We start from the raw sequence: 63,708 nt of genomic DNA on the forward strand, positions 1-63,708 counted from the left end.
TGTAGAAAAGTAAAGGCTGCCATACACGGCTTGATTCTCTCAGTCAGTCTGCAGGATGTAAGAGTAAATCAATTGATTTCACTAGCCATGCTAACAAGGATGGAGGAATCAGATATTGCATTCAGGCTTTTGTGACACCCATGGCTGTCTGAATGCAATTTTTTAATTGACTTTTACAAGCTGGGTGGTGTTTATAGTACCACTCACAGTCAACTGTCTATGGGGACTCAGAGTTTCCCTTTCACACCACTGCATTATGGCAATGCATATTAGCAAGTGTTACAAGCTGTTGTGGTGATATGGTGCCATTCCTTCTGAAATCACAGCACTGCAGCATCTTCCCACCACACTTCGTGAGAGGATGAAAATGCTGCATTTAAATTTTTGGTATGTTCAATTGCTTGAAATGAGTTGCTTTAATGCAATGCACATTAGCGAATGGCATAACATGCACTAACGTGCATGTTATAACACAGCACAACAATGTGAACGGGGCGTTAATATTTAGTAGATACGCTTTTGGCAGCAATTACAGTCTTCCGTGTGTATAGGTCTTCATCAGCTTTGCATATCTGAACACTGAAATGTCCCCCATTCCTCTTTCGAAAAAGATCAGTCAGACTGCATGAGGATTGGGAGTGAACAGACCTTTTATGCCCAGCCACAGTTCTCTATTGCAGTGGTCTACAAATTGTGACCTGGGGGCCAGATGTGACCATTTGCTTGCTTTTATCTGATCCTTGGGGCACAAATACCCCCACTGGCACCAATGGCAGAATACTATTCTTCCCACTGACACCAACAATAGTGCACCATTTCTTCCCCTGATAAAAATGGGGCAAAATTCCTTCCACAAATATCAATGATGGGGGACTATTCCTCCCAGTGACACCAATGGCAGGACACTATTCTTCCCACTGGCACCAACGATTGGGCACAATTACTTCCCCGGATACCAAAAAACGGTGCAATATTTCTCCCACAAATGGAGCATTGTGTATTCCCATTGACGCCAGGGCATTTTCTACTGCCACAGTTTGGACCCCCTCAAAGTCCAAAGGATAGTAAACTGGACCTTTGTTTACAAAATTTGGAGACTATTGGGTTCAGATCTGGACTCCCACCTGGCCATTCCAGGAGATTAACATGTCCAAGGAGGTGAATCATTTTATAGGCACTGTATGTACACATGCACACCCGTGTGTTGGTCGGCCCAATGATCCCTTCATGATATACAAACACAGGGTTTCGGCACCAAAGCGGGAGATCTGGATTGTGGATTGAGTCCTTCATCAACCTAAGTTCATAACTTATATATGCACTCCAAAGGCCTCCCATAGGTTATTATGACTCAAAAAATCTGGTAAATGTATCTACTGTAAAACAATGCTATGTGAAAAATATAGATATATATTTAATGGCTGATCGCCTAATGATGCCAATTGCCTGGCTGGTATTCCCATTACCTAACCCCAATACTTTCTTAGTCACTGACCCAGCAGAAAATATTAAAAAGTCCTGATATACATGTTTGTTCTGGGTGAGCAGTGCAGGAAAGCATTAAAGCCTGAATATGAGCATGACAGCCAAACAACTAGCAGTTTCAGGAGATCAGCAATTGTCAACTCTGTATATCTTTCACCAAAAGGTTTTCTCTGAAACTCTTTACATTTATACTTGTAAATATAAATTAGAGCCAGTAAGCTGGACCAGTTATTTCCCATAATAAAAACAAGAAATTAAGAACCTGTGAAACTTCAGCAGACAATAAGATACCTTAAAAGAGAATTTGATCCGAGTAGTAGGTTCACTTTAGTGTGCCTCCCCCAGCTATTTATTAAAGGCATTTTTATAGCTCCAATAGTTTCATGCAGCGCTTTACATACGGTACATTTACATCAGTCCCTGCCCCCATGGAGCTTACAATTTAAGTTCATATGCATACACACACACACACACACACACACACATATAATAAATATATATATATATATATATATATATATATATATATATATATATATATATATATATATATATATATATATATATATATACATACATATATATACATATATATATACATATACATACATACATACACACACACACACACACACACTTAGGCCCATTAACCTACCAGCATGTCTATGAAGTGTGGGAGGAAACCAAACCACCCATGCAAGCACAGGGAGAACATGCAAACTCCACAGAGACATCTGCCTGGGAAACGTACCAAGGATCCCAAGGCAGAGGTGCAAACCACTAGGCCACCGTGCTGACCTTTGCCTTTCCTTCACTCCCTACCGCTCTGTTCAGCTGACAGGGACGGACTAGTTTGTTTAAAATCTAAGGGCTAAGGACTCTCCTCCATGTGACAGCTCTGGTCAATCACCAATGCAGTCACATGGGCTGAGTCACATGCTCCTCCAGAACAACCTGGTAATTTCTTGGCTCCTGATGACCGAACAAAGTGGTAGGAAGCAAAGAAAAAAAAAATTTAAAAAAAAATTTAAAAAAATAAAAAAAAATAAAGGAGTATGTGCCAGTGAAGGGACAATAAAGTGAACCTGTTTCTTTGCACTACATAGGCAAAGCACGTTTGCTTTAAAAGGGGATTCCTAACTACAGATGACTTAAGCTATAGATTTATAAAAGCACTTCTGCAAATATTTAGGTAGAGGCATTATTGTTGTCCTGGTATTCAGGCTGTTAGCTTTGCTCCTTTAATTAGAGTCTACTGTATACAAAAAGCAACTTTATATGCCATCTCTGGACAACAGAAATACACTTACCTGATGGTAGATAAAATGACATGGCTTAACAGAAGGAAGCTACTGTAAGGCATGTAAGGGAAGTTACAGGTGAACTTACATAAACTGACTTTGCCACATGGCTGTGTTGTCGTCCATTGGTTTCAAAACATTTTTAGCCACTGACATGGAACAAGTATACAGATTTGACGTGCTGATTAGATTCACTGCATGCTGTTCCAAGTCAGCGACTCAAAGATAGGCAGGCAACTAGCATTTTCAACAGCAATTCAAGTAAGCCAGTCCCTTAACCCCTCTTGACAGCTTACCTTTAAAGCTTAAAGCTAACATCCAGGGATGATATATTTTGCATACTTACTATTGGTGCTATATAAATCCTGTATAATAATAATAATGCAGTGATGACCAAAGTATTCAAGGTGTCTGTTGAGCTGTGATCACCTATCCTTCTGCATAGTAACTACAGTCGGTTGCAGCAATGCATAAGGGTAGCTCCATTGCACAGCACTGGGAAGATCCTGGCCATCACAATAATAGCTTGGGTTACTACAGTGAATTAAAGCTTCCAGGAAGGCTGATCAGAAATCACTTAAGCTTAATTAAATTGGGCCAAGGTGGCCCAATGCAAAATATATAAACCCTAATTTAAGTGCAAACAAAGCTTATCTTAGCTTTGGATAGAGTGGGGAAGCATTATAAACCTTATACGTTACCAGGTGCTCCATTGTTGAGTTTTTCCCTTACTTCCTACCATGGGGACCACAGCTTCACCAGAGAGGAAGTGAGGGAACATCTCCAACAGCAATATAGATTATTATATTATAGATTATATTCTATATTAATATTGTTTTTTTTTTCACAGGGTAGGTAGGCCAAATCTTTTTTTTTTTTACTGTGGCCCTGCTGCAGGTTTTCAGCAGGACAAAAAAAGGAAAAACTTCAACGGAGCCCTGGATAGCACTGAAAGCTGACCGGCATTCTAATCCTTCCCCACTTTATCCAAAAAAGATAAACTGGACTAAAATTATACTTTAAAAAAAGACCCCATTTACAGAGTAACAATTTGAATTGAAATAAAGCCATGCTTACAAAACGAACACACTGCCGCAGTCTGAGGATTAGTGTTGTACGGCATCAGTCGCTTCCCTCCATTCTTGTTGCACATGTTCACTTAGGAACCTTTCTTTGGCAAAAACCAATAAAATATCGGAAAAAAAAAACCAGTACAACAAAACACAATAAAAAACAAAGCATTAAAAACACAAATAAATAAATAAGAGGCACTGTGCCCATGTGCAAAATTAAAGGCTGGAATGAAATGAACGAGGACCGGAAAACTGACACTCCAACCTCCTCTACAGTTTTTGGAAAATACTGGCTTCCTCCAACCATATGACGTATACTGTAAGATGTGTACAGAGAACAGGGGAGATTTACAAAGCAGAGAGAAGTGTGCAATTAACCCAATATAGTGTCAACTTGCAATCTTAGTAGGAAACGTCTGCTCTAGTAGTAACAACCATTGATTGGATCAAGTATACAGCTGAAAATTGACATTGACATGAATTTTAGTTACAGGATTCATTTACTGCACAACTTCTATGAATGGTGAGACGTTCCTGCCATAGGTTCACTTTGGCCTCTTCTGCTGTAAAATCCAGGTGCTGAATAACTGCACTCAGTTCAAATGGAATGCAAAATCTGGTTGCACGTTAGCGGGCGGCGCCTGTAAATATCAACGTGCAAATTTCTCATCAGTGAAAATAGGGTATTTGCACTGCAAAGTTACTCAAACCCCTGTTTTTGTAAATTGCCCCTAAAGTTTCCTGCCTTGCTATTCTCTTATCATTGGAGTTATTCCGGTTCAAGTGCACCAGTCACCTTTGCAGAGAACATAGTCCATCACATTCCACCATGATGTTGCAAGTTACCAGTAAATGACAGTGCAATCTCCGTCATTCTTGCCTTGTAGAACTGGGATCCTGAGTTTAGAACCAGCAAGGACACCATTTGCAAGACCCCTGTGTTATCTCCTGCAGTTTCCCCCCCAAAATAAAAATATAGTATAATTGGATTCTTATCAGCCCTCATTACTTCTTCTAAATCTAAAGAAGATTGAACAAATTGTAATGTAAGTGGCCAGCTTTAGACAGATTGGCAACCTGGCTTGTGGTAAGCCCTGAGCCAAAAAACAGTTCATGCACAGAAGACAGGTGCTCTTCAAGGGTCACTAAATGAAATCTGTGCTCAACCAATGAGGCAAAACAGACAAAAACAAAGATTTGTTCTGCTTAATATGAAGGAAAAAAGGCCACAGCAGGGAATGTACATTGTGGCATCTCACTAAAATATCTCCATCGCTATTTGTTCTATGTGCTTATTATACTTGGGTCTGATACACTGTTACGTATGCTATAAATCACGTATAGGTTGTACTATATTATTATAAAGGCTATACAATACTTAACCATGGTCGGTTATCACTAGCTACCAATTTCCCACTGTCCCATCTATGCTAGAAATATGAAATTGTCAGGCCAATCAGGCACCCTGTATATACATATCATCCCCCAATACATTCTATTATATGGTAATACATCCCTCTTCAAACACCCCCCAAAATGAATGTTACCCAAATTGGACCAAAATAGAGATACCAATAATCTGTTTATAATTTTTTTTCTTCCACGAGGATAATGTTTTTAAACAAGATGGTGAGGAATTCTAAAACCAAAACACTTTAGAGCAGCTAGGCCCAATAACCAGCACCTTCATAAAGTATCCACCCTACCCCTTGCTCTTTATCATGCTGCTTGGCAACACTAATTATGCAGGAACCGAACGGGAAAGCTAGTCTGACCTCAAGGGAGATGGGATTTTCCAGCTATGACATGCTATGGAGAGGAAGCTACACAATAGGAAACAAAAAGAAAAAAGAAAAGGGGAATCTCCGCTTGTCCGCACCCTCCCCCTCCATTGCCAGATTTGGCACTTTTTGGGGGGAGGGGGGAGTAGATACCTGTCAAAACCAGGTACCCGCTCCCACTTTCATATAATATGCCAGCACAACGATTGCAACGATCGACAAAATGTAAGCCCCCCCCCCCACCGCCTTCTGTGAGACACACAGGTCCCAGAAGACAGCAGGACCATTCAAAAAGCGCATGCGCAATAGGAAACACTTTGTGTTTCCCTTAGTGAAGATTCCGGTGCCTGCACCCAAAGCCGAATCGATTGACGAATCAGCTAGGGGTGCTGACGTCACAGGCTCCCCGGACAGGTAAGTGACTTTATATTAAAAGGCAGCAGCTACAGTATTTTTCAGTCAGGATGGGTTAAAATTGCTGTCATTTTTTTTTGCCATCTTTGACTCATTAGGTAGACTTCCCTTCAATTCATGTCCGGTAGACTCAACAGGAAGTGAGAGGATATCTTTCCAATGTGAGGGATGTCCCCTTTAAGACAGCTGTTTCAGAAACAATTGCAAGTCTTCCCCTCTATTCCTGTTTTAAGTACAACTCAATTTTGGATTTATTTTTGTTTCATTCTGTGAACTGGTGATGAGGACATTTAGAGAGGGTACAGATAGCAATAAATACCTGACCATGGTTATAACCCCTAACCACTCTATATAGGTTTGCCTTTGGTTATACTTTAACTTTCCGTTGTTCCCTCCACTGCCGGCAGTAAAAAAAGGAGATGTGAAAGCTCAGAGCCAGAGCTTTAAACAAGGCTGAGCAGTCTATCCCTGAACTCATGTGACTGCTTTGGGCCAATCACCAAATACCAGCACTGCCACTTGAAAGAAAGTGAAGGGAGTCACACGAGCCTCATACTCAGAAGTGCCTGCTATTTCTCTTCATTCTCAGTGGTGAATGGAGAGGGAGAGGAACAATTGGAACATAAACATAGCATGATGTGAAGGTGAACCTGCCGCATTGTCTAGCATGGACAAATCGCAAGTTCACTTTAAGAAAACGAAGCCTTACAACCTAAACCCAAATGCTTATCCATTAGCTCCCTCTAGTGTCCATCTCTTAAACTGCTGCTAAAGTGTTTGACACGTTTGCACCAAATTTTATTGCACGTTTCTAAATAGTACTCAACTTATGGACCAGAATTATGTAATCAAGTTACCTCTGCTTTTTGGCCTAAAAAATATATGATTCCCATGTAATTCAGCACAACTAATGACATTTTTAATACCAAGACCAGAGATACACAAACGCTTTCATACCAGGCTCTTATTTTTGAAAAGCATCCGCCTCGGTCCTCAACTGATAAACCAAGATGGGGACTACTGAGCTTTGAATGTTACTTTTTGCCATACTGAATTAGCTTGTTTGCCATAGTACTTGAATCCTAAAATGATTTTATGCTTTGTGTAAACTCAAAATATAAATAAAGTTTCCTATTCATAAGATGAATCTGAAGCACACCGCAGGCGTCAGCGGTTGCAGACCATATAGGCAAACATTCCTTGATAAATCCCCAAATAAAAATACCTTGCACGCCAAATATGAAACTGATGCTTATATGATTAGCATGAATGTAAATGTCACTTTTTGGTGTGTAGATCCACCGAAACGTGACATCGATCAACATGGAAAAGTAGCAGCACCATATTTGTTGTGTGACATGTTCAGCTGTATTTGTGGCTGCAAAACAAAATGCCTATAAGTTAAATTGTTGTTCAACTGGCTCGGTCTCACAAAATCAGACCTGCTTGTCCCATTAAAGCCAGTGAAAATATTTTTGCATTCCTAAATGTCATTGTTCAGAATATGGTGATACAACATATGCTAGGGACGTCTTTGCAAATATTGGTCTGCAGAGTACATAATAGTCTTTGTTCTATCCCTTTTACCATATTGTTCCCTGCCTGGAAACATTGGTACCCATCCAGCTATGAAATTACAGAAGGTCAGGAAGTGGAAGGGGATTCTGCTGCAGCCTCATCTCCCTCCTCAGAATCCCACACCTTAGACTGCAGGTAGTCCGCAAAAAGAGCTTTGGCGCGGTGCAGTACACGGTTCAGGTTGTGTCTCCTGACCAGGCGGTTAAAGTGCATTGCCAGCTCGTCGTAACCCATGTTTTGTTTCATGATCTGCTCGCGGTGTTCCAGCAAGATGGAAAGGCATAAAAACAGCATAAAAGGATTTCCACGTCCAAACTCCTGTGGCGGGGGAAGGCTGATAGGGGCCAGGGAAGTAGCCACAGTTTGTTCTGCTTCTGGCACAACCTCATTTTCAGGCTTAGCAGCAAAGGTTTCACCAGCTTGGTCTGCAGTTTCAAGAGATGTTGAACTCTGTGAAGTGGGGGAACAAGAGGTCAAAGAAAGAGCAGATATGGATTTAGTGACACTAAGGGAATCGGGGGGTCCTATGAGGGGTTCCTGCTCCCATAACCGTTCTTCATCCTCCTCTGTGGATTGTCTGACCTGCAAGGTAGGACTTGCTAGATCATCAGTCTCAAAACTTGACCGCGCTTCATTCTCTTCATAACATTTGAACTCCCCGAAGCTCGCCTGTTTCAAGAGAGAACAACTTAATGCTGGAGATCCCTGCAGTGCAACAGGTTCTTTGCTTTCCGTCACTGTCGCCTCCTCCACTTCTTTCTCCACCACTTCATTTGCCTCCTCCTCTGGGCTCAGGCCACGGTCCGGCCTCATCATATGTCTTTTCCTCGTGTTTTTCCGACATTCTCCTGGAGCACAGGGGGGTCCCACAAGCTCCACCTCTTTCTCTGGAGGATCTGGGGGCAAAGAGCTCCACATGACCTCTAGCATTCTCAAGGCATCCTCAAAGGCAAACTCCCTTTTAAGTTCTAGCAGCAGCCAACGATAGCAGAAGAAAAGGTCATCAGCACCGCGCGACATTAGGTAGTTGTTGAATTCTGGGTCAGAGTAACGCAAGAGAAGTTTCAGATGGGAGAACTTCACGGACATACACTCTCCATCCATGCGGAAGTTGCCTTCGAGCCTCTTCATAATGCCGCAAAAGCAGATGAAGGCATGAGCTTCATTGTCCATGACCGCTAAGATAGGTGATGCAATATCACTCATACCTTGACAGTAAGACACCTGTGGGTGGGTAACGGCATAGGTGGTAAGCAGGTCATGCAGGGCCTGTAGATGAGGGTTATCCTCGGAACCAGAGTAATATGGGTGAGTGCGGTCTGTTCGGAGGACATCTTTCATTACATTACCCTGAATGAACTCAAGGTCTTCCTGGCTGCACCTCTCTCGCCACTCACTCTTTAGCTGATAATACTCCCGGGTTTTACTCTTCATATAATCCATGCGTTCCTGTCCCGTTAGCCCATCTGGGTACACGTTGAGCAAGTAACGCCAGACGACCTGGAGAAGACAGAAAACAATACAGGGAAAGGGAATTTCAAATCTAAAGAGGGTATGGGAAACATATCAAAAGATAAAGATTAGCAACTCCAAGTAAAAACTGAGAATTTACTGAACTGCTACAATAGCCATCATTTTTTACTTTTACTGGACACTGTTTTAAACAGCCACAAGATGATCTTTCTTAATAAAAAAAAAAAAAGCCAGTCAATGCACCTCCCCGATATATATTCACTTGGATTTTCTGCAGAGCAATCATGGACAGGCTGCTTGTAAACCGAGCAGTACCAGATTCCCTGTGTGCTTAATTTACCTGGCTGTTAACCTTCTATGCAATAAGAATGCACTTACTGCCCATTAAGTGCTCTCGGTGGACAGGTGAACAGCAGTGCTCCCAAGCAGCAAAGTTAAACTAAATTAGAATCGGGGAAAGGTGAGGTTATCCTTTCCTAACTAATAAAAAGAAAAGCAGGTGTCATTGTGCACTAAGTTTAGGAATACAACCAATAAATGGGGGGGTTAGGGCAAGCAATAGCATGAATACTTTATTAAAATAATTGTGAAAATGATGAAGAACTATATAAAGCTATAAGTAAAGCAGTTGTAAGGATACTTTCACACTGAGGCATTTTTCAGGTGCTAAAGACGCCTGTAAAGCACCTGAAAAATGCCTCCCCTGCCACCCCAGTGTGAAAGACCGCTGCACTTGCAGGACAAGGAAAAAAAGTCCTGCAAGCTGCATCTTTGGGGCGTTTTAGGACCAGTGTATTCACTGCTCCCACAATGCCCCGACATTGAAATCAATGGCAGTGGTGCTTTGCGGCTGCTTTTAACCCTTTGTCTGCCGCTAACAGTGGTTAAAAGCGTCCTGCTAGCGGGCAAAAGCACAGCTAAAACTACGGTAAATCGCTGACGCCCGGGGGCCACAAAAGAGGAGATAGATTATATATATATATATATATATATATATATATATATATATATATATATATATATATATATATATCCAAATTACCAGGGGGGCCACGTTAAACTGGAACATGGGGGGCCGACTTTGGACATGCCTGCTCTAAGCTATACCAACCATTTAAGGTCAAGTGGAAAAAAAATGTTTTTTATATAAATAAATAAAATAAAAATTTGTATAGCTTGGAAGATTAAGCCTATGACCTACTGCATTTTCTATACCTGTGCTTTGAAGTGGTAGTAAAGTCTTTACACAAATGTACCTAGAGGTAAACTTATATTAGGGCTTACCTGTAGATACTGTGACAATCTTAAAAACTTGTGCTATTTAGAAGATATTCACAGTGGCTGCAACTGGTGATGTCACTGGAGTATGTGAGCAGCTCTGCATTCAGGGCACACTGAGTGTGCGGTCAATGCACAGACCAATCGTGAGTGATGTCTTCATGGCTCAGCCATTCAAATGGCTGGAGACTACAAATTTAGAAGGAAGACCAGGTGAAGATGAAGTGCTGGCAATGGTGACAGCATGCCGCTGGAGAGCTCCCTTTGAAAGGCAAGTCTGCCACAATGTGCTAGTATGCAGTGCATACTAGTACATTATGCCATTTACCCTCAGGCGATCCAGCTAAATTTTTTTTTTTTTTAACATGGTTTATTGCCACTTTTAGAGCAATCACCAGAAGCCTAGGTTACTGCTCCATTTACATTCAGCCTCTCCTTTTGTGCACTGTAACTGCCAAAAAGTCTGACAACTTGTAAGTCACATTCTCCATGCACCTGTTTGATTTATTATGAACCAAATGAAAAATTTTGTGAGCTGCTCATCCTTTAAGGGGTTCTAGTCTTGTGCCCACCGTTCTGAGTGCTGGCCCGGGGAAGGAGCTTGTCTTGGCCCCAAGCACTCACATGTAGTAAGTGTCCCATTAGGCGCACATCGAAGCAAACTCCCTGTACTGTGATATGTGGCAACCTTAGCCTGGGCTCCAACCTGGCCACACCCCCAATACATTTCGCTCCAACCTTCAGAGCTTAATCTTGGGGCATGGGCCACCGACTGGCAGAGCGAAACATGTTGGGGGCCTGGTTTGGTTGGAGCCCAGGCTGAGGTTGTCACATACCCAGGGCCATCTTTAAGGCAGGGCAAAAGGGGGAGCTGCCCTGGGCCCTGTCATTGTTGTGGCGCCTAAAGCAGCTGCCTCATACTTGCCAACTACCCCAGTTTAAACGTCCTTGTCCTTTGAAGTTGTAGTCCTGTTCTGTGTCTTTATATCGCAGTGTGAAGTGCTGGTACCAATGCTGCCCAGCTCTGCCCTATTGTTGTGTACAGATGACTAGCCTGCAGACCCTGTGTTTACATGTAAATAACCGGCATTCATAAGTAAATAGCTGCGCCATTGATATGTAAATAAAGGCAGCATTCATATGTACATCATGCCCCCCTGCAGTGAGGAGAAGATGTACTGTAACCTCTAGCAACCAATCAGTGAGAAGTATTACTGTACAGTAATTGCTAGCAACCAATTAACAAGCAGAAACCGGATTAGTTGCTGTAACCTCTAGCAACTAATCAGTGAGCCGTAATGTGTGCTGTAACCTCTAGCAACCAGTCAGTAAGCATTAATTATATGCTGTAACTGCTGGCAACCAATCGCAATTGCTGCCTGATCTGATACAGTAAACTGATTTTAAGTCTAGCTGCTATTTATTGTATGCCTCAGAACGGGCGGAGAGTGAAATTGCATGGGAGGGGGCCCCCAAGAATTTTTTTGCCCAGGGTCCAATCAATATTAAAGATGGCCTTGCACATACCACATTACAGCAGATTTGCAGCTCATGGGACACTTTTACTACATGTATGATTCATTACCTTCAATGACAGGTACCATAAATGAGGATTTGTAAGTTGCAATAGATTCAGGTAGTCACTGAAGGTAAAAAAACTGCTAGTAGCCCCTGCAAAGTTTAGCTACATTGTAGAGCGTACATGTATCCAGACCAAGGCTGAGACCAAAGAAGACATCAGGGCTCCCTCTAGATGTATGTTCTACCTTCCAAATCTGGCCATTGAGAAACACATAGGATAAATACATCTATGTGGGAGCTGCTTGCTTCTACTAATTTGACTTTTTCAGTGCAACACAAAAATCACTAATAAAAAAACATTAAAACAAACATGTATGTAAAGCAGAAGATCTCCTAGTTTTTCTGTCTTTTTCTGCAGTTACGGTGAATTCAAACAAAATGCTTACATTGGCTTAGACCTGTAATGATACCATAAAGCACAGGAAAAAAAGGCAAGAAAAGCTATATTTGCAAAGCTACTTGGTTTTCTTCTATATATATTAAAAGTGCTTCCACCACATGCAGTTAGAAAAATGTGGCTGCCATAATATGAATATTAATAAATGCTCTTCTCTTCACCTTTCTCAGGGAGGGCTCTACACCGCCATGGTATATGCGAAGGCGAAGTTCTTCTGGACGGGTCAGCTGTCCTTCATGGTTCAGGTAGGTGTGGAACTCCACATCACTGAGTGGGGGCTTAAAAGGTTTCACATCCTCACCATACGTCCAGCTCAGCGCCTGTTGCACACGAGATATTGTACGACCCACCTGCATCACAAGCAAAATTCTGTTGTCAAAGTGTACCTGTCTACTCTGCACAGTGTCATTTTAAGATAAACTTTCAAAAGTAGCAGATGTCCGACACGTGATATTCATCATTTTCCACTCACATTGATTCTAAACAAAACTGAAAACCCTTTCAATCAAAATCTGAAGCCAAAAGTTTTTTATTTTTAAACTTTTTTATCAAAAGGGGTTCGTTAAAACCAGTTATTTGTTTATTTTGGGTCTGTGGCCCATTGATGAGATCCCCCCCCCCCCCCGTTTCGTTGACAATTGTACAATTTTGCATTCCCCTTCTTTTCCGTATACGCGACTGATCGGTGCATAGACCCTTAAACATTCCCACTCTATACAAAACTAGAAATGTAGTCTGGGCTTTAGGTACACTACATCTTCTAGACTGTAAGCTCTAAGGGGCAGGGCCCTCTGATCCCTCCTGTATTGAAACGGTGCTGTTTGCCCCCACGTTGTAAAGTGCTGTGCAAACTGTTGGCGCTATATAAACCTTGTATTATAATATATAAATCCTCTTACAAAAAAAATACATTTCAATTTTACAGTGACTTGTGCCACCTAAATTAAGAAAATCCTATAGAGACTTGTCAACAGTCTTTGAGCTTGTGTGGAAGGCATCAGTTTTAGACACTTCTGAGATCATTCAGAATTCATTCATGGGTGTATCTGACCTGAAGTTGATCAGATGAATCCATCTTCCGGAACATAGGACAGTGCACATTAGAGCTTCACGTTTCTGGCCAAAATGAGAATTAAGATTTGTTTGCTTATAATAAAGATCACGATTCTCGTGGCGTAACATCTTTCACATTATACAAAAACATTGGGCTAACTTTACGGTTTCGTTTTTTTATTAAAAAAGTGTATTAATTCCATAAAAATTGCGTTTTAAAGACTGCAGAAAAAAAATATATGTTTGGGGGGGTTCTAAGTAATTTTCTAGCAAAAAATACTGATTTTAACTTGTAAGCAACAAGTGTCAGAAAAAGTCTTAGTCTTTAGGTGGTTAACCTGATCTCATTTATAGACCGAAGTTTATTCCTTTGATCTAAAAACATAAGATACAACTTTCGCTTTATCTCAGCCTAAGCGATGTTTTAATAAATTTGGCAGGCTGCCTGGTTTTTGTTTGTTTTTGACAGCTGTGAGCAGAGAACGCTCTGCACTGAACCAGGAAAATCCTGTGTTAAGATCGCTGGGGGGGGGGGGTTAGAATCGCAATCTTGATTCTTTAACGATTAAATCGCAGCAGCTCTAGTGCACGTCATATGGAGAGGGAAGGCACTGGTGATGTAGCCTTCCTGGGACGCATCTGTGAAGCCCTGGTTACATCTATAGTGCCTCACTTAACCAGTTCCGGACCGCCCACTCTATACACACACACACACACACACACACACACACACACGTCATTACTTTGAGGTTATAATGCTTGGTTATGGCAGCAGCTAGCTGTCATAACCTCAGTGTTTTAACGCGCCCCGTCCCTTTGTGCTCACGCGAAGTGAATGCATAGGTAAGTCGTGCCCACATAAACAGTGTTCAAACCACACAGGTGAGGTATTGTCACGATTGTTAGAGCAAAAACAATAATTCTAACATTAGACCACCTTTGTAACACTAAACAGGTAACCTATAAAAAAATTAAAGCATCGCTTATGGAGATTTTTTAAGTATCGTAGTTTGTCACCATTCCACGAGCATGCGCAATTTTGAAGCGTGATATGTTAGGTATCTATTTACTCGGCATAACATCTTTTACATTATATTAAAAAATAAATAAATAAATAAATAAAAATGGGCTAAATTGACATTTTTTTTTTTTTAATTAATGAAAGTGTTTTTTCTCCCCAAAAATTCAGTTTGAAATGCAGTGTGACAAACTATTGCAAAGACCGCCATTTTATTCCCTAGGGTCTCTGAGATAGATATATGATATAGAGAGAGATACACACACACACACACACACTGTATCTCCCAAAAGTGAGTACACCCCTCCCATTTTTGTAAATATTTTATTATATCTTTTGATGAGACAACACTGAAGAAATTACACTTCTTTACAATGTAAAGTACTGAGTGTACAGCTTGTATAACAGTGTAAATTTGCTGTCCCCTCAAAATAACTCAACACAGCCATTAATGTCTAAATCACTGGCAACAAAAGTGAGTACACCTCTAAGTGAAAATGTCCAAATTGGGCCCAATTGGCCATTTTCCCTCCCCGGTGACATGGCAAAGAACTCTCTGAGGATCTAAAAAAAAAATAATCGTTGCGCTACATAAAGATGGCCTAGGCTATGAGAAGATTGCCAAGATGCTGAAACTGAGCAGCACAGTGGCCAAGACCATACAGCGGTTTAACAGGACAGGTTCCACTCAGAACAAGCCTTGCCATGGTTGACCAAAGAAGTTGGGTGCACGTGCTCAGCATCATATCCAGAGGATGTCTTTGGGAAACAGACGTATGAGTGCTGCCAGCATTGCTGAAGAGGTTGAAGGGGCGCGGGGGGTCTGCCTGTCAGTGCTCAGACCATACGCCACACACTGCATCAAATTGGTCTGCATGGCTGTCGTCCCAGAAAGAAGTCTTCTAAAGATGATGCACAAGAAAGCCCGCAGTTTTCTGAAGACAAGCAGACTAAGGACATGGATTACTGGAACCAGGTCCTCTGGTCTGATGAGACCAAGATAAACTTTGGTTCAGATGGTGTCAAGTGTGTGGCGGCAATCAGGTGAGGAGTACAAAGACAAGTGTGTCTTGCCTACAGTGAAGCATGGCGGTGGGAGTATCATGGCCTGGGGCTGCATGAGAGTTGCCAGCACTGGGGAGCTACAGTTCATTGAGGGAACCACGAATGCCAACATGTACTGTGACATACTGAAGCAGAGCATGATCCCCCTCCCTTCAGAGACTGGGCTGTATTCCAACATGATACAGTTTCCCAGCACACCTCCAAGTCGACCACTGCCTTGCTAAAGAAGCTGAGGGTAAAGGTGATGGACTGGCCAAGCATGTCTCCAGCCCTAAACCCTATTGAGCATCTTCCTCAAATGGAAGGTGGAGAAGCGCAAGGTCTCCAACATCCACTAGCTTTGTGATGTCATCATGGAGGAGTGCCAACCTGTGAAGCTCTGGTGAACTCCATGCCCAAGAGGGTTAAGGCAGTGCTGCAAAATAATGGTGGCCACATAAAATATTGACACTTTGGGCCAAATTTGGACATTTTCACTTAGGGTGTACTTACTTTTGTTGCCAGTGTTTTAGACATTAATGGCTGTGTGTTGTTATTTTGAGGGGACACTGTTAGCCCTTGTACACACGGTCGGAGATTCCGTCGGAATCTTTCCTATCGGACCGTTTTGTCGGATATTCCGACTGTGAGTGGTCTGCATCGGACTGTTTCCATCGGAATATCCGATGGACCAACTTTTCCAAATTGCCGGTAAAATTTTCCGACAAAATGCTCCGTTCGGACATACTCCGATCATGTGTAGCCTACTCCGACAGACAAAGTGACACGCATGCTCAGATCAAATTCCTAGACCAAAGCTATTGGCTACTAGCCCAAACGTAGTCCCGTCGTAACGAAATAACGTCATCACGCTATGTACAATCGGATTTTCCGACAACTTGGTCCGACCGTGTGTATGCAACATCCCTTCCGGACCTCTTCCAGAATTAATTAGTCTTCCCCTTAAAGAAGGCGGGACTTTTTAGGCATAGACTGTGACACCAATTAATTTGGTAAAAATATATAAAAAAAATAATTTTATTTCAACATAGAAAGAAAAAAACAAAGAATAATATATTAACATACATTTCCGAACAGGAGAAAGGGACACATTACTTCCTCCATGTGCATATAGTTATAGAACCAGAAAACATTTGCTTCCTACATCTTATTCCAAAGGAACAGACTTCTATGACATTGTATATAGGCGTATTCAAAGCATTCTACAAACAAGGTCAAATTGCGTTAATATTGTGCATCCAATGTAACCTACGCGTTACGGAGTTATCTTACTCCTTCTTCAGGGATGATCCATTTTAGCACACTTAAATTTACAAAATAGTAGAATCTATAAAAACATAAGAAATAATATATATATATATATATATATATATATATGTACAATTTCAAAAAATAAAAATAAAAAAACACAACAACGCAAGATGTAGGAAGCAAATGTTTTCTGGTTCTATAAATATATGCACATGGAGGAAGTAATGTGTCCCTTTCTCCTGTTCGGAAATGTATGTTAATATATTATTCTTTGTTTTTTCTTTCTATGTTGAAATTAAATTATTTTTTTATATATTTTTACCAAATTAATTGGTGTCACAGTCTATGCCTAAAAAGTCCCGCCTTCTTTAAGGGGAAAACTTCTATAGTATTTCATGTTGGGATGTTGGCTATTATTAAGCGGATCTTAATTTATACCTCGCACAATTCGGAATTAATTAGTCGGAATAACTCCAACCGATTTGGTTGCCGGAATCTCCGACCGTGTATACAAGGGCTTATACAAGCTGTACACTCACCACTTTATATTGTAGCAAAGTGTTATTTCTTCAGAGTTGTCACATGAAAAAGATATAATAAAATATTTACAAAAATGTGGAGGGGTGTACTCACTTTTGTGAGATTTCTAGAAATAATAAAATACTATTTTAAACTTGTAAAACAACAAATGTCAGAAAAAGGCCTGGTCTTTAAAGGAATAGTTCACCTTTACCACAAAACTGCCTATGCAGATAAAGGGCATCCATTAGATAAAATCTAACTCTGCAGCTGTGACTGAAGTTGAATAATGCCCTTGCTTTACGTTAGGCCATTTGCATACCTTATAAAGCCTGACTGGAATACTCCCAGGATGTTAAGTGAGGCCTAGTCATCACTGCACACCTCCGCCATCACAAATCTCTGATTCAAACCCCTCCCCCCACATACTCTCTCTCCCCGATACAGTAGCTCTGAGCTCAAGATGTGAGAGCTCACTCCTGTGATGGTGGAGATGAGCAGTGATGACCAGGTCTCACTTAGCAACGTCCTGGGAGTATTCCAGTCAGGCTTTATAAAAGGTATATAAAATGGCCTACACTTAAAGAGACGCTCCCTCCTGATTGGCAAAGACACAGCAGCGGCGTCATTGGCTCCTGCTGCTGTCAAAGACAGTCAGCCAATCAGGAGAGAGAGGCGGTGGGGCTGGGCCATTGCCCTGTGTCTAAATGAGCACAGGGAGCTGCGACTCGGGTCAGGTGCCCCCATAGCAAGTTGCTTGCTGTGGGGGCACTCGACAGGAGGGAGGGGCCAGGATCACAGAAGAGGGACCCAAGAAGAGGAGGATCTGGGCTGCCCTGTGCACCTGTGCAATTCCACTGTAACTGAGCAGGCAAGTATAAATATTATATATACCCGTCCCACCGAAGCGTACACAAGTTTCGCCCACATATGAAAACGGAGTTCAAACCACAAGTGAGGTATCACTGCGATCATTAGAGAGAGAGCAATAATTAAAGCACTAGATCTCCTCTAACTCAAAACTGGTAACCTGTAGTACATTTTTGCATATGGAGATTTTTAACCACTTCCTGCCCAAGTTACGTCCAGGGACGTACTTGACTTTGTGGGGGTATATCTGAATGATACCTGCAGCTACAGACATCATTCAGATATCATCTTTTAGTGCTGGCGATTCCCTACACCATAAGAATGATCATAGCGGCTGTTCTGCGCTTGATCCTGTGCTTGACGCCCCTCCCGCCGCCCTCCGGTGCTTCTACGGACTCACGGCTTCCATCAGTGAGTTGGAGACAGGATCCGCCGGCCCCGGATTGTGATCAGAGATTTCTCTATGATCGTTCGGAGGCCGGGCGTGATGTTATGAAGTCACGCCTGGCCTCTGCTTTCAAACGACTGGCAGCACCTTGGCTGGGAAGCCGTGATCGTAAATTTTTTATTTTTTTTGTTATTTATTTCAGACTTCCCAGCCTAGGAGGTAAGATGTGGGGTCTTATTGACCCCGTATCTCACTGTAAAGAGGACCTGTCATGCCATATTCCTATTACAAGGGATGTTTACATTTCTTGTAATAGGAATAAAAGTGATCAAAAATTTATATTTTTTTAAAGTGTCAAACTAAAAAAATAAAAAACAAAAAGATTTAAAGCCCTCGTGTACTCGCACACAGAAGTGAACCGCAAGCCCCACCCACATATGAAAATGGTGTTCAAACCATACATGTGAGGCATTGCCGCGAACACTAGAGCGAGAGCAATAATTCTAGACCTAGACCTCCTCTAACTCAAAAAATGTAACCAGTAAAAAAAAAAAAAAAATTGAATGTGTTGCCTATGGGGATTTTTACGTACCGAAATTTGGCACCATTCCACGAGCGCGTGCAATTTTGAAGCGCGACATGTTCGGTATCTATTTACTTGGCGTAACGTCGTCTTTCCCATTATGCAAAAAAATTTGGCTAACTTTAATGTTTTTTTTTTTTTTTTAAAGCATGAAACGTTTTATTTTTTTCCCCCAGTGGTTTGAAAAATTGCTGTGCAAATACCGTGCGAGAAAAAAAGTTGCAACGACCGCCATGGTATTCTCTAGGGTCTTTGCTAAAAAAAAAAAAAATTACGTATGAATTTACTCGGTGTAACATTCTCTTTCACAATATATATATATATATATATATTATATATATATCTCGCTAATTTTACTAATGTCTTATTTTTTTAATTTAAAAAGAAAAAAATGTTCCCCCAAAAATTGCGGTTGTAAGACCGCTGCGCAAATATGGTGTGACAAAGTATTGCAACGACCGCCAGTTTATTCTCTAGGGTTTCTGAAAAAATTATATTTCGTTTTTGGGAGGTTCTAAGTATAGACAGGGAGGAAGGTTTTAATGGGATTTTTAAAGGTACCAGGCAAAAATAACAAACTAGCATATAACTAGGAAAACATCAAAGATGTAAAAAGACATATAAAATTTTATTACATAAAACACAATTAAAAGAAACATTTGGCTGTACATAAGTTATGCAGTCATATATACACATCTACGCAAAAAATAGTCACTCAACAATAACTGGAGTGAGAGCTCCCAACATGTTTCACCCTTTTGGGGGCTTCTTCAGGGGATATTTAAGTGGAAGGTGGATGTGATGCTGCGTAGAGATACAATTAAGAAAATACACATGTAATGGTCATATGAAAATTCTACATAATGTAGGTGTATTGCTGGCCGCCCCACCCAATGCTCATTAACCACCTGGTTCTAAGTAATTTTCTAGCAAAAATAAATAAATAATTATTATTAACTTGTAAACACCAAATCTGAAAAATAAGCTTGATCCTGAAAGCGGAGTTCCAGCAAAATAAATAAAAAGTGTAGCTGCTGACTTAATAATCATTCGCCTGTCCCACGGACCTGCGACGCAGGGGTATGAAGCCCTACTCCTCTCCGGTATTCTTACTGTGGGCGCCTGGCTGTGGCTTCACAGCCTGGCACGCACTGCGCATGCGTGACCGCACTGTGAATGGCCAGGCAATCTTCTGGGACCTGTGATGTGTCCCAGAAGATTGCAGGGGGGGGGGGGGGGGAAGAGGTGAACTTCCTTCTGGCGGCGTGGGGACCTGGGATGAAGTGGGAGCTGGATGCCTCTAAAAAAAAAAAAAAAAAAAAAAAGAGGGCATCGCCCCCCCCTCCCAAAAAGAAATGACACGCCAAATGTGGCATGTCAGGGGGTCACCGTCATTTAAAGTGGAAGTTCCGCTTTAAGTAGTTAATCTACAAACACTCCCCCCCCTTTTTTTTTTTTAAGTGAACTATCCTTTTCATAACAAAGCACAATATGAGTATAGCCTCAGATTCACAGAAAAAAAAGTTGAATAAATGTACCCTCATCCACAATTCATAATATAGGGAAATTAGCTGGTATGTAAGTGCCAGAGCAGTTGGTCATACTGACCCTCATGCAACTACACCCAACAAGATTGTGAGTTGGACTATCCCGGTACTTGATAATCAAAGAAAATAAATGATAATTAAAATTATATAAAGTTTAATAAGGACAAAAAACAGTTACACAGACAATAGTACATTAAAACAATATATAGTGTACACCACAATTGATGAACTACTGCCGGGTTCCCCCGAAGAGTTTCAAATGAAAAGGAGTGTAAACAATTCCCTCAACTAGTTTCGCGGAAAGACCGCTTCATCTTCATTGAGGGAATTGTGTACACTCCTTTTCATTTTTTTTTCTGCCTGTAAACGCCTGAAAACGGCCTATAGTGTGCAGAGTGAATGCAAAAGTTTGTTATTTAACAAAACAAAAAAACTAACACGTTATACTTACCTGCTCTGTGCAAGAGTTTTACACAGAGCAGCCCCGATCCTCTTCTTCTGGGGACCCCCAGCAGCACTCCTGGATCCTCCTTTTCATCAGGTGACCCCATGGAATCACTTTCTATGGGGGAACCCGTGCGGGCATGCTCATGCTTCCCGCTGCTGCGTCCATTGACAGAGAGAGACAGCAGGACTTGGCCCCACCCCCCGCTCCTGTGTCACTGGATTTGAGTGACAGCAGTGGCTATCAATCTGTCCAATGAGGATGAAGACATTGGCTGGAGTCACAGGGCTCGTGCACATCAATGCAGCGGACGGGCTCAGATAAGAAAAAAAAGGGGGACGCTGTGGAGGCAGCTCCAACGCAAGGTTTTTCACCATAATGCATAGAATGCTTCAAGATGAAAAACCTGGAGCCTGTAAAGCATTGCACAAGCACAAATAAAATCTGACAAGATACACTGTGGTGTAGTGGGTATCATTTTTCACCTAGCAGTAAACAGGGTCGCTGGTTCGAATCCCAACCACGACACTACCTGCCTGGAGTTTGCATGCTCTCCCTGTGTCTGCGTGGGTTTCCTCCGGTTTCTAAAGACATGCTGGTAGGTTAATTTATGTTAAACTAACAGCAGATCACACACGTCTATATCAGAATCAATTGGAGAAATTAGTAGAATTAGGGATAAGAAGAAACGAATAAGGTGGCATGATACCTTCTTCCTTCAAGTAACCAAATTCCTACACTTTACACCTTACCTAAGGTACATAAGGATTCAGAAAATCCTCCGGCCAGACCTATTGTAAATAGCATAGGATTGGTTTCATCTAGATTAGGTCAATATCTAGATACCTTTCTTCAGAAAAGTATGCTTAATACAAAGGCATACCTAAGAGATACGAAAAGTTTTTTAAACCTTATAGGTGAAGTAGATTTGAAAGAGAAAAAGGATATTCTCTTGGTGACAGCTGACGTAGCATCCCTTTATTCAATCATTCAACATGATGATGCCCTATTAGCGCTAAATTGGGCACTTAGCCAAAGGGATGATCTCCCCCACTCTCAGAAGGTGTTCCTCAGAGACGCATTCGATTTTTGTCTCAGTCACAACTATTTTTGGTACAACGGAGGTTTTTATTTACAAAAAAGGGGTGTGACTATGGGTGCTAAGTTTGCACCCAGTATAGCCAACCTCTTTATGTCAGAGTGGGAGGACAAAGTCATCCATAGTAATCCACCAGCAGAATTACTTTTTTATAAACGATTCATTGACGATTTATTTTTTATTTGGAACGGTAACGAGGCTCAACTTAATGGTTTTATTAATAGATAGACAAATATTACAACTATTATTCATGCTTCAGAAATGAGTAATAAAGAAATCAATTTCCTCGATGTAACGGTATATCGTAAAGGGGACAAATTGGAGACAAAAGGTTTTCTTTAAGAAAACCGACCGTAATAGTTATTTGCTCATATCTAGTGGGCACCATCCAAACTGGCTGCGGAACATCCCAAAGGGTCAAATAACGCGGGTCCGCAGGAATTGTTCAGAGTTTGATAATTATATATCCCAAGCTATGGTGCTGAGTGACAAATTTATTGCTAGAGGGTATAACCCTCAAGAACTACACAAGGTGATTGAAGACGTGGGTAATGTTTCTAGAACAGAGTGTCTACGAGAACATAACTCGGAGATGCTATTAACAGTAGATAATCAAAAATGTGATAATAGAGATAAGAAATGCCCTAAGAACAATAAGGAATGGGGCTTCATTTCTAATTTCCATACACAATACAAAGAAGTGGAAAATATTTTTAAACGACACTGGCCCATCCTTCTGTTAGACAAAAAATTTAATTCAGCATTACCGTCTCGACCGCAATTTATTTACAGGAAGGCACCGAGTTTTGGAGACAAAATCTTAAAAAAGGTGATCGATCCCCCTTCTCCTCCTCTTACATTCTGGGATAAGAATGTTTTTTTCGCCTGTCCCAAGTGTAAAGCTTGTCGAGAAATTAAGAATCCCGTTAGAAACTTAAATAAATTTGTTTCACCTTTGAATAAACGAGAATTCTCCCTTAAGCAATTTATTACGTGTAACAGCACCCATGTTGTGTATACCCTAATGTACATTGGAAGAACAAAGAGAAAATTAAGGGTGAGGGTGGCTGAGCATATACACAACATTAAAATAGGGTATAAAGACCATAACGAATCTCTGCATTTTAAACTTTAACATGATAAAGATCCATCTGGGTTGCGATTTTGGGGATCGAGCAAATTAGACCCCATTGGAGGGGTATTAACCTTGTTCGAGAACTCTCGAAATGAGAAACCCAGTGGCTATACTTAACAGAAGTTTTAATTCCGAAAGGTCTGAACATTGAACTTGACATAAATTGTTTTATTAGTGATACGCAACTCTGTTTGCCATTGAGTAATTTCTAACATTTATATTTATATTTCGTGTTTAGGTGTTTAAGGGTTTTATCTCAATTTTTATTGTTATTTTTTATTTTCAGATATTTTTATTCATTTATGTTTATTTTGATTTAATATAATTATATATATATATATCATTGTTTTCATTTTTTATATATTTGTTTTATGAGATGGACCCTTCTATTCATTTATTCACGAGATATTATCTTTTCATTATTAGTAGGCATCTTTTATCATGAGATTAAAAATATTAACCTTCCCCCCCCCCCTCTTCTTTTTTGTTGGATGGATAAATCCATCTCATCACTAAAGAGTATAACATTAATTATTATCTTCACATTAGTTTGATTAGTCATATCATCCGTATATTAATTTTATTATTGTTTTAATGATAAATGATAAAAAATAAATACACGGGCATTTGTATGGATATGATGTAGAACATTAAAATAAACTTAAGGGGTAGGACTTGTGCAAGTTTAGATTCAGATACATAGTCACACTCAGTTGTAATCAAGCTGACAGTAGATTTAGTCCCCATACATAGTAATATCCAGATCGGCCGATGCGATTGCATCATACTAGTCTGATATATTAGTAAGAAATGGGGCATAATACACCCTATAGGGATTTAATTGTAATTTTAATTTTTTATTTTTTTTGTTTGAAATAGGAGTTGAGACCCCTTGAGTGTAATATATTATTTAATATATGTTTTTGTATTGATTTTAAATAGATTGCTCCTGCATAAACAGTGGCGAGCCCGACATTCTGTAATTTTGCCTGTAAGAATAGGCTATATGTATAATTATAGATGTTTACATGAAATGTTTTAATTTTTATCTAGGATCATATATAGTTATCATATGAAGTTTTATATTTGTATATCCTGGATAGGCTTGTGGATGGCTTTATGACTAGACACACGGAGTCCTTGATTGTATACAGTCGCGGTGGTGTAGATAGGGACGTGATTCCAATTGGATCGTATCCCTGTCACTCTAGCTCTGGCGTGCGGTCATTGGGCCCCGTGGCGCATATAGGCATCCTTCCGGTGGTGTGTGTTACGCCCTCGGCAGAAGTCGGAAGTGATGAAACGCGTCAGATCGTTATACACACCGGAAGCGACGTGTGCGTTCCATGCACCGAGTTTTGAATAACAAAGGCACCAGGAAGTAAACCAATTTATAGAGCGGACGTCCGCCGTGGCCGTGGTATATCGAAACAGGGAAAAAAGCACAGTACACATTTTTTAAAGCGATTGTTCTTATTCTGTTTGGTACGCATAATTTATTTATATGGGTGGTTCTAATAAAAAGGTTAAAGCAATATCACGGTATGTTGGTACATTCTTGTCTTTTATATGAAAAACACCGGACTTCCCATTACTGAGACATCTAGCGGCCAAGGAGTAATTTGTTTGATATCATGAAGGCTCAAATGCTTTAGAATTTTGGTGAGTGCATCCCCAAAGGGGGCTCTCGTTTTGGAGCACAAAAGGTGGAACGTGAGGTGGAAGCTGATTTTATCTCTCTCCTTTTCACAAACTGAATTGTATCCAATCACCATTATTTCATGAGCACTGAATGAAGGTCTTCTGAACAAGACTCGCATGTTTAAGCGCTGCTATATATAATAAGTGAACTCTTGATTTTAGGATTTGAGCTTTTTTATATTCTCCAAGGTTAATTGGCTTCTGTCTAAATTGGCCCTAGTATGTATGAATACGAGTTAGGGACCTTAGACCGTATGATCCTTGAGGGTAGGGACTGATGTGAACGTACCATGTATAAATGGATTTTTTAATAATACTTTTGAGTACATCATGGGACACAGAGAATTATTCATGACTATCTGCGTTATACGCTACCTTTAGGTGATTGGACACTGGCAACCAATAGCAAGAAGGTTCCTCCCATATAAACCCTCCCATTTGGGAATTATCTCAGTTTTATAACAAGCAATGAAAGTCCCAGAAAAGAGGGAGGGATCTCTGTGACCCGTGATGTACTCAAAGTAAAGGATTTTAAGCTGTATTTAAAAAAAAAAAAAAATTTTTCTTTATTGTACATCACGGGACACAGAGCATTATTCATGACTATCTGAGATGTCGTAAAGCAATGCACCTGAGGGGAGGGAGACACAACCTATACAAGTCCAAACCGGCTCCCGGTCCTATAAGGCTATCTGGTAAAACCTGGCGAACTTGGGAACTGAAGACCAAGCAGCTGCTTTGCAGACCTGAGCCATAGACACTTGTCGTTGCACTGCCCATGATGCACTATCCCCGCTAGTGGAACGTGCCTTCAAATCTCTAGGTGGAATCCTGTGCTTCAACTCATACGCCTGGATGATAGCCTGGCGAATCCACCTCGAGAGATAGTTGAACTCGTAGCTGCCTGTCCTTTTTTAGGACCCTCCGGCAGAATAAAGAGAGAGAGTCAGTCTTCCTGAAAGGAGCTGACATACTTAAGTAGACTCTGATAGCCCTCACTACATCAAGCGAATGAAGTAACCTTTCTTCCCTAGACTTGGAGTTTGGAAAGAAGGAGGGCAAAATGATATCCCGATTAAAATGAAAATTGGAAACTACTTTTGGCAAAAAATCCTGACGAGGGCACATGACTGCCCTGTCCCGATGTAGAACCAAGTAAGGTTCTTTAAAGTGCATGAAAGTGCGGCTAACCCTGACACTCTTCTGGCCGAGGTTAGGGCCACCAAAAAGATGAATTTTCTAGTCAATAGGACTAAGGGAATATGCCTAATGGGCGCAAAGGCTTACAGCACCAAGTTCAAGTCCCAGGGGCTTAAGGGCGGTTTAACTGGCGGTCTTAGGTGCGTTACTCCCTTAACAAAAAGGTACGCACCAAAGAATGGGATGCAATCGGTCTCTGGAAAAAAACTGATAGGCACAATTAAGGGTCAAATTTCAGCCTTAAGGCCAATTTTAAGTCCACTCCTGTCTGAAGAAAGGCAAGGATTTTCCCAATCGTATACTTACGAGGGTTCCATCCTTTCCCTTCGCACCAGGAAATGTACAATTTCCAGACTGTGGTAAATGGCCCTAGAGACCGGCTTCCTAGCACTTTTCAGAGTAGACAAGACTGAACCCCTGACCCCACAGTCTTTTAAATATCCTGGCCTCAATAGCCAGGCCATCAAATTCAGAAACCGTAAAGTAGGATGGAATATGGGCCCTTGAGACAACAGGTGCGGATGGAACGGAAGGAGCAATGGGTCCCCCACTGCCAACTTCACAATTTCTGTGTACCAAGACCTCCTGGGCCAGGCTGGGGCCACCAGGATCACCATTTTTTGTTCTTCCTGTATCCTGGCACCAACTTTTGGTGACTTAGAAAGTCTGCCTGCCAATTGTCCACCCCCGGTATGAATACTGCAGTGAGAAACGGCACATGCCTTTCTGCCCATGTCAATATGTGATCCACTTCTTTCTGGGCCATTGGGCTCTTGGTGTCCCCTTGGTAGTTGATATTTGCGACCACCGTGGAATTTTCGAATTGGACTCGCAAGACCCCGCAACCCGGATGTCCAGAAACACAGAGCAAGCCGGGCTGCCAGAATTTCCAAAAGATTGTTGGGCAAGGTCTTTTCTGTTTGAGACCACACCCCCTCGACTGATGCCTCCTCCAGGACTGCTACCCAGCCCAGATGACCGACATCCGTAGTCACCACTTTCCAAGACACTGGTGGAAAAGATCTTCCGACTTTTAAGTTGCTGGTTTTTCGACCACCAAGAAAGGTTCAGTTTTGTCTGTGGGGTCAGAGTCATAGGATGATCTAAGGTGCGAGCAGTCTTGTCCCAGGCTTTCAGAATGTTGTTCTGGAACAACCTGGAGTGGAATTGAGCATAAGGAACTGCATTGAAAGACGGCACCATCTTGCCCAGTAACCTCATACACAGTTGAACAGACAGTTTCTCTTCTCTTTTCACCCTCCACTATGAAGTCGATCCTTAAGGGGGGTAAAAATACCTTTTTTCTGACGGTATCCAAAATTAGACCCAGATACATCAATACTTGAGTTGGATGAAGGGTTGATTTGTCTATATATAGAATCCAGCCTAGGTGCTGTAAAACCTGAACCAATTTTTTAAAAAGTTTTGGACCAGGATGGGATAAGATTGATCCTTCAGAAGAAGATCATCCAGATACCCTACTACGGCTATTCCCTGGGATCTTAGGGCTGCCAATACTGGTGCCAGAATCTTTGTGACGACTCGAGGGGCCGTGGCTAAACCGAATGGCAATGCCACAAACTGAAAACGGTGCCCTTCTACCGCGAAAGCAGAAACCTTTGATGCGGGATAGGCACGTGAAGGTATGTGTCCTTGATGTCTATGGACACTAAGTAATCCCATTTTCTTAGGGATGTTATCACTGAACGAGCCGACTCCATACGGAAGTGTGTGGACGTTTAGGAAACAATTGAGAGACTTGAAGTCCAAAATGGGCCTTACCTCCCCATTTGGTTTCGGCCTGGTGAAAAGGTTCGAGTAAAACCCCTTGAATCTTTCTTCGTGCGGGACCTCGACAATTACCCCCTGCTTCTGCAGATGCTCCAAGGCCAGGAACCAACATTTCCTTTTCCCTGGTTATGCTGGAACCCTTGAGCTCAGAAATCGAGTTGGAGGAAACTCGCAAAACTCTATTCTGTAACCTTGTGTTATGATGGAAATGACCCACCTGTCCTGGACCAGTCCCTCCCAAGCATCCAAAAACAGCCGAAGTCTTCCCCCCACCTGTAAGAGCAGGGGCGCCCCTTCACAGGGTAGACTTGGAGTTGGGCTTGGCTGACCTTTGAGTCCAGGGTTTTTTCTGACCCTGCGGTTTTTTTAAACCCGGACTGCTGAGGCCATCGGTACTGCTTGGGAGAAGAAGAACTAGGGCATGGGGAATTTTAAAAGAAGGCCGTTTATTCTTCCTATTAACAGGAAGTAGGGCGCTCTTTCCTCCTGAGATCTTTTGGATATACTTATCCAGATCTTCACCAAAACAGGCATTCTCCATGAAAAGGAAAAGCTGCAAGAAGTTTCTTGCACGGCATCTTGGCAGACCAGTTCTTTAGCCACAAGACACTGCGCATATGTACAGACAGCAGTGCACAAGACATCTGCTGAACAGAGTCTTTTAATGCGTCTACTGCAAAAGCGCGAGGGAGCTCCGATAATTCCTCGGTAGTCTCCTCTTGACAAGGTAGGTTCCTAACCAACCTTTTAAAACGGTCCTTTAGGGACTGGCAGATGCCGATAGTTGCTACCGCTGGCTGAACTGCTGAGCTAGCCATTGCAAAGGAGACTTTTAACAAGGATTCTAGCTTTTTATCAGCCGGATCCTTAAATACTTGGCCGTTATCCACCGGGCAGGTTACATTTTTATTCACTGAAGAAATGGCGGCATCCACTAAAGGTGTATCCCACTTCTTCCTGAATTTCTCCCCCACAGGATATAAAAAGGAAAACCTTTTTGGAGGGAAGTATATCCTGTCAGGATGATCCCAATCTGCGTAAATCACCTGCTTCAATAATGGATGCACAGGGAACGCTTGGGAACCTTGCTGATGTCGCAGGGATCCTAAAGTAGCACAGGAGGGTCCAGTCTCCTGAACTGGGGGTAATTTAAACCCAGCTCGAACCATCTCTGCCAGAGACTGGACGAACAATTTTTGGGAATGGGAGGCTGAGAATGGTTCTTCTGAACCAGAATCCTCTCCTTCTTCCCGATCCTTTGTGACTACTTCCTCTTCCCACTCCGGCTCTGGATCACCTGGACCTGCCTGGCTATTAGAGTCCTGATGCTCAGGTGATTCACCACTGGGGTCAGGCTCAGGAGAGGGAGATCTATTATGTTTCCTCCCTCTGTGTTACTGAGGCAATCATAGCTGCTATTTTGCCCTCAAGGCCAGCTAAGGCAGACGCCAAATCATCCTTGGTAACATAAGCCGATGCAGGGACACTGGCAGTGGCCACAATGCCTGACAAATGCAATGGCTCTGTCAGGCCAGAAGCCGCAGGTCTTTTAGGGGAGTCTGAGGCAATGTCCACAAGAGGTTGGTCTCCTGACTCTAAAGGAGGTACTCTTACCCATGCATTTGCCATGCTCCCTGTTCCTCCTTCTCTGGAAGACATTGCTTACAAGTATAAGGAAGACAGTACTCCCTCCGAGCCACCAGCTGCAATCCAGCATACAACAGCTATTACAGCCTTAAAAAAAAAAAAAAAAAAAAATAACTCGCTGCCAACCTGTTGCAACTGTGTCCAAACCTCACGTGCCCAAAACAGCTCTGTGTCTCCACAGCGCACGCCAGGGAACTCCAGCCTATAAGGCTTCAGAAGGGGTCCTTGTACGCCACGTGAAATGGTGCATGCAACTGTGCCAATCCGTGGCACTGACATATAGCGTATGCGCAAGCATGCGCCACTCAATGGCGCCAATACATGTGGCAAGCGCGCCTGAAAAAACCGCCAACACCACGTGACGCATATTGCACGGTGTGCGGCATATGTCAGCGGCGCACAAGCATGCGCCCGTGCCAACGGCGCACCATACCGGACAGGTTACAAGCCAGCAGTGCGCCACAAACCAGCAGCGCACCACGTGGGGCAACGGCGCACACGCGCGGCTAAAAACAAGTAGTTGGAGACAGTCTGTAACTTTCAACATTAAGGGAGGACACAGTAACAGAGGGGAATATAAATCAGCCATCCCAGAGAGAGTACTCACCACTCCACGCTGCAGGACCTGGAATATCAGGCCCAATCTTCCCCCATCACGGCGGGTAGCGCCTCCGTGGACCTTCAAGGACCGGGTCCCCCATTTTGGGGTCCACACCCTTGGACCTGTAAAGCACCCTTTTGGTTATCTTGGGCAACTTTTTGACCAGAATACCACTACACAAGGGTCCAGTGCCATAAAAGGACACATTACAAGCAAAACCTTGTTCTTGCACCGTGGTTCGGGTACCATCCACTTTAGCTTTGTGCCATCCGAATGGATCCGATTAAAACGTCCTCACTGGGACATCTATTGAAGAAATTGAAGCGCTTCAACGTTTGTGACCATCACCTTGAAAACACTGGCGAAAAAAAACTGAGGTACTTCCCTTATGGGAGGGGTTATATGGGAGGAACCTTCTTGCTATTGGTTGCCAGTGTCCAATCACCTAAAGGTAGCGTATAACCCAGATAGTCATGAATAATGCTCTGTGTCCCGTAATGTACGATAAAGAAATGTATATGTATAGTGCTGCATAAATTGACAGCACTATATAAGTATCTAAAATAATAATAATAATAAATAATAATGAACCACAGCATTCCACAGCCCTGTGGTAGTTCATTGGCAACTACAAGCCAACGGTCACAAAGGATGTTGGAGCTTGTAGTTCATTCGCACACAGAGCTGTGTGAATGAATGAATGACACAGCCGTGTGGGAGGAGCCGATTTCAAAAAGTGACAGCTAGTACAGTGAACTTCTTCCTGTACTGCTGTCACAGGGAGGTGGGGTGGCGAGAAATTGGGCAGCGGCTGCAGCATTGAGAACAGGTTACAGGTTCCACCCAAAAAACGGGTAGAACTTGTTACATGTTCCCAAAGATGAACTTATCCATTAAGGTCCATGTTATTGGGTGGTTTATAAGGAATACATATTTTATAAATCATTATTTACTTGTAAGGTTTCTATAAATAATGTCACATGCAGACCAAAAGGTCACTCCTTTCAGCCAGGGCCTTCTTTAACACTGGGCAAAAGGCAGCTCCCCCCAGGCCCAGTCATTGTTGTGGGGCCCAAACAGCTGCCTCTTGAGCCTTGGATTGCCCCAAGTATTTGATAAGTAGATTTGGGAGGTCCCAAGAATATGTTTGCCCAGGGTCCAATCGATATTAAAGTGGTTGTAAACCCTTACAAACCACTTTGACCTACAGGTAAGCCTAGATTAAGGCTTACCTGTAGGTCCAAGCAATATCTCCTAAACCTATATGGTATAGGAGATATTTGCCCAAAAACGGGCACCGCTGTCTACGGCGCATGCGCCGTAGACAGCGGCGCGCAGGCGCACTGAACGCGGCAGTTCCAAGAATGGAGCTGCCGCATTTGTCGACTCCCGTGCGCATATGCGGGAGTGACGTCATCGCGGCTTCGCCGAATGACAGCGGTGGAGCTGCGAGACGCCACCAGCAAGATGGATGCGGCGCACTACAGGGGACAGCGCGACTTCGCTGGCTCCTGTGTCAGGTAAGTGACACATAATGGGCTACTATGCGATGCATAGTAGTCCATTATGCTTTGCCTTTGCAGGGAAAAAAAGAGGAAGTAAACTCATCAGGGTTTACTTCCTCTTTAAAGACTGCCCTGCTTTCAGCTACATATGAATGATATAGTAAGTACAATGTGACAATACATTTTATTACTCAGTGACACTTGCAGACTATCTGCATGTGTCATTTTACAGAAGCAAGCGTGCCTAACACTCAGCAAGTTCTGGCTGTCATTTTGATAGCCAGGAATTGGTAATAATAGCGGTTATAAGAGGAACAGGGTGTAGCAGATACCTTGAATAAACTTTGTTAAAGTTTTTAAGGTGCATTTCCTACGCCTAAAGTCCTCAGTGATTAAAGAGTCACTAACCTGAAAGATGGTCAGGACCACTGACCCGCAAACTTGCTCCAGAGGTCAGTAATTCATGAAGCAGTGAAGCCAGGAACAAAATGAAAACACAGAGCCTGCGAAAGTCAGCAACGGCAGCTTCCATATACTATCCAGACAGGTAACCTTTAATACTCTGCTTATCTTGCTGCACAATCCTGACAGCCAGGATGTGTATAACCATGAGCAGAGGTGTGTACAGCCAGTGGAGTATCTGCTGCCGTTTATGGAGATACACAACCCAGCAAAGACACACAAAACAAGTATGGCTCCATAAGCAGTTTTCACCACTCTCCACCCCAAGGTGCAGTATATCAAAACGGCAATTAAAAAAAATATATATTTTTCGTTTTGGATACACTGGGGAGAATTAAACACACCGCTGGAATTTTTTTTTTCTCCGCGTCCTGATGGGGTGATTTTCCCGCATTCACCAAGAGAGAAAGTGAGAGTCTATAGCTCCAAAATTAGGGAAAATCCCTTCTTTACACATATTTGGTCCGGTGTACAATTTTGGATTTCATATCACTTTCTGTACTGGTGACAATGGCCCCCAGGACAAATCCTTAACGGAGAGGGTGGGACATAAACTGTAATATCGTCAGCACTGTATTCAAAAACTAGAGCTACACTTTACATTTTGGGTGGAGGTCTTCCTCAATTGTGCAGAGCTGTCTCTCACCTGGGATAGTAAGGACTGAGTGAAGGGCAGAGCTGCCGTGAATGAACGCTTGTCCACAAGAAATAAGTCGGTTCCAATGACATCTTTAGGGCTGATGATGTCCCAGTCCTCCAGGAGAGGACCTACAATGACATTAATACCCATCAGGTGGCCAATGTACGCTTTAAAAAGAAGGAACTTGGTATAAAATTATTTAAAAGGTCAATCCCACCCAAAACTGGAAAATTCTAGCAGCTTAAAGCGGTATTAAACCCAAAATGTATTATACTGAAGCTCACCAAGCCTTAGCCCTTGTACACACGGTCGGAGAATCCGTCGGAATGCGTTTTATCGGACCGTGTCGTCGGATAATCCGACTGTGTGTGGTATGCATCGGACTGATTCCGTCGGACCCAATTTTCCAACATGTTGGAAATATTTCCCAACCAACTGGGCCGGTCGGACATACTCCGATCATGTGTAGAGAATTTTGATCGGACAAAGTGCCATGCATGCTCAGATCAAATTCCTACATCAAAGCTATTGGCTACTAGCCTGAATGTAGTCCCATCGTAACGAAATTACGTCATCACGTTCTGAAAGATCGGATTTTTCGACAACTTAGTCCGACCGTGTGTATGCAACAGTTTTGGACAAGATCCGACGGATTTGGTTGTCGAAATATCCGACTGTGTGTACAGGGGCTTAGATGTGGTGGCTGCATTATTATTTTTTTAGGCTTTTCCTCCTCGGTTTCTATTCGATGATCTGGCCAATAACACGCCTTCTGTATTAGAGTGCCAGCACTCTGGATAAAGAAGTACAGGGGGGCACTTTTGGACAGCAGCATTGTCAATCTGGGCAGAGGAGAGTATTGAATGGACTAGCAAATTTAGATACCCTAAGAAATTGAAGCCAAACTCCAGCTCACACTGCAGTTACAGCAAAAAAAAAAAATTATTTTAGGACAAAGGTTTTACATAAATAAAAATCTGATCATTGTAATCACACCGGTTAGTGATAAATGGTTTGTATGAACACAAACATTTGCAAGAGAGCATGTTCTGCTGAAAAACAACAGTTATAGTGAGCAAATAACTAGATGAAAATAAAGGGGGGGGCTAAAAGGTAAAACGAATGCAGCCACAACGAAAGATTGGCAAGCTGCAATATAATAAATACTTGCTTCTGGGTTTAATACCGCTTTAAAGATGATCGGAAAGTTTCGAAGGTAGCAAAATCAGTTATTTGATCAAATAAGTTCTTACATTCCTGTGGGCCTCCGTTGGTTACTAGGTCCAGGCTGTACACATCACTAAAATCTGTCCCATCTCTTCTACTGCTAAGCCCTGCCTCTGGTATTTTACTGTCAAAAGCCAAAGCCTCTGCAGCACACTGAAGCTGTGGGCTTAGTTGAATGCCAGGGGAAAGGCCTTAGACCCAATAGGGGGTGGGGCCTAATTTAGACTTGGACTTGGCAGAAGTAAAAGCCCCGTGTACAGTGGATATAAAAAGTCTACACACCCCTGTTAAAATGTCAGGTTTCTGTGATGTAAAAAAAAAAAAAAAAAATAAAAAAAAAAAAAAAAAAGGAGAGACACAAAGATTAATCATTTCAGAATTTTCCAACCTTTAATCACTTCAGCCCCGGAAGAATTTACCCCCTTCCTGACCAAAGAACTTTTTGCGATTCGGCAACTGTGTCACTTTAACCAGTTCCCGACCGGTGCACGATGTACGTCGGCAGAATGGCACGGGCAGGCATATTAGCGTACAGGTACATCCAGTTTTAAATGCCGCCCTGCCATCGCGAGAATGCCGGTCGGGACCCCCATGAGTCCGGTCGCGGGTCCCGTGGACTCGATCGCCACGGGCATACCCGGGATCGTCTCGCGGGGCGGCTGAACGAGGAGGATGCCGTTGTAAACAGCATCTCCCCGTTCTGCCTAGCAACAAGTGACGCTGATCTCTGCTCCATGTGATTGGAGCAGAGATCAGCTTTCACTAAAACAAAGCCCAGTGCCCCACAGTTAGTAACATGCCCCTAGGAACACTTAACCCCACCCCTACACTGCCACCCACTGGTTAACCCCTTCACTGCCAGTGTCATTTACACAGGAATCACTGCATTTGTATAGCAGTGATTGCTGTATAAATGACAATGGTCCCAAAAATGTGTCAAAAGTGTCTGCCATAATGTCGCAGTCACAATAAAAAAAAAAATAATAATTATCGCTGATCGCCGCCATTACTAGTAAAAAAAAATTATTCATAAAAATGCCATAAAACTATGCCCTATTTTGTAAACGCTATAACAAACCAAATCAATAAATCGCTTTATAGCGCAAAAAATAAAAAACACAGGGGTGATCAAATACCACCAAAAGAAAGCTCTATTTGTGGGAAAAAAAGGACATCAATTTTGTTTGGGAGCCATGTCGCACGACCACGCAATTGTCAGATAAAGCGACGCAGTGCCGAATCGCAAAAAGTGGTCTGGTCTTAAGCCAGCAATATGGTCCGGTCAGAAAGTGGTTAACTGACATGGTCGTGCGACGTGGCTCCCAAACAAAAGTGACGTCTTTTTTTCCCGCAAGTAGAGCTTTCTTTTGGTGGTATTTGATTACCCCTGCGGTTTTTTATTTTTTTGCGCTATAAAAAAAAAAAAAAAACATTTTTTACATTTTGCTATAATAAATATCCCCTAAAATATAAATAAAAACTTTTTTTTCCCCTCAGTTTAGCCTAAAAAAATTGCAATAATCGATTATTGATTGGTTTGAGCAAAAGTTATAGCATTTACAAAATAGGGGATAGTTTTATGGCATTGTATATTAATATATATATATTTTTTTTAAATGGCTGCGATCAGCCTTTTTTATCGTGACTGCAAAATTATGGCAGACACCTCAGACATTTTTGACACATTTTTGGGACCACTCATTTATACAGCTATACAAATGCACAGATTCCTGTGTAAATGACACTGGCAGTGAAGGGGTTAACCACTAAGTGACAGTGTAGGAGTTAAGTGTGTCCTGGGGCATGTTTCTAACTGTGGGGGGGCATGGCTGTGTGTGACACGTCACTGATCTCTGCTCCGATCACAGGGAGCAGAGATCATCGACACTGTCAATAGGCAGAACGGGGAGATGCTTGTTTACATTAGCATCTCCTCATGATACGATTGAGCTGGCAGGACCCGTGACCCAACTCACAGAGCTTGCCGCGGGCGCGCCCACTGGTCACCTCTTAAAGGGCAGCGTACAGGTACGCGATTCTGCCTGCCGACGTATATCAGTGTGAGGCGGTCGGCAAGCGGTTAATGCGACCTATAAACTGTACAACTCTATTGAAAAACAAACTGAAATCTTTTGGGGGGGGGGAGTAAAAATTAAATAATGTGGTTGCATAAGTGTGCAGACACTCTTATAATTATGGATGTAGCTGTGTCACATTAAAGGTGTAAAAAGTTCCAAAATGATTTACCTTTGTCTAATTTTTTTACATCACAGAAGCCTGAAATTTTAACAGGGGTGTGTAGACTTTTTATATCCACTGCACATCGTTGGACTCTTATCCAAGAGACAAAGGGGTCAAAATCCAGACTAACACAGGTATTTGCAGGCACTACAGTATCCTTACACTTCAGCACCATCATCTTAGAAATGTTTTGGGCTTGGTCAGGCTTGATGTAATAGCACCTTCTGGCTCCTGCTCTGATCCATTTGGCACATGGTACATTCAAGGGTCATTCCACCAAATACCTATATTTCAGTTTCTGGTAGATGCAAACGTTTTATTGTCTTTAGCCCTGGTTCACACTAGTGCGAATTGTCATGTGGTTTGACAGCTCAAAATTGCATAAGTCGCACCCCATTGCTGGCAATGGAACTGTTCAAATCATTGCAGCAACTTTGAAAAAGATCCCTGCACCACTTTTGTGGATTTCATTGTGACTCACATAGACTTCTGTTAAATGAAGTCGCGGGTCCAAATCGTACTGATCTGCAGCTGCGAAATTGCGCTAAAGTAGCACGTTTTCAATGCCGCACCAGTGTGAACCAGGGCTTAAACAGTTACTTGTATATCTCAGGTACTTTGTTAGTGGCCTCTCCTTGTTGGCATCTCCAGTTGTGCAGGTCTGCTGTGACAGTTATCATAAAATTCCTCTTACTGGATTTTTAATTTGTATTACTAGATAATACAGTATGGGGAATGCGAATGCCCACGGTTGCAGAAAATGAGATGGTAAGGTGGGTGGGTGAAAACCCAGGAACTATGGTAGGGAGATTTTACCTTTAGTCCTCAAGAGATAGGTGAACTAGTGAACCTTTCTACCAAAATATTGTTTTTGGTGGACTGATCCTTTAATCTACACCTCTGCATAAAAGGCTAGCTTCTTCTAGCACTACTATTCTTTTGGAGTCCTGGCCTCCACTCAAGCCCAGATGCTTACTGTCTTCAGATGGCTTGATGTCCAGCTTCAGCTGCAGGTATGGTTTGGAGGCACTGGCAAATGCCGCTCCCAGGTCCCAGTCAGACATGAGCGACAGGTAGTTTTCATGTCCCTGCTTGTCACGGCCCAGGTAACTGATCCCAAAGTTCTTCCTGCGGAGAAACAGATCAGGAGAGATCAGGAAAGACGAGCGGACAGCACAAGTTGCTTTCTACTCCACTGAAAGGAAAGTATAGCAGGTTTGTATAAAAACTACATCCAGGACTTAAAGGGGCTGTAAACCCTCATGGTTTTTCACCTTAATGCATTCTATGCATCAAGGTGAAAAACTTCCTGTGGTGCTGCAGCCACCCCCCCCCATTATACTTACCTGACCCTGATCCTTCGCTGGCCAGGAACTAGCACACCAGCTCTATCTGGTGCCTCGTGTCCTGATTGGATAGATTGATAGCTGTCCTGCATTCTGTGTGAAGCGCGCCCACACGAGTGTCCACCAAGAAGAGCGCTTCTCCAATGTGGACATTCGATGCAGAAAGGAGCCAGGTGCGCAGCTGAGGGACCCCAGGAGAGGAGGTTCGGGGACACTCTGTGCAAAACGAACTGCACGGTGGAGTTATGACTTTTTTTTTTTTAAAGCGAGGGTTTACAACCCCTTTTAAGTATATTTTTTTAGACAGATAAATACTCCCATATGTACATATTCCAGCTATTAGTCAGTGCTCCTATTTTTCCTGGGTAAGCTCATCTGATGTTAGGAGAGGTCCATTAGGCTTGATTCACACTTATGCGATGCGGGAACCCTGCAAATCCACTTCCCGCATCACACCCGACTTGCTCTGCAGTTCACACTACCATATGCGTACTTCTGGGAGTGTCAATACATTGTTAATGACACCCCCATTTCTGCTCGCATACTGTACCGTGAACTGTCAGTTTGGACATAAATTGGATCTCATGGGTGTTCACACCCATGCATTTCTATTCTGTTGGGAACAACAAAAAAAAAAAAAAAAAAAAAAAGGAAGAGGTCTGTGCGAGTTCAGTCCGAATGCGATGTTTTTAGGGCAGAGACAACGAATCGATTAAAAAAAATAGTTGACACCTATTTTCATAATCGATTAATCAGCCAGCCGATTAGTTGGCCTGTATACAGGAAATACAGTGCAGCTCAGTACACCGTCTATACATGTCAATAAGTGCCTCAGAACTGGTGAATGTGTGAGGAGCAATGCCTCATGGATCATGTAGTTCTGGCAGGAAGCAAGTGGTTCTAAAGGTATTTGTATTTTTTACCTTGCTATTGGGGCACTCTATACTATTCTTTGCAGCTTGCTTCGTCGTCTCTGCTATAGCGGCACTCTGAAGGCAGGGGGAGCCAGAAGCGTAGGTGGTGGACCATAGAAGAGGAGGATCTGGGGCTGCTCTGTGCAAAGCCATTACACAGAGCAGGCAAGTAGAACAGGTTTGTCGTTTTAAAAAAAAACAAAAAGAAAAAAAAATTTACACTATCTGAAAATTCTTTTGACCAAGAAGTTTTCTATTCTATATTTCCCCGTCACTGTGGTAGAAAATGAACATCAATTTGACCGCACTTACGATTAGAAAATCAAATGATTCTTAAAAATTAAAACATTTTTTTGAAGGAAGACATTTTTTTCGTACGGCCAGCATATGTTACCCTTCTGAGAATTGGCAAAAGTTTTTCATTTTTCCTTTTTTATTATTTGATCTCCGAGTCTCATGATATTTACCAGATTTAACCTCTAATACACAAATCTGGATGCGTCAAAAAGAATGATTCCTCTGTACAGTTCCAAACAGACTATCAATAAGAACGAGAGAGTCCGACAGCAAACAGCTACTACTGCTCTCCCTTTAGAAAACCCACAATACGCCACAACATTAGTGTCATCGGTGCCCATTGTAGTAAATATTTATTTCTAAAATAAAAATATTAGATAACTAGTTAATAAAAAGGTAGATTTAAAACATCAGTTTAAGATGGGAAAGAAAATCCCCAGAGGTGCCAAAACAGCGCTGTTTTCTGACCCTTTGGAAGAGATCCCCGGATATATCTTTCAAACAATTATATTTTTCTGGCAGCTAAAATAACCATAGAGTGAGCGTGGAAATCCTCAGTGATTGAAGTCACATTGGTGAAACATAAAATATCCTAGATTATGATCACTGAAAAATTGACCAGCATTTGCAGAGATAAACAAGCTAGGTTTGAGAGTGTGAAACCCCTGGATTGCATATGTCCCTAGACACTGGGACACCTTGCGAGGGGAGGCCCGGCTAAGGGGTTTTACTCTACTCTGATCTTCTCCTACTTCTCTCCCACAAACCACCCCCCCCCCCCCCCCCCCCAGTTCTTGCCTCCATGTTTTTGGTTCTCTTATACAATATTGATGTTTTGATAGGATGCTGAGGGGGGACTGTACAACTTCCCCAATTGTACTATTTTCTCAGGATTGAGACCCCTCGGGTTGGGTGTCAGAATCCATTCTAGATGCTAATGTTATACTTCACCATGTTCTGGAAATACACGTGACCAACAACTTGCTCTAATGTCACTTGATAATTATTCTTATTTTTTAATTTTTTGGGTGCCTAGTGGTTGATACCTATGAGCTTATAGCCTTAGAGAAATGGTCATGCTAACAAGTAGACCCAGATTGCTAGTCCTGAAACTTACTGTAGTAGCTCTTCTGTACAGCCGGTCAGGGCCACTTATCACTTTGGTGAATGCATCCTCATTTTGAGGATTACCCGTGTAGCGCCGGTACTCCTGAAGAGTACGTGCTATGTCTGTAAATTCTGTTCTTTCCTAAGACTATAGTTGAGTCTTAGGGTTAATTGCTATAAATTGTGCTTTTGGCATCAGTTCAGCTGGGCTGCACTAATGTTCTGCCTGGTCATAGGTGTATGTAGCACCTTTGACAGGCATTGGAACACAGTCTGGCTGGACGCATTGGGTACCAATCTCTTTCTCTGAGCCAATCAGTGGGTGCGTTGTCTCGCTGTGTATTCCAGGAGAGGGTACTTAAGATGCTGAAGTCATGTGGTTCTGGATTTCGGTCCAGAAGTATGTTCAGACTCCATGGTCCTGGTCCTCCTGACCAGCCCCCAGTGGCCCTCGTGGCCTGGGGTGCGGATGCATCCGTTTCCGAGTCTCGGAACTGGCTAGTCCAAGGCACAGTAACTGGAGGGAGGATTCTGAAGTGGTCCAGTGCTGTCTTGGGTTTTGGAGAGGCCCAGCAACTCAACATGCAACCAGGGGAGGATTCTTTGGAAGAGGGCCATGCACGAGGCTGGCTGCTCGGAAAGAGCCTGGAGGCTGAGCTGTAGGGACACTAATTGAATCCACATTTCTTATAGTAGCACCGTACCGGCTGCAAGATACTGGTACTGTAAGAAAGTTCCTAATTTCAGCCTTCGGTTACAACTAAGTTCTTGTGAGAGACTTTCGGTGTTCATCTAAAGTTTTGCCACCAAGTCTGTGGCAGAGACTTTGCTAAGTTTGAATCATTTGTCGGCTGCTAAAACCATAAATCAGGATTTATCCGATAGTTGAAATATCCAGTTGCGAGTGGCTATTCCCTGGATTACCTAGAGAGAGACATTCATTAAGTGTCAGCAGTTTCCAAAGTGCCTGAGCTTCCATGCCTATACCCTCTATTCTCAATTGAGAGACTGTGTTTCTGTTCCACGTTTTAAGAAAATAAAAAATTCCTAAAGGAATTCAAGTTTCGGTCTCTGCAGTTATTGGGCTATCAATCTCGGGAACCCCTAGACAAGAACAAACAAGCTACGAGGTGGAGAAGGTAAACGGTAAGCCCAAAAAAACAGCCGCTCCTTCGGGGGTCAGTGCTACATCTGATAACTTTCAAGTATGAGTTTTTGTCAGGCCAAGTGCTTCACAGGAAGCTTTGTATTTTTGTCCATGATTACAAAGCTTCAACTGTATGGCTGAAGTGGAGAGGTTTGCAGATGAGCTGGAGCATCTGTTAATGAAGGAAAATTACTATTCAAAGCGATAGGAAAGCTGGAGTTAAAGCGGAGGACCTTCCGCTCATTGGAATCCTCCCCCCCCTCCGGCGCCATAATTGGCACCTTTCAGGGGGGAAGGGGGTGCAGGAACCTGTACAGTACAGGTATCTGCACCCACTTCCGGCGTAGATTATGCAGAAGGTACGCCCCTTTCCACAGAATCGACGCCCCTTTCCGAAAGTCCCCCGCTGCCTGCTGGGAAACACAGGGATCCCGGAGACAGCGGGGACCATCCTTAGTGCGCAGCGCGACTCGCAGTAGGGAACCGGGAAATGAAGCCGAAAGGCTCCACTTCCTGATTCCCATACCCAAGATGGCGGCGGCAGCACCCGAGAGCCGATCGAGAGATCGGCTTCGGGTGCCGACATCGCGGGCGCGCTGGGCGGGTAAGTGTCATTATTTTAAAAGTCAGCAGCTGCAGTATTTGTAGCTGCTGGCTTTAAAAAAAAAAAAAAAAAAAAACGCGGACTCCCAGCGGACTCCCGCTTTAAAGTGATTGTAAACCTTCACATATACCCAGTGAAGTGTCTGGCTTTAGGTGGTACACAGAGATAAAACGGATCCTCCTACATTAGTTGTAGCCCTTTATCTGCAGTGTTCTCTTCTCCACATCTGTTCAAAGTCCAACATTTTTAAAGCTTGGTGAGCATTCAGAAAAAAAGGGGGTGCAGAGCTCAGCGAGGAAAGCTTTAAGGCTCAATTCACATCAATGAAGTTTGCTTTTGAGCATTTCTGCAGTACTTTTTTTTTTTTTTTTTTTTTACCACAATGCACTACATGCTTTTCTGCAGCTTCTCCATTGAAGTCTATTGAACCAAAAAAAAAAAAAAAAAAAAGCATAGTTTTGACTTTAAAAATGTCCCTGCCTGATCCTTCCCAAAAATGCACAAAAATGCATTGATGGGAATGTATTCCATAGGAATCGATGTTAGAAAAAAAATAATTTGCATGAAAAAAATAAATAAATAAATAAACAAAAAAATAAAAATAAAACGCATTGTTGTGAATGGAGCGTTAGAGCTGATCAGAGGGGGGAGAGAGGGCACAGGAACAGAGCTGAGGCTGTCAATCAGCTGGGAGTCCCTCCACTGTCACCTTTTTTCTCTCTGTGTCAGGAAAACCTGTCACAAGTCAGTCATACTGATAGCAGAGGAAAAAAGCAGCAGACAGAAATGACACTTAGGGGTTGATTTACTTAAGACGGGAGAGTGCAAAATCTGGTACAGCTCTGCATAGAAACCAATCAGCGTCCAGGTTTTTGTGTCATAGATTAATTGAACAAGCTGAAGTTAGAAGCCGATTGGCTACCATGTACAGATACACCAGATTTTGCACTCAACCCCTTTGAGACAAGTACACACTATAGATGGATATGCTGAGATACTTCATATCTGAGCTTTACAATCACTTTAAGATAAAACTTTTCTGTAAACACAATAGTTAAATTAAGAATTAGATTCAGAAGGTCACATGGTCAACAATGATGCACTCACCCATTTAAATCAAAGGCCCGAGTCAAAATATGCTGAAGAACATCCAGGGAGGTGATCTGGGGGTCCACGGCAAATGACCGGGACTCTGGCTGCAGGACACCTTCGCATTTCTATAGGGAAAAAAAAGGGAAACAAATGCCAGGCAAAGCAAATATATAAAATGCAGGAAACATCGGGAAACAGAAATGATTGTGGTACTCCAGGCAGATAAGAATTATATATACTCTATAAGCATCCAAACAGGGAAGACACACCAGCACCAATATCTATAGCTTTAACCAGTCACGTGGGCTCCAAACACTGCTATACACACACAATTCAATTCCAGAAAGGACCAAGATCGAATGTAACAGAGAATATTATTCTAAACAAAGGGTGTCCAAACTTTCTAAACAAAGGGGCAGTTTGCGGTCATTCAGACTTTAGGAGGCCTGACTGTGGATAATGGGAGTAGAAAGCATCTTGGCGTCAGTGAGAGTAAAGAGTGTCCTATCGTTTGTTTCAGGAGGAGGAATAGTGCCCCATCATTGTTACCAGAAAACATTGTGGCGTCCATGGGAGTAAAAGTAAATAGTGCTCCATTGCTGGTGTCAGTATCAGAAATTATGCCCCATTGTTGGTGTCAGTGGGGAGAATAGTGTCCCAAAGGGCCACATAAAGGCAAGCAAAGGGCCACAGTTTGGAGGCCACTGTTTTAAACCACAACTAGTCCATTGAAAAGACTTTAGTAAGATCTTATTATAAAAGCCAATACCAACGTCTATAAAAATAAATTGTAATTGAAATCTTTATTCAATCCAGAGTGATGAAAGGCAGTCAGTCCACCACACCTCTTTTCTCCTAAGTGACAAAGGTCTGTCACCACCTTTCCTAGACTAGGGCATTCCATCAATTGTGAACCTAAGATCACCATCTTTATGTCCCAATTGGGTGGCATGTCTAGAAACAAGAAGATTATGCTGTCACTCCCGGATCAAACAGCGATGTTGGACAAATCTCTCCCTTTTTTTATTTTTATTTTTTTATCCTTTGTGTGATTTCATCCACATAGATGGGATTACAGGGACATATCATCACATAAATCATAAAGACAGGAAAAATTATTTCATATGCAGAATGATTACCCAGTATTGAGATGTACAAACGCACCCCCCTTGATAGGAAGAGAGTATTGAATACATCCTAAACAGAGATAGGAACCGCAGCGCTTAGGTCCTAAAAAGGGTGTCCTTTCTTTTTGGAATTCTGCTCAGACTAACCAGTCCCATAAACTTTGAACGCCTGAATCAGATAATGTTGGAATTTAGGGATATCTGGATATGCCTCCTGAAGAACAGGTCAATGTTTCTTAAATTACCCCAAAAGGTCTATGGACATTGATCTGTATAGAAAAGGAGTTTGTTTAAGCCTACAGCCCTCGAACTTTGGCATGTGGGTTCTGGAGTTCCCCTTTTGAGCTTCTGATCGATGATCTGGGATAATTCCTTTGTAAAAAAACGTTGTTGCATCTCCTTGAGCCGGAGATCACGTATGGGTGTCTGAAACAATCTGAGACACCCTCAGTAGTGGACTCCCAACAGCAGCCTTAAACACAAGTTGTGGCCGAAAACTAATCTAAAGCAGCAAGTGATTATTGTCATTAGGCTTAGTGTAGAAGTCGGTGTAAAACTGGTGCTCTAACCTGTTCCACAAAAGGTATCCAAAAAAGAAATAAACAGAGGAAATGAGGGGAGCGATGAATGGAGTTGACATGGAGCTAAACCAGTCACACCATCCTCCTGACACACGGTGCTCTCATCAGAATGACGCCTCTCATACAGCGTCACGTTCCAGGCCCGGAAAGACACAACCCACCACCAGCGATGACCACGACCAAGGTCAGCCACAACAATCCACAGACAGAGCTTTGAGCTGCTGCCGTTCAGACCAGTCACAGCCTGCCAAGCCAAAAGCAGAGGCAGCGAGAGACCAGCCACCTGACAGACAGCCGCCAAGACCTGTCCGAACACAGAGGCGAGCCTTGCTTGTGAGAGAAAGAGAAAAAGAAGACAATAAGGAGATGGGCAATAGGGTTGAAGGAGGATGGTCTTGACTGGACATTTGCGACAATTGGCGACTCCTGTGCTCTGGCAAGTTGTGCTCACAAGTGGTGCCAGCAGTGAATGGGCTGACAAAAGCCTGGGTGCCAGGATGCAATTTCTAATCGAAACGGTGACCTGGGATTAGTCAAGCCCTGCATTAACATATTTAAATTGGCTCTAAAGGCTTAAGGATTTTTACCTTAATGCACTCTCTGAATTAAGGTGAAAACCCTTCTATGCTGCAGATCCCTCCAGTCCAAGCCTCCCTAATCACTTTATACTTACCTGAGCCTGTTCTCGATCCAGCAACATGCACAAGAACATAGGCTTTCTCCACTCTCTGCCTCTTCATTGGCTCAGATACAGAAGCAGGAGCCATGAGCAGTAAAAAGGGGGGATAGGATCGAGTCACGGGGTGTGAGCATGCACGAGTGCCCCACAGCAAGTGGCCCGGAGAGGGGGGGATGGAGCCAGGAGGAGGAGGATCAGGCCTGTTCTGTGCAAAACTATTACACAGAGCAGAGTATGACACATTTGTTATTTTAAAGTTTACAAATCACTTCAAGGAACATAGGGTCATCATCTCTCCACCCCCAGCCTGTTTTACACTGTACAGTGAAGGAGCAGCAGGATGCTGATGAGGTCATCTCTGCTGCCATCAGTTTTGCCCTTGTCAGCACATTTGCATTGGATTGGCTGCCAGTATTGCCCCTACATTTCTTAGTGCTGCTTGTAAGACAAGTCAAATGTACGTACTACTGACATCTACCATTATGGAATGGCAGATGTACAGCACAATGGGTAATATATACAATGTAGAGGAGGCTGTATGTGATGCAATGCAGTGATATGCTCAGTCTGGGTAGAGGTGACATATTACACATAATTGTGCAGAATTTATGTGCAAAAGGGGTGCGCAGCCAATACCCTATGAGCAGGCAGGACACACAGGATGGTAAAGTAAGCACACATAGCAGGACGGTGGGTATACAATGGACATTGATTTTAGGTGAAGGCTGGAAAGGGTACATCAGTGAATACTGTAGGCATTTTAAAGATGGGGTGCTCAGTGTTATGATAGTATCGGGGGAACAAAGGATGAGGATAAACAATATAGAAGAGAAGAATAAACAATTAATGGGTTGGAAACAGTATACAAGGTGGTACTAGTAGTAGTCTACATGCAGTGCTTCTGGGGGCCCCCAGATCCCGGCCCCCCACCCTATGTGAATGAGTAAGGGGTATATCGTACCCCTACCCATTCACCTGGGGGAAAAACAAAACAAAACACACAACACAGGTTTTTAAAGTAATTTATTAATCAGCTCCGGGGGTCTTCTTCCGACTTCTCTCTGTTCGGCCTCTTCTCCCGGGCTCCTCCGCTATCTTCTTGCAGCTGTTTTACTAGCGGAGGAGCCCGGTCTCTTCCGATGTTGACACGCCGCCCTCTTCCGCTGTAATGGCTTGTGCAACGTGCGCAGCGACTTATATAGATATGGATGTGGTCACCGGGTGATGTCACATGGTGACCCCGCCCCTTACGACGCCAAGTCACGGGGCATGCTGGGACTGTGACGTCTTAATGGGCAGGGTTACCGAGTGACATCACCCGGTGACCACGCCCCATACCTATATAAGTCACTGCACACGTCACACAAGCCATTACAGCGGAAGAGAGCTTTGAAAGAAGAAAGAAGAGAGAAGGAGGATGGAGGAGACCAGGCTACTCCGCTAGAAAAAGAGCTGCAAGAAGATAGCGGAGGAGCCCAGGAGAAGACAATGCCGGAGAGTGGGAGAAGAGGCCGGACACTGGGAGAAGAGGCTGAACAGAGCTGAGAAGTCAGAATTACTTTACTTTAATAACCTGTGTTGTGTTTTTCTATTGACACTTTTTTCCCCAGGTGAATGAGTACGATGTACCCCTTACTCATTCAGGATCTGGGGGCCCCCTTATTATAGGGGGCTCCCGGATTCCGATAAGCCCCCGCCCGCAGACCCCAACAACCAATGGCCAGGGTTGTCGGGAAGAGGCCCTTGTCCTCATCAACATGGGGACAAGGTGCTTTGGGGTGGGGGGGGGGCCGCAGGCTGCCCCCCCTTCCCCAAAGCACCCACCCCCCCATGTTGAGGGCACGTGGCCTGATACGGTTCAGTAGGGCTGGGAGCGCTCGCTCGTCCCCTCCCCCTTTCTTGACCAGCCAAGCTGCATGCTCGAATAAGGGTCTGGTATGGATTTTGGGGGACCCCCACGCAGTTTTTTCAGTGTAGGGGGGTTCCCCTTAAAATTCATACCAGACCTAAGGGCCTGGTATGCTCCAGGAGGGGGAATCCATGCCGGTTTTTTTTATTAAAAATTTGGCGTGGAGTTCCCCCTCGAGAGCCGATTATTCTCTGACTGGCCACGGCCAAAGTCGCCTGGCCTGGGGCGACTTAAAGTCGTGTTGTAAGTCACCCCAAGTCGTGTTGAAGTCACTCCAAGTCGCTCTGTTATTCATACTCAAGTCATGTCGAAGTTGCCTCCAAAAGTCGTGCTGGAAGTCGTGTTGCCCCTGTGCGAATGGAGTCTTACCCTGACCTGTGATAAGCTGTGGCTGTAAGAAAAAGGAAGCGAAAGGATATCTCCCAAACGGAATAAAGATGGCAAAACTGACAGGGGTTACAGTTGTGCTCATAAAGTGAAGGTTCTGTAGTGGCCATCTCAATCTCCTGACCTCAATATCATTGAGCCACTCTGTGGAGATCTCAAACATGCAGTTCATGAAAGACAGCCCAAGAATTTACTGGAACTGGAGGCTTTTTGCCAAGAGGAATGGGCAGCTTTACCATCTGAGAAGATAAAGAGCCTCGTCCACAAATACCACAAAAGACTACAAGCTGTCAGTGATGTTAAAGGGGGAAATATACGGTATTAAAGCGGACGTCCACCCTAAAGTGGACCTTCCGCTCATTGGAACCCTCCCCCCCTCCGGCGCCACAATTGGCACCTTTCAGGGGGGAGGGGGTGCAGGTACCTGTACAGTACAGGTATCTGCACCCACTTCCGGCATAGATTATGCAGAAGCCACGCCCCTTTCCGCAGAATCTACGCCCCTTTCCAAAGGTCCCCCGCTGCCTGTTGGGAAACACATGGATCCCAGAGACAGCGGGGACCATCCTTATTGCGCAGCGCGACTCGCGCATGCGCAGTAAGGAACCGGGAAATGAAGCCGAAAGGCTCCACTTCCTGATTCCCATACCCAAGATGGCGGCGGCAGCACCCGAGAGACGATCGAGAGATCGGCTTCGGGTGCCGACATCGCGGGCGCGCTGGGCGGGTAAGTGTCATTATTTTAAAAGTCAGCAGCTGCAGTATTTGTAGCTGCTGGCTTTAAAAAAGAAAAAAAAAAAAACGGCGGACTCCCGCTTTAAGAACTGGGGTATGTAAACTTTTGATCAGGGTCATTTGGGTAGTTTCTGTTATCATTACGATTTAAAAAGAGTAAACACAGTTAATTGATAATAAATGGGTTCAGCCAAACACTAACCATGAGTGAAAAATGTTTTTGTGTTATCATTCATATTCTCTGAAAAATTGCCAAGAAATCAAATTCTGACAGGGTATGTAAACTTATGAGCACAACTGTATAATCCTTAGCTACTCTAACCAAAATTAAAATAACAAGTTGCCTTTAGTTGTACTTTAATGGTCCTACTTTAGTGTTGGCTGCATTCGGTTTTTTTTGTGTTTTTCCATTTAGCTGGTGATCTGGCCAGTGACACACCTCCTAGACAGCAGCATTGTCAATCCGTAGAAGACGTGTAAGACGTACTAGTAGATTTAGATGGACTTGACCAACAAATAAAAGCTGAAACCCAACTAACTCTTCCTAAGCAGTTAAAGCAACAGTTTTTCCTTGGATAAAGGTTCTACACAAATAAATAAAAGCTGATAATTGTAACAACCCCTGTCAGCGGTAAATGGTTTGTCTTAACGTGGTCTGTAAAGGTGGAACTATACTCACCTCCACTTCATCACTGTGGTGTCCAGAGGCTCCCTCGCCAGCCCCTGACAGCTTTGAGCAGTCTTCTTCCAGCTTTCAGTCTTCGCCATTTTGATTGGACGGGTTAAGATGATGTCACTCCCGCGCATGTTCAGGAGTTCATTCTATCGGCATATAAGCATGCATCTCAGTAAGCAGGTAACAATAATTTCATGCAGAAGAAACACAGTCTCTTCTGTTTTAAAAAGCCTGCCTGTTTGCCTGCAAACTTTTTTTTTTTAAAGAAAAGGAAGCTGAAAAATAACAGCCTTACTGGCTGGATCATTAACTGTAACAATAAAGGAAAAAAAAAACAACTAATGCAGCCATAACATAATATATTGCAGTAAGCTGGAAAATATTACATTTTTGTGTTTGGGTTTAGTAGGACTTCAAGGTGTAGGAAGACTGACAAGTCTTGGCCACCAGAGCTTGCACTCCTATGCTGGGCCACTTGTTTGTGGAGAGGTTGCCTCGTCTCCCCAGCCTACAGGTCATTGCACTCCTCACTACAATTGTGTTTGGGTCTTCTGGGTGTACAACCTTCTGTCTCCATGTATTGCTGGGCTTGAAGGACACAGGGACACCATGTCTGTTAAAGATCCTTTTGAGTTTGTCAGGGTATACAGGGTGATATGCCATAGATCAGGCTCTCAACCAGGGTTCCATGGAAGTCTAGACTCCGATTGCTTGGCGTTCCTTGAGCTATGAGCAATCTCTGCCTCACAGATAAGTTCCTGCTGACACCACTGATCTTTTTGGCTATCTGTAAGGGGGTATTTCTTCCCAATGACCACAAGTGTAAGGAGCATTCTTCCTCCTGACCATCACCAGTTGTAGATATATTCATTTCCAGCAGGGGTTCCCTGAAATCAGAAAGTTATTTCAAGGGTTCCTCTGTGTTGAAATGGTTGAGAAAGGCTGCTCTAGATAATCTGATTGTATATACAGAAGGTGAGCCTGGCAGGTTTCCAAAGTTATAAATGGTATTAGGGACACAGAAAGATCTACAGTAAGTGGGTTGGATGGGGAGGGGGTAGAAAAGATTGGGTTGTACAGAAAGTAAATATATGGAGGGCAGTGTGACGGGCACCCAGTGTTGTGAAGAGATTAGAAGAGAGAGGTACTCCATGGCCAGGTATGAAAAAGGGTTTCCTCATGTTGATGGGGACAAGGGTATGTTTCTGACAACCCTAGGCTATGGTTGTGGGGGTCTGCAGGCAGGGGGCTTATCAGATCCTGCCCCCTATCCTATGTAAATGAGTATGGGATACATAGCACCCCTACCCATTCACAAAAAAAAAAGTGTCACAAAGAAAAAAAAAAAAAAAACAAAAACAAAAAAAACACACAACACACATTTGTTTTTATTTTTAATAAAGGCATTGTCAAAAACGATGTCCCCTGACGAAGAACCATTGTCAATCATGACACCCGCCGCACGCAAAAAAGAAATAAATCTCCGCCCACGACGAAGACTAACTGTTGACTGCAGGCTCAGCCGTTTGACAGTTCTTATATAGGTAAGGGGTGGGGTCACTTAGCAACGTCACCTGGTGGTGGCGCCCCATGTGACATTGCCGACCAATGCATGCGATTTTCTTTTTTTTTCCGGTCCGGCGGTGGCAGCAGGCGTCATGTTTGACAATGGTTCTAAAAAAGTTGGGGGACATTGTTTTTATATTCTTCTGTCTGTGTTTTTATTACTTTCTAATGTACCCCATACTCATTCACATGGGGGGGGGGGCACGATCTTGGGGCCCCTTGATCCGCTGTTAAAGCGGACCTTAACCTCTACAGATCTTCGTTATAGGCGAATGACGGCTACAGCACGGACCTGCTTTGCCGGAATGCCGTCCCAAGCGGCCTGTGCGCCCTCTGCAGGGCGTGCGTGGCGCGCTCTGTGATCCAGCGAGTCATAGACATGCAGATAGCTGCTGCACATCCTTAGTACCCACCTGTGCCCCCTGCCAGTGCCGCCTACCAGTGCCCACAAGCGCCACCCATCAGTGCCCACAATGCCACCCATCAGTGCCTCAAAGATGGCAGCACTAATCAGTGCCCATCAGTGTCACCTACCAGTGCCCATCAGTGCCATCTATCAGTGGTACCCATCAGTGCCCATCCATGCCGCCTTATGTGTGCCCATCAATACATCCTATCAGTGGCCACCAGTGTATCCTATCAGTGCCCACCAGCGCCGCCTCATCAGCGCATATCAATGAAGGAGAAAAATTACCTGTTTGCAAAAGTTTATAACGAACTACGAAACATGATTTTTTTTTTTCAAAATTTTCCATCTTTTTTTGTTTGTTTAGCAAAAAATGAAAATCCCAGCAGAACCACCAAAAGAAAGCTCTATTTGTGGGAAAAAAAATTCATTTGGGTACAGTGTTGTATGGCCGCGCAATTGTCATTCAAATTGCGTCAGCACTGAAAGCTGAAAATTGTGCCCAGTAAGCAAGTGGTTAAGTAATTTTTTCAACTTTCCATCTATTAAATCTTCTGCCCATTTTTTTTCTGCCAGTAAATACCTTATTCAGCCCACTTATGACATCATGCACAGCTCTCTCTCTCTCACTCTTGTCAGTTTGCCAGGAAGGGAAGGGGGAGGTGAGCCATAAGAGGGCCAATAAAAGCTGCAGGGCTGTAGAGGTGTGACTCTGTAAATCCAGGAACTGAATAGGCAGCAGCTTCAGCAGCATATTTAGCAAGTACAGAATATATAAAATAATATGCAAAGTGGTTGCAGGGAAGCTTCAGAATGGCAAAGATGTTTTTATTACAAATTATGTGAGCAGACTGCAGTTCCTCTTTAAAGACGCAGTGGCTGGCTTCCCGCCCCACTTCCTAACATCCAGCTATACACTATGCCCTGATTGGGCAAAGCTTTTCCCAATCAGGGCTTAGAATGCGGTACGCAGTGCATTGTGGGGCGCTCAAGGGGCAAACATTCCACCAAGCGCCCATCTGGGTGTTCAAACAGGTGAACGAGCAATGTTCAGGCTGATCTTTTGCTTGGCCTGTTCGCCCAACACTAGTGATAGATTATGAGTGGAACTGTACACACAATACAGAGAGGGGATACAATACACAGGGGAACAGATCATCGGTGGAGGTGTGTACACAGTGCAGAGGAGGGAATACAATACACAGGGAGTACAGATTAAGGGCGGAGCCCTGTACATAGTACTGAGGGGGATACAGATTATGGATGGAGCAAAAGTGCATAGTATATAGGAGGGGTATACAATACACAGGGAGTACAGATTAAGGGTGGAACTGTGTGCACATTACAGAGGAGGGGGGTACAATACACAAGGAGTACAAATTATGGGTGGAGATGTGCACACAGTATATAGCAGGGTATACAATGTACAGGGGTGATACATTATGGGTGGAGATGTGTACACAGTATATAGCAGGGTATACAATGTACAGGGGTGATATATTATGAAGAGCTGTGTACACAGTATATAGGAGGGGTATACAATACACAGGGAGTACAGATTAAGGGTGGAGCTGTGTGTACAGTACAGAGGAGGGGGATACAATACACAGAGTACAAATTATGGGTGGAGATGTGTACTCAGTATATAGGAGGGTATACAATGTACAGGGGTGCTATATTATGGATGGAGCTGTGTACACAGTATATAGGAGAGTATACAATACACAGATTATGGGTGGAGATGTGTACACTGTATATTGGAGGGTATACAATACACAGGGGTGATATAATAAGGGGGGTGTGCACACAGTATATAGGAGAGTATACAATACACAGGGGTGATATATTAGGGGTGATTGTGTACACAATATATAGGAGAGTATACAATACACAGGGGTGATATATTATTTATGGGCGATTTGTATATAGGAGGGTATACAATACACAGGGGTGGTATATTATGGGTGATGTGTACACAGTATATAGGAGAGTATACAATACACAGGGGTGATATATTATTTATGGATGATTTGTATATAGGAGGGTAAACAATACACAGGGGTGGTATGTTATGGGTGATGTGTACACAGTATATAGGAGAGTATACAATAAACAGGGGTGATATATTATTTATGGATGATTTGTATATAGGAGGGTATACAATACACAAGGGTGATATATTATTTATGGGTGATTTGTATATAGGAGGATATACAATACACAGAGGTGGTATATTATGGGTGATGTGTACACAGTATATAGGAGAGAATACAATACACAGGGGTGATATATTATGGGTGATGTGTATATAGGAGGGTATACAATACACAGGGGTGATTGTACACAGTATATAGGAGGGTATACAATACACAGGGGTGATATATTATGGGTGGAGATGTGTGTATTGGGGGGAGGGGGGTTCCAGTTATATACAGCGCCCAGTCACATGACCCGGCCAGCCGGACTCACCCTGACCCGGACCCGCACCACTTCCCGCTCCTCTTCCTCCTCCATGTCCTGAGCCTCTTCTGTCCGGGGAACATCCGGGAATGACGTCATCCCACTTGTCACCCTCCGCACTCTGATGTCATCACACCCCACCTACAGACAACACAAGCATTGGGAGCATAGAGCGCCAACTCTCTCCCATACCGTCTCCGCCTCAGGCGCCGCTCTGCGCCATTTTGGTGACTACTAAGGGCTATTGATTTGAATGGGTTAATCCACAACAAAATGGCGGCGCACCGGGGACAAATGAGGACAGCTTTGAGCTGGTTAGAAGAGAATGCAGGCCGGGGATTGTTTTGACGTTTCAGTGGCTCACATGTGTGAGGATCCCTGTGTGTGGAGGAGGAGGGGGCTGGGCGAGGGAGGACAATAACACAGAGAGCCCTGATCACATCACATTCCAGTGTGGTCTTCAGTCCCCCTATTGTGTGTACAACATACTGATCACCATCACATTTCTTCTCTGGATGTCATAATATGAGGAGCTGTACACAGGGCTGGGCACTTTCTTAAGACATAAACATTAATACTATGTTTAAAGAAAAGCTAAAGGGAAAACTTAAAAAAAAAAAAAAAATTGGATAGAGTAAGGGAGGGTTATACCCCTGTCAGTAATCTATGTAATCTCTGTTCTATTTTTGAGCATTCCCTTCAATTCTTGTATGAGTCCCTGAAACAAAAGAGGCAAGGGACCCTGCTGGCACAGCGGACTACAAGCGACAGTCCCCCGCCTTCTTGGCGGCGGAGTGGCCAGCCCCCCTTCTGCGCATCACAAGGCCCTGCCTCTGGCCGCGGGTCCAGCACTCTCGTTGGGCGGAGTCAGATGCCCTGCATGCCGGGGTGCATTTGGCCATCAACCCACTCACCAGGTGCAGACTGCGGTCATGTGAAAGTCGGACATTAAGGCAGATCCCTGACTTAGAGATGAGCTGTAACACTGTGTGCAGTAATGAGGGTACAGGGTCCCTCTGAAAAGTACTGTCCTGTGTCACTATACACCTTGCCCCGTGAATGTTGCAGTTGCCGAGCCCGCGCCCTCTCCACCCATCCAGAGTACCTCTGCTACCTCACTTCCAGTAACAGAATGGGGTACCGCCGTGCACGTAGCGTGGGCCTTATGTGTGCACTAGTTAACTCCTTCGCTCTTGTACCAGATGGCCAGGCCATGGATCTATATTGGCATCCTGCAAGTGCTGCTTGATCCACCGAAAACCCAGCCTCCTCTATATTTATATCACCGATGGGTAGGCTGGCTATAAAAAGCCTGACAACTGCAGCACACACAATAACTCTTTCCCTCTCAGCCTTGGGCAGCCACTAACTAAAACCATACTCCTGTAGGCAACCTGCCTATGCTTTAGCCGCTTTAGGGCACAGGTTTCACAGCCTGTCGGCTCTGTCACTTCTCGCTGGCTTTGGCAGTCCACGCGGGTGCTTCCCGCACTGTCGCCTAGCCTGGGCAGTGCCATGGAATGTGATGGCGCAAGGCGACTAAAGAGCAGGAGTGAAAGCAGCTCAGGAGAGTGCTGGCAAACTGTTGGGCCGCGGAGCCTCAGCGAGATGTAGGATGGGGGCCAGCTAGGTGGGGGTGGCATCTCGGTAGGACTGGATGCATGGCAAGCTCCTGAGGGAAGAAAAAAAAGTATTTTTCAAAGAAGGGGGCACAAAAGGGAAGCGAGCGAAGAAAAGTGGGGGCTGGACTGGTGATTTTGGAGGAGCTAGGTGTGCAGGAGGGCTTACAGACTGCTAAGATAAAAATTAATGGAAAAAAGCAATAGGGGAGAGTGACCCCTGTTTGAGTAAAAGCAAAAGTCTACAGCACCTGGTATTACCAGGTGGTCTCCCATTCAAGCCCAACCCTGCTTAGTTTCCAAGATCAGACAAGAGCAGGAACATCCAGAGTGGTATGGCCATTGGCAGTACACAGGCTCTCCCTCAACCCTCTTCTACTTGTCACCGGCAGCCTGGCCCTGCCTTTCCTTCACTTTACAATACTAGGCTGTGCCTTTTCACAAGCACCACCACTAGGGTTGCCACCTTTTCTTTAAGCCAAACATGCCACGGCATACAGTGGGTGTGGCCATATTATGTTAACAATGGCAGGGACCTAAAGGGGCACGATTAAATAAAACTAAATCATTCTTGTGCCCATAAAATAGGCTCACTTTGCTATGCCACAAGCAAGAGTCTCACCGACATGTATAAACCTCAGCACAATCATTTAACCACTTGCTTACTGGGCACTTAAAGACCCTTCCTGCCCAGACTAGTTTTCAGCTTTCGGTGCTCTCACATTTTGAATGACAATTACTCAGTCATGCAACACTGTAACCAAATTATTTTTTTGTCCTTTTTTTCCCACAAATAGAGCTTTCTTTTGGTGGTATTTGATCACCTCTGGGGTTTTTATTTTTTGCGCTATAAATGAAATAAGACCAAAACTTTTGAAAAAAAAACGCATATTTCTTTGTTTCTGTGACAAAATTATGCAAATTATTAATTTTTCTTCATAAATTTTGGCCACAATTTATACTGCTACATATCTTTGGTAAAAATAACCCAAATTAGTGGATATTATTTGGTCTTTGTGAAAGTTAGAGAGTCTACAAACTTTGGTGCGAATCATACAAAATTGATCACATCTGATGTACTGGTGGCCTATCTCAATTCTTGCGACCCAAACAAGTCAGGAAAGTACAAATACCCCCCAAATGACCCCTTTTTGGAAAGTAGACATTCCAAGGTATTTAGTAAGAGGCATGGTGAGCTTTTTGATGTTGTCATTTTTTTCCCACAATTCTTTGCAAAATTAAGATTTTTTATTTTTTTATTTTTTTGTGGCACTGATATCAGATGGCACTAATATGTGGCACTGATGACAGATGGCACTTATACGTGGCACTGATGACTTGTGGCACTAATACGTGGCACTAATGACAGATGGCACTAATACGTGGCACCGATGACAGATGGCACTAATACGTGGCACCGATGACACGTGACACTGATGACAGATGGCACTGATAAGTGGCATTGATGACACGTGACACTGACAACAGATGGCACGTGACACTGACAGGTGGCATTGATGACAAATGGCACTGATATGTGGCACTGATGACAGATGGCACTAATATGTGGCACTGATGACAGATGGCACTATGTGGCACTGATGACGCGTGGCACTGATGACAGATGGCACTTATACGTGGCACTGATGACAGATGGCACTGGGGACAAATGGCACTGACAACAGGTGGCACTGGGGACAGATAGCACTAACAGGTGGCACTGGGGACAGATAGCACTAACAGGTGGCACTGGGGGCAGGTAGCACTGGGGAGGATGGCACTGGGCGCGGATGGCACTGGGGAGGATGGCACTGGGGTGGATGGCACTGGGGCGGATGGTACTGGGGCGGATGGTACTTAGGCGGATGGCACTGGGGGAGGATGGCACTGGGGTAAATGGCACTTTAAAAAAAAAAATTTTTACTTACGGCCTCTGCACCCGTTCATCTGTCCCTTCTCACACACTGTCTGTGTGAGGAGGGAGAGCGGTGCTGAGAGATGATCTCATACGTTTACATATGAGATCATCTCTCATTGGATAGGCCGTTCGCGCTGTAAACGGCCGCTGTGATTGGTCGTTTACAGCGATCTGTGACTGGCTTTGTCTGAGGGACATGGCCAGCACAGAACTTCCCCGATGTGCGCTCCCGGGAGCGCGCATTGCGGAAGTAAACAGGAGGACATCCAGGGACAGCCTCCCAGCAGAGAGCGTTCGCTCTGTAGCTGTCTTTCGGCTATAGGGCGGGCGCAAAGCGGTTAAAAAAAATAAAACTCTTCCATTACCACAGAGGTAAGTGCAGTTTAGACCAGGGGCATTATATACAGAGGGTATTACGGTATGTGCCAGAAGGGAGAACAAAGTGTAAGCCCTTGTACACACGGTCGGAGAATCCGTCGGAATGTGTCCTATCGGACCGTGTCGTCGGATAATCCGACTGTGTGTGGTATGCATCGGATTGATTCCGTCAGAATATCCGCCGGACCCATATTTCCCGACCAACTGGGCCGGTCGGACATACTCCGATCATGTGTAGAGAATTTTGATCGGACCAAGTGCCACGCATGCTCAGATTAAATTCTTACATCAAAGCTATTGGCTACTAGCCTGAATGTAGTCCCATCGTAACGAAATTACGTCATCACGTTCTGAAAGATCGGATTTTTCGCCAACTTTGTCCGCCCGTGTGTATGCAACAGTTTCGGACAAGATCCGACGGACAAAATCCGATGGGCAAAATCCGACGGATTTGGTTGTCGAAATTTCTGACCGTGTGTACAGGGGCTAAGACATTATGTACAGGAAATGAGTGTAAAGGGTAGGTAGTACTTTCAGGAGAGGAGTGAGGAGGGTGGAAGAGTGTCCAGTAAGCCACCTTGCGCCCTCTGCTGGACAGTGTTTTTTTTGTTTGTTTTTGTTTTGTTTTTTACACCGATTGCTGGCAATAACACCGTAGCTGAAGAAAATCACTGATATGAAATGCTTGTATAAGTCTGCATAGATAAGCACTACACATAGGGCAAAATCATCACAGAATATTATATATATATATATATATATATATATATATATATATATATATATATATATATATTTAAATACACACATATACACACACACACACACATCCATGTTTGTTTCTTTCCCCCATCCAGAGCTACCAAGTCCCAAATGCAGAATGTGGCCAACGTATCCATCCTTGCCATGTTCATCATGTACTTGTTGACTGCAGTTTTTGGCTACTTGACTTTCTATGGTGAGCATCCTTTTGCCTGGCTGGGTCAAGGGTGGTGGGAGTAGCGACCATTTTAATACAACCTCCTCAAAAGGAATTACACAGCTTGTGTCATTGAAAAAGTAAAAATAAAATAAAAATCTTTCTCAGAAGAGAATGTGATTCAAAAAGTAGCCCGATTTAAGCAAGCTCTTCGCAGTGTCTATGTATGGGACTAGTGATGGACAAACTTCCGACGGGACGTTTTGCGAACGCGAACCGTGAGCGTGGCCGATAGTTCGCGAAACGTAACGTTCGCGGCGGGCCCCATTGACTTCAATGGGAGGCGAACTTTACAAACCTACAGGTCAAATTTGCAGCCACAAAATAATTACTAGCTGTGCACACATAGTCCCACCACATGGCCAATGACATAACACATGTATGAGGTGAATCTGGGATCGACAACTACAAGCATTCTTTTTTTATATGTGAAATCCTGACAATTCAGGACTCATGAGGCTATGGAGGCGAGGGAAGGTCAGGGTAGGCAAAGAAGAGGGTGCAGGAGATGATCACCAGCACCGTGATATAGAGCACTGACACCTGCACCGTGATAGAGTCATCTGACACCAGCACCGTGATAGAGAGAGAGCACTGACATCAGCACCGTGACATAAAACACTGACATCAGCACCGTGATATAGAGCACTGACACCTGCACCGTGATAGAGTGATCTGACACCAGCACCGTGATAGAGAGCACTGACATCAGCAGCGTGACATAAAGCACTGACACTAGCACCGTGATATACAGCACTGACACCTGCACCGTGATAGAGTGATCTGACACCAGCACCGTGATAGAGAGCACTGACATCAGCAGCGTGACATAAAGCACTGACACCAGCACCGTGATATACAGCACTGACACCTGCACCATAAGCAGCCCCAGGAGGAAGTCAGCATAGCACAGGGATGGTGGGAGCCCCTCATAATGAGCATAGCACAGGGATGGCGGGAGCCCCTCATAATATGCACAGCAGAGGTACAGCCCCAGGAGGAAGTCAGCATAGCACAGGGATGGTGGGAGCCCCTCATAATAAGCAGCCCCAGGAGGAAGTCAGCATAGCACAGGGATGGTGGGAGCCCCTCATAATAAGCAGCCCCAGGAGGAAGTCAGCATAGCACAGGGATGGTGGGAGCCCCTCATAATGAGCATAGCACAGGGATGGTGGGAGTCCCTCATAATAAGCAGCCCCAGGAGGAAGTCAGCATAGCACAGGGATGGTGGGAGCCCCTCATAATATGCAGCCCCAGGAGGAAGTCAGCATAGCACAGGGATGATGGGAGCCCTTCATAATGAGCATAGCACAGGGATGGTGGGAGCCCCTCATAACGAGCATAGCACAGGGATGGTGGGAGCCCCTCATAATGAGCATAGCACAGGGATGGTGGGAGCCCCTCATAATATGCACAGCAGAGGTACAGCCCCAGGAGGAAGTCAGCACAGCACAAGGATGGTGGGAGCCCCTCATAATAAGCAGCCCCAGGAGGAAGTCAGCACAGTACAGGGATGGTGAACTTTACAAACCTACAGGTCATATTTGCAGCCACAAAATAATTACTAGCTGTGCACACATAGTCCCACCACATGGCCAATGACATAACACATGTATGAGGTGAATCTGGGATCGGCAACTACAAGTATTCTTTTTTTATATGTGAAATTCTGAAAATTCAGGACTCTTGAGACAATGGAGGCGAGGGAAGGTCAGGGTAGGCAAAGAAGAGGGTGCAGGAGATGATCACCAGCACCAGCACCGTGATATACAGCACTGACACCTGCACCATAAGCAGCCCCAGGAGGAAGTCAGCATAGCACAGGGATGGTGGGAGACCCTCATAATGAGCATAGCACAGGGATGGTGGGAGCCCCTCATAATATGCACAGCAGAGGGTGCAGAAGAGTAAGGCTGAGTGAGCCACTCAACCAATTCTGGTGCTTCCTTTGACGTAATCGCACGCACCTTCTGCAATTTCCCACTTTGGCTCAAGCCTGTTGCTCCTGCCCTACCCCTACCACCCCTGCGGAAGGGCCTGCCTCTTCCTCTGCCTGTCATTTTTTAAATGACCCTGTGACAAAACTCTCTACAGAATGGCAGTATGTATGTGGAAGAAGGTATATAACACCCCGCTTTAATCTATTGTTTTTGGGGGCCACTGGTCTATCACACCAGTTACAATACTTTTTTTTGGATTGCGTTTGTCACTCTTTGTAGTATCGCTGCAGAACCGTTCAGCAGTCACAATGCTGGACAGTGGAAACGCACTATACTATGCTTTCTATATGTGCAAGTAATTTATACGTGTATTACACAACTATATACTGCACACCAAATAGTACACCTATACCAGTCCTTAAGGACCTTTGTGGAACTAGTAGGTTGTGATTAGCAGACTGTACCTCACTCAACCCTATATACTGTAGTACGCTATACCTTATCAGTCCTTAGAAGGACCTTTGTGGAACTAGTAGGTTGTGATTAGCAGACTGTACCTCACTCAACCCTATATACTGTAGTACACTATACCTTACCAGTCCTTAGAAGGACCTTTGTGGAACTAGTAGGTTGTGATTAGCAGACTGTACCTCAGTCCCTATACTCATAAAGGACTACTGCAGCAGAAGGGCAGCAGTCAGCAGTAGTGCACCTCAACCCTATATATTGTGGACCTATACCAGTCCTTAAGGATTAGCAGACTGTACCTCACTCAACCCTATATACTGTAGTACACTATACCTTACCAGTCCTTAAAAAGACCTTTGTGGAACTAGTAGGTTGTGATTAGCAGACTGTACCTCAGTCCCTATACTCATAATGGACTACTGCAGCAGAAGGGCAGCAGTCAGCAGTAGTGCACCTCAACCCTATATATTGTGGACCTATATCAGTCCTTAAGGATTAGCAGACTGTACCTCACTCAACCCTATATACTGTAGTACGCTATACCTTACCAGTCCTTAGAAGGACCTTTGTGGAACTAGTAGGTTGTGATTAGCAGACTGTACCTCAGTCCCTATACTCATAAAGGACTACTGCAGCAGAAGGGCAGAAGTCAGCAGTAGTGCACCTCAACCCTATATATTGTGGACCTATACCAGTCCTTAAGGATTAGCAGACTGTACCTCACTCAACCCTATATACTGTAGTACACTATACCTTACCAGTCCTTATAAGGACCTTTGTGGAACTAGTAGGTTGTGATTAGCAGACTGTACCTCAGTCCCTATACTCATAAAGGACTACTGCAGCAGAAGGGCAGAAGTCAGCAGTAGTGCACCTCAACCCTATATATTGTGGACCTATACCAGTCCTTAAGGATTAGCAGACTGTACCTCACTCAACCCTATATACTGTAGTACACTATACCTTACCAGTCCTTAGAAGGACCTTTGTGGAACTAGTAGGTTGTGATTAGCAGACTGTACCTCAGTCCCTATACTCATAAAGGACTACTGCAGCAGAAGGGCAGCAGTCAAGTATAATATTCTTTCTATATTTGGAAGAAAGAATATTATACGTGTACAACCCTATTACCATACCAGTCCTGAAAAGGACCTTTGTGGACCTAATAGTAACAGCTAATGATTAAATTGACTGTCCCTGCTGCACACAGCGTCCTGTCCCTATCTGCACTGAGAAAAGACAATCTGCTGCAACAATGACTTGAATAGCAGTGCCTCAAACCTATATCCTGAACTACACCTATACCATACCAGTCCTTAAAAGAACTTTTGTGGACCTAATAGCTAGCGATTTGTGTCACTGCAGTCTCTCCCTGCTCCACACAGCAACCTCTCCCTATAGTGACAGTAGAAAGAATGTAAAATGGCCGCCGGATCGGGTCTATTTATAAATTAGGGGGAATGTCCAAGTGTCCATGTGCTGTAATGTCTCAATTGGCTGTCCTGTACCACATGATGGATGTGTCATCATAGGTCAAAGTTCTTTTACACAGTAAACACGTGGGTCCGCCGGGCGAACAGTGGCAATAGTCCGCCGATCGGGCGAATCGCGAACAGCTGAAATTCGCCGCGAACCGACCGCCGAGCGAACAGTTCGGCCATCCCTATATCCCTGCTTCTTATGACTCTGCACTGTGTGCAGATTTGTCTTCTGAGAGCTAGAGAAGATGGCACTCAGATCTGCGTAACCCTCAACCTAAATTGTCATTGGCTTTATTTTAAAGGGGAATTAAAGTGTTTGTAAACCTAAAAATAATAACAAAAATCATTGCACTGTATCTTTAATGTATTTGTACTTTATTTTTCATATTGCTTTTTTTTATTAGTACTTGCTGTTCTTCTCTATTACATGGTTGGCCCTGCCTATGCCCCTCCTCGTGATAGTAAACTAGCCATGCTTAGCTTGGCAGCTGACCCATGCTAGCGTGGTCAGTTTACATCCTCTGTCATTCCACACTTAGATGCAGACACACTGTGCAATCACAGAGCATGTCTGTATCTTCCGAGGTGTAGACCACGCTCCCTCCCCCCGCTCATCACTCCTGCCTTTACTGACAGCGGCTTCTCCTCCGGCCGCTCCTCCTCTACTCAGACATTTTAGACTCCATACAAGTTCACCAGCGGGTCATGTGATCGCTGTTTATTGCTACGCAATTTAACGGACCTGCTGTTGGACATGTATAGCGCTAGGCAGATATGTCTGACATCACAAAGATGAAAGGAGGAGTGCTCAGGAATCGATAGCAATCATGTGACCTGCACTTGAACAGCCACAAAATGTATACTAGAACACTTACTGACTGCCTAACTGTAAAAATATATAATTACTTTGATGTTAAATACAGAGAGTATGGCAGCAGCCATAACCCTGGTATCTTTATTTACAGCAGGCGGCCAGCTTTCCAATAAAAGTGGTCCCAGTGGCACATTCGCCGCGGGATCACTTTGATAGGTGGCGGGAGAGGTGCGGCAATAGGGATGAGCTGGGTGTTCGAGTCGAAAGCATTTGTTCGACTCGAACACTGGCTGTTCACCCGTTTGGTGAAGCCAGAACTTCGTGGGCCGTTCGCGCCATATTCCTGTGGCGCTCACGGCCCACAATGCACTGCGGCATCGCAGTGCATTGCTGGCTGATGATTGGCCAAGCATGCACTGTGACCCGCATAGCGCCGGCAGCGAGGAGAGCCATAATTGGCCACAGGCAGGATGCCTGTGGCCAATTATAGCTCAGGGGGTTTAGTATGCGGCCCACATTATTTAAGGCCGCCTGCGCAGCGGCCTTATGTAGTGTGTTGCAGCTTTCAGAGAGATAGGATAGGCAGGGACAGTGTCTTCTTTTCTTGTGATTGAACATAACGCAGTTTGGTGTATTGTGCCTCCTGCAAGTATATACCTGAAGCTACCCCCAATTGCTGGTGTTGTTCTGTTTCTATACCATAGGCATCTGCAGCAGTTACAGTGGGTG

At 43.8% G+C, this 63,708-nt stretch overlaps 1 protein-coding gene across 2 annotated transcripts; it reads right to left on the bottom strand.

The window, feature by feature from the left end:
• Nucleotides 1-5,422: 5,422 nt before the first annotated feature.
• On the bottom strand, nucleotides 5,423-53,586 carry TBC1D25 (TBC1 domain family member 25). 2 transcript variants are annotated; one of them, XM_077476702.1, is made up of 7 exons: nucleotides 53,392-53,480; nucleotides 48,954-49,096; nucleotides 42,872-42,981; nucleotides 37,326-37,477; nucleotides 32,888-33,009; nucleotides 12,523-12,711; nucleotides 5,423-9,132 (listed from the first exon to the last, which is right to left on the bottom strand). In XM_077476702.1, the coding sequence occupies exons 4-7, from the start codon at nucleotides 37,411-37,413 to the stop codon at nucleotides 7,699-7,701; spliced, it is 1,833 nt and encodes a 610-aa protein (XP_077332828.1). In that variant the 5' UTR covers nucleotides 37,414-37,477; nucleotides 42,872-42,981; nucleotides 48,954-49,096; nucleotides 53,392-53,480; the 3' UTR covers nucleotides 5,423-7,698. The 2 variants fall into 2 exon arrangements, with proteins under 2 accessions (XP_077332828.1, XP_077332819.1); XM_077476693.1 differs by lacking the exon at nucleotides 48,954-49,096 and having other exon boundaries at nucleotides 53,392-53,586.
• Between the last annotated feature and the right edge of the window lie 10,122 nt (nucleotides 53,587-63,708).

Source organism: Lithobates pipiens, unplaced genomic scaffold, assembly GCF_037356315.1.
Source record: "Lithobates pipiens isolate NorthernLeopardFrog02 unplaced genomic scaffold, aLitPip1_a1.2 Scaffold_1, whole genome shotgun sequence".
Taxonomy (NCBI): Eukaryota; Metazoa; Chordata; class Amphibia; order Anura; family Ranidae; genus Lithobates; species Lithobates pipiens.

What these genes read in the sequence shown, in the direction of transcription:
- TBC1D25 (XM_077476693.1), bottom strand. Translation starts at nt 53,481, where the DNA reads ATGACGTCATTCCCGGATGTTCCCCGGACAGAAGAGGCTCAGGACATG. An exon ending in TGGTGCGGGTCCGGGTCAGG is followed by an intron (nt 42,982 to 53,391) that starts GTGAGTCCGGCT and finishes TTTTCCCTATAG; the next exon opens with AAATGCGAAGGTGTCCTGCA. An exon ending in CGGGCCTTTGATTTAAATGG is followed by an intron (nt 37,478 to 42,871) that starts GTGAGTGCATCA and finishes GTTTCTCCGCAG; the next exon opens with GAAGAACTTTGGGATCAGTT.